General features: G+C 31.4%; 4 protein-coding genes across 5 annotated transcripts in view; 1 reads left to right on the top strand and 3 right to left on the bottom strand.

The window, feature by feature from the left end:
• Window positions 1–471, top strand: part of LOC126880876 (uncharacterized) — a 2,793-nt gene extending 2,322 nt beyond the window's left edge. Inside the window, exon 2 of the mRNA XM_050644949.1 lies at window positions 1–471. This exon is cut by the window's left edge and continues 1,935 nt beyond it. The gene's annotated coding sequence lies outside the window, so the exon portion shown is untranslated.
• Window positions 1–4,621, bottom strand: part of LOC126880882 (uncharacterized) — a 4,654-nt gene extending 33 nt beyond the window's left edge. Inside the window, exons 1-4 of the mRNA XM_050644956.1 lie at window positions 4,358–4,621; window positions 4,027–4,263; window positions 3,644–3,813; window positions 1–2,331 (exon numbers count right to left, since the gene is read on the bottom strand). The exon at window positions 1–2,331 is cut by the window's left edge and continues 33 nt beyond it. Of these exons, the coding sequence (XP_050500913.1) occupies window positions 1,264–2,331; window positions 3,644–3,813; window positions 4,027–4,246 (1,458 nt within the window). The 5' untranslated portion in view covers window positions 4,247–4,263; window positions 4,358–4,621 and the 3' untranslated portion in view covers window positions 1–1,263. The remainder of the gene's footprint in view (window positions 2,332–3,643; window positions 3,814–4,026; window positions 4,264–4,357) is intronic.
• Window positions 4,622–16,242: 11,621 nt separating this feature from the next.
• On the bottom strand, window positions 16,243–45,292 carry LOC114339817 (zinc finger protein 226-like). Of its 2 annotated transcripts, none has more exons than XM_028290500.2 (2): window positions 44,855–45,292; window positions 16,243–19,698 (listed from the first exon to the last, which is right to left on the bottom strand). In XM_028290500.2, exons 1-2 carry the CDS (start codon window positions 45,090–45,092, stop codon window positions 18,524–18,526), a joined length of 1,413 nt encoding a protein of 470 aa, XP_028146301.1. In that variant the 5' UTR covers window positions 45,093–45,292; the 3' UTR covers window positions 16,243–18,523. The 2 variants fall into 2 exon arrangements, with proteins under 2 accessions (XP_028146301.1, XP_050500927.1); XM_050644970.1 differs by lacking the exon at window positions 44,855–45,292 and adding an exon at window positions 20,593–20,759.
• A 9,573-nt stretch (window positions 45,293–54,865) lies between these two features.
• The window catches only part of LOC114339818 (zinc finger protein 664-like), a 22,985-nt gene continuing 5,761 nt past the window's right edge, over window positions 54,866–72,089 (bottom strand). Inside the window, exon 2 of the mRNA XM_028290502.2 lies at window positions 54,866–56,844. Coding sequence (XP_028146303.2) covers window positions 55,754–56,844 — 1,091 coding nt within the window. The 3' untranslated portion in view covers window positions 54,866–55,753. The remainder of the gene's footprint in view (window positions 56,845–72,089) is intronic.

The raw sequence follows: 72,089 nt of genomic DNA, 5'->3' as shown, positions 1-72,089 counted from the left end.
AAAATTGTCACAAATTTTTTATTAATATCAAAATACAAAAACAACCAATGAGGTGTACATAAATAATATACGCTAGCCACAGTCATTATTGTAAGAATGCTACTTAAAGTTAAAATTAAATCATTTGAATGCAAATTATTGTCTGGAATTGTTGAATTCTGGACATTATTTTCGTTCTAGTTGAACACATTTTTTGCAATTTTTTTATGCAATCATTATGTTACTACATGATCTCTTGCTCTTGTATTGGCTTTTAAATTGTTAACTGTACTTAGTTCTTTACAAACTTAATGTCTGTATTTTACATTTCTCAATGGTTCGTTTCACTAGCTGCTTTACTTACAACTTGCTAGTTGCATTGCTTTTTTTCTATGGATGTTTGTTATTTATCAAACTCATTTGTAGATGAACTGGTAATGTTCACTAATTAGTGAACAAAAATGTCTTCAATAAATAGATGAAGTAGCCGAAGTCTTTGTCTTTTATTCTCCACCTTTTGACCAATAAACCTACCACTTTCGAATGATAATATTATGATTTACTATCTTTTAGTAAAGTCGTCCCAGGAACGCAACTCATCAATATTGGCAATATCATTTTAAAGTCTTCTTCATTAAAATGTATAATCCATGTCTGAATTGCTGATATAAATGAGTCAGATTAAATAAATTATTAGAAGAATTTTTTACTAAGCAATAACATTTTTGTTTAATTTAATATTTTGTATTTTGACAACACCCGACTTGGGCGTCGAAACGTTAATAAAATCATTTTTTTGGTAAAATTGTGGCTTATTTCCCATTGAAAATAGTTGATTATAAAGTACTTTACAACATAAAGCAAAATGTTTTAACAACAATAGATCATCAGAACTGCAAGCTTCCCCACAACAAAGATTTGTAAAATGATGAATTCAATATTTTTAAAATTATTTAAGTATACAAAAGAGTTTTAATTCTTTAAACAATTAGCGGCCAAATCTGTGAGTAGAACTTTTTACTTTAACATATTTAAAAACCAACAAAAAAAGTTTTAGAAAAATATAAGCTTGTTTGATTTTGTCTGAAACAATGCAAGTTTTCTTGCTGTAGCTATTTATAATTCAAAACTAACTGACAACCTCGACAACATGGCATATATATATCCTAGTTTTGGCCAAAGGTGTCATTGATTGTTTTTCGTAGTGACACTTCAGATGTGTACCAAAAATTATTAAAAGAAATACTAAAAAGGCGACAATCTGGTGAAATAGGTTAAATTTAATTAAATTGGAACAATAGGAGGGCATAAATTAATCAAAACACATGCTATAAAAATTATCTTATCAACTATATTTATACCATCAGTAACATGGGTTAACATAGAAATCGGAAGTGGCTCTGAAAAAATATTAAATTTATTTTTAATGGAGCCAATAACTCTTTCTACGTGGATTCTAACCTGTGCAATGTTTCTAGTTTCTTCCAGCTCTAGTGGAAGCAATTGTTTTTTCCCCTTGGTAAAAGCTGGAATTACTAGCTTTGCTTGTAACACATCTAAAAATTCTTTTATTAAAAAACCTCGATCTGCTATCACAATATCTTGGGGTTCTATTTTATCCAAAAAACCAGAGAGCTCTACTATTTGTTTATCTGATGTTCTTCCTCCCCATGCTTTACTGATATATGAAATACAGCCTTGGGGAGTAATTCCAATAAGGAATTTAACTGTGTTATGATGTTTATAGTTTGACCATGTTTGCTGCTGGGTTAAATAACTAGCTGGTTTTTGGATAAACACCTCAAAGCAATCAATGATAATTGTGGTCTTATCATGAAAGACTTCTCTAAAGCAAGAAGGCATGTTTTTTTTAATAATTTCCCGATCTGGCCATTTTATGCTATTTTTAAATCTTTGATACATTATTGAGATGATGGTATTAAAATAGGTGGAACATGTTGATTGAGAAATGCCAAATTGGTAGGCCAAATATTTAAAATCTAGATTAAGTCTCATTTTCATCAATGTCAACAAATATTGTTGAGAGGGATCTAAAACAGTTACTGAGGATGATGGAATAAATGGTTTAATTCTGTCAAATACTGACTTCAAAACAGAAAAATTTAAACCGGTATAATATAAACATTTCGGATTGTCCGTTTCTAGTGACTCGAAACTTAAAATGGTCTTATTAATTCTGCGAGTCAACTCGTCAATTTTTTTATTTGCAAATTTTAATTGTTGAGCCATCTGTTCAATATCATCTGAGGTTAACTCAGTTTGAGTTTCGGTTCCAGTACTGTCTTCATACATTGCTGTAGTGTTACTTTCACTTACTGTATTGTTTTCATTCTGTAACAAACATAATTGATTATAAATTGGGATCCTTATAGTGGAACCATATGCAAGCTTTAACAGAATTAAGCAAAAATACAACAGTTTTAATTTCAAAATATCAAACTTATGACAGTTTCTTATTATAAAATCATATACTTTACATTTATACGAATCTTGAAGGTTAGTTGTGAGTCAAACTGAATACCTAGATCTTTTATAATGTCTTCACAATACAACATTGGTAACAGAGTAATTAAGGTTTTTACATGTACTGTCGACTATTATACACTGATCTCTATAATTAAAATTCCCTTTAAGAGTGTAAGCGCAAATATTTTACTGCTATCCCTACCTTTTCTGTCTTTACATGACAAATTATGTGTAGTAAAATTCTCACTGGTATGGATATGTAAACATTAGTTGACAATGTCATCATTAACTTTAAAAATATGGCTTTTGAAAGTTCTTGGATAACTGTTACTTGCATAATGGCTTAAATTATTAATTCAGTTAATTAATATGATAATTTTTTCACTAGCTATGTATTCAGTGATTGTAATAATTTATATATTGTACAACAAAAACTAACACCCAATCGAGCAAAAGTGATTTTTTAATAATATATTGTTACTATAGAACGCTTACAATTTTGAACATCTGTAACAACAAAATACTTGGATCACAGAATATATACTGGTGTATTCCCCGCCTGGATCTTCCATAAATAATAAACAATAAATAACTTTTTATTAAGTTCACGTCTTTAATCAATTATTCATCAAATACACTATCAATATTATTTAATCAATAACTCAAAATATTCCTGATGCCATGTCAAATATTTAAAATTGTCACTGTCTTATCACCATATTCTATTCGACTCAGTGCGTTGTATGATAAAGATAACGAATGTTCGATTTGGAAAATATCACCATTTTTAATCCTGAAAAAACAAATAAATATTTTTAAAAAATTTAAATGCAGAATGAAAGACTAAATTGTTATCAAGGGCCGAAAGTCCCTTAGAATAAATAAAAAGTTTTCTTTTGAATGAGATACTTTAAAATAAAAAACACACTACATTTTCTCTTAGTTTTTCACCCCTGTAACTTATTAAAATAAACATAAAAGTTTTCAGGGACTTTCGCCCTCGGTAATAAAGTAATCTTTCATTCTGCATTTAAATTTTTCAAAAATACTTATTAGTTTTCTCAGGTTTTGAAAAGAATGAATCCGATTTAAATAGCATTGTAGCCGAAACTTTGTACGGATCCCCTTAATTCCAAATCAATTTAAAGTTAATGACATTCTCTTTTAATTAGTATACCTCAATAAATGTATCATTGTCCTCTTGTGAAACCTTTGTGGAAGATCTTTTCTTTACTCTTTCCAGTCTTTCAATGTCCTGCTTTCGTTTTACAGGTCCCCTAGAGTAACCCATATTTTGGGTTGGTATCCAATCAGGATCATTTACATCTTCAAGTTTTGCAGGTTGTCCTAAAACAAAATTATATAACGTAGATACACAGTTAGTAGGCATTCGCATCGGGTAAAATTTTTTGGGAAAATAGCTTAAAACAATGTATATTTTCATATTTTCCAAAAAATTTTACCCGATGCGAATGCCTACTAACTGCCACGGCACCTACAATATTTTATTGAAATATATTAAGATTAATATTATTTCTTTATAGAAAATTATTGACAAACCTTGAATAAAATGTTTGGAACACACTTTTTGATATTTTAATTTTGATTCTGTCAGGTCTGCTCTTCGTATGGCCCTTATCCATTTTTTTCTGCGTTTAACAGTTAATTCATTCAAGTGGATAGCATGTTTAAACTTCAGTGGTTTGGGAATAGCAAAAAAAGATACTTTATCCCTTTTCGACCTGCTTCCACAGTTCACTACAATACATGTTAGTGGCATAGCTATTACTAACTAACCTAAAATAATAAAATACATAAGTAAAAAATCTATTTTAGGGATGCTTAATATAATTTATTATTAAACTTTGAAATATAAAATTTGTTAACCTACCTTTCTTCAACCTTCCAAATTACTTAGTTAAATAAAACTTTTTAAGTACTTATTCTAGTTTATTGATGTAAACAATATTTTTTATTATGTCACAGAAGTATGTTAGCAATACTTAGGCGGATATAAATATACGAAAATTACTTTAAATACTTAAAAAACAATATTTATCATATGCTTTCAATGTATTGCATGCCAATCGCCAGACATATTGGAATAGTTTGACAGATCGTTGGATTCCCTAATTATCTATACTGTGTTTAACCGTGTCTCAATAACAGAGTTATAGGGCTTTTCATCGATTGTCATTTGTTTCGAGCTTCTGTCATATGTCACATAATATTAATATATCTACGTCATACGTCTTTGGTTTGTATTATTGTATATACCAATAATTTAACGTATGTCGTAGATATATTAATATTATGTGACACATGACAGAAGCTCGAAACAAATGACTGTGAATGAAAAGCCCTATTCTAATAACCGATCATATAAGCCTAGTAAAAACGTTTTGGGACCTCAAATTTCTATCTCTTAAACCGGGATATTCCTTTAACCGGTATTCCAATAAGCGGGTTCGACCTTTCAAATATATCATTAATTTTATCTGAAGCTCCCTTTACAAGTTACACCTAAATTTCACACTACCGTGTATTATTATTACAACCCTTAGCTCTAATAATAGAATAGTATATTGTGCAGAAAGGTACTATAATTTCTCCCGAGTTTAAGAAGTTGCGGTACGAGCGCAAGCGAGCACTCGCTTGCGCTCGTACCGCAATTCAAACGAGTGAGAAATTAGCTTTCTGCACGTGTTACATACTATACTTTTTCTAAAACCCCAGTTTTTGCTAAAAATAAAAATCACAATTTCCAAACGAAGATTTATTATAATAATAAATTATAAACTATATTTAATTAATACTAAACAATTTAAATTCATTTTATACCTAAACAAATTACACAGAAATCAGTTAAAATATTAATGCACTGCCCTAATTTGTTTGAATTTAAACTATTTTAAATAATTATTACAAAATAATGTCATATTTGACCAGTGGCGCACCTAAAATTTTCCTCTGGGGGGGGGGGGGTTTGGCTTGGGCACAGAATTTTTTTTGTATAGTTTGTTAAAGACAATTTAAATACATTTTCCTACTATTCTTTATATGCCCTGGGAGGGGTTTTAACCCCCAAAACCCCTCTGGGTGCGCCACTGCATTTGACTTTAGTCATGGAGTTCCACCAAACCTACTTCATTCGACGTATCTTGTTGAGGTTGCTAAATCCTTATTGGTTAATTGATAATTATAAAATGTTTATTAAGAATAAAATTGTAAAATAAAACAGTTGTAACATCCATAAATTTAATTTCTATTCTATAGTTAAATATAATAATTGTCTTATAGGTTATATATTTGTCTAAACTTTAAACACGGATGTAAACAGAATATGACGTTACTCAGAATGAGGTAGTCAACTGTGCAGTAAAAGAACTTTCTGGCACAGAAACGTCACTTTTCTGCACACTAATGTCAAATATTTTATACTGTGAGAAAATATCAAGTTTGCTAACATAAAACTTTGCAGAAAAGTGCATTTTGAATAGTGGTTGTAGAAAAAATAAATTTTCTATACAGTCTGGGGTTAGCCTTCTTGTAAAAAGAAATTGCAGCTAAACACCCTCTCATCGGGCTGAATGGAGGCAGAGTAACAGGGACGTAACAAAGACCCCCTCAGCATGAAGCTTGCGGGGCGGGGGCCCCATCTTGTCGACTAATATTTGTTATTGTTGTATTATTGTACGCATGCATACGTAATGTTTTTTAAGCAGTGCCCGGAAATCTGCCGCACAAACTACCACATATAGTGAGGAGAGAATAACAGCTAATAATTTAAAAAGTAAAATGGAACATTTTCAATTTGTCTTACTAATTATTTTACAAAATAAAGTTTTGAAATCTATAAATCTAGCCGTCACTCTTTTGCAGTCCAAAAATATGGATGTCTTACGCGTAACATTACTCTTACATAACTTTTTTTTTAAATCTTATGCAAAACTATACTCACGTCATTTTTACAAGAATCCGAAGATTTTGCTATTAATTGTGGCTTGCCCTGTACTTTTAAAGCCAAAAGGTTTGGTAGAGTTAAGAAGCATGAATTATTACAAGATCAACGCATTTCAAACCCTGGAGAAAGATGTAGATACAGAAGCCGTGTTTTTCCCTTTTGTGACAAAGGGGATAAAGATAGATGGAGAACAATTAAACAACTTACGCTTCGCCGATGATATAGTCATAATATAGCTGAAGATATAGGTATGCCAAGAGGGATGATACAAGAACTCATGGTAGCTACTGAAAATGTAGGTTTAATTATGAATATATCGAAAAAAAAAAATGACCAATTTGGTGCGCAAGCAGAACATCAGCATTGATGGGAAAGAAATAGAACTCGATAGATATAAATACTTGGGACATGAAATTATGATTTGCAGGGATAATCAGAAGCATGAACTGAAGAGAAGATTCGGTCTTGGGTGGTAAACATATGGAAAATTGAGAGAGACTTTTAAAAGTGAGCTGTCCACATGACTGAAGAGAAAGGTATTTGATCATTGCGTCCTCAAAGTCTTGAGATACGGAGCAGAAACTCTTACCTTAACAAAAGCATCGCCTACCAACCTGGCAGTCACACAGAGACGAATGGAACGGTCCATGTTAAAAATAATTCTGCGAGACAGAACAAAAAACGAAGAGGTCAGGAGAAGAACCAAGGTAACTGACGTCATTGAAAGGATAACCAGACTAAAATGGAGATGGACAGGACATATAGCTAGAATGACAGATGGGCGATGGACAAAGAGGTTGTTGGAATGGAGACCAAGGGAAGTCAAAAGAAGCGTCGGTCGACCACCTACAAGATGGGCCGACGAAAGCTAAATAAAAACTGTATGAGAGTGGCGCAAGATAGACGGGGTTGGAAGCAGGAGGAAGGCCTATATTCAGCAGTGGACATTTGAGCCTGGAACATGATGAGGCGTGTTTTTCGGAAATCTCGATGTAGTCATTCAACAAATTCAAGCTAGAGTTACAAGTACAAGTGTGTACAAAGTGAACGACGATAATTCTTAGATCCTACAAGTGAATATCTTTTCAAATCGTACCCAGAATTTTTTTGCAGAAGCCAGTAAATTAGTTGATTCGTACTCGTCAGATTTAAGTAATGAGTTTTTGGAATAAGTGCAATTTGTTAGAAAATCATTAAGGACACAGTTGTCATCGGCGAACTCTTTGTATGAAGCAGCCAAAATTATTCTTATAGATTTTCATTCACTAGCGCTTTCATAATAGAATTATGCGTCGTGCGTATATCTTGTATTTAACTTTACCCGTCAAGACAGCTAGTTCAGAGAGATCTTTTCTAAGTTTAAATAATTAAAATTATATCTTCGCAGTACAATGTCAGAATCACGGTCATCTTCTCTAAGGCTTATAAGTATTGAAAATGAAGTTGCCCATCAGACAGATATTAATAAAATTGTAGATAATACAGGGTGAGTCATAAGGAACTGTACATACTCCTACCTCGTATAGAGGCCCCTATGGGGAATAACAAATGACCATTAAAAAGTGTCTGCTCCCATTGTTTAATAATATACAGGGCGAGTTTCGCATTTTGACAGAAATTTGTATTCGTCATAATTTTTGAAAGGTCAGATCGATGTGTCTCTTATTTTGGTCAATCGTTACACTATTGCCACCTAATCAACTGATTTATTCAAACTAGAAAAAAATCAGGTCCGGCTTTAAAAAAATTAGTTCGTTTGGGTCTTAGAAAAAATTTCACCCTGTATAAGCTTTTTGAAAACTCTAATATGAATTTTACAAATTAAACAAATAGGCAATTAAAATAACATATTTATTTTTTCCGCACACGATTGCTTAATTTTTTATAAAAAAATCAAATTTGATTATGAATTAAAAGTTTGGTAAAGTGAACCATAGATTTAACAAAATTAACTTTTATTACCAAAATTAATTTTTTTTGAACAAATATTTAATTTATGTTACCACCAATCAACTGATTTATTCAAACAAGAAAAAAATCAGGCCCGGATTTAAAAAATAAGTTCGTTTTGGTCTTAGAAAAAATTTCATTTTTGAAAACTCTAATATGATTTTTACAAATTAGACAAATAGGCAATTAAAATGGCATATTTATTTTTTCCCCACACGATTACTTAATTTTTTATAAAAAAAAATCAAATTTAACTATGAAAAATTAAAAGTTTGGTAAAGTGAACCATAGATTAAAAAAAAATAACTTTTATTACAAAAATGAACTTTTTTTGAACAAATATTTAATTTATGTTATCACCCAATCAACTGATTTATTCAAACTAGAAAAAAATCAGGCCCGGATTTAAAAAATTATTTTGTTTGGGTCTTAGAAAAAATTTCACCTTGTATACGTTTTTTGAAAACTCTAATATGAATTTTACAAATAAGACAAATAGGCAATTAAAATTACATATTTATTTTTCCCCACACGATTACTTATTTTTTTATTAAAAAATCAAATTTGACTATGCATAAAAAGTTTGGCAAAGTTTTTGCATAGATTTAAAAAAATTAACTTTTTTTACAAAAATTAATTTACAAAAACAACGTTTTTCTTAAAATTAAAAGTTTTACAATTTTTTTTTTATAACTCGTCTAGATCTAAAACTTCCCATAACACTTCTTTTGGACTCTATAGTTTAACATAGACGTGATCAAATTGATAAATTTTAAATTTTTCCACCTAATTTTTGCGATTTACAAGTTTGCAACTTTTACAAGAAGAAGACTGAAAGTCTACAACAATTTTCATAGTCTTCACAATGGTAAGAGGTATGTGCTGTAAAAATTTCAGAAAAAAAATATTAAAATGGAACAGAGTTGTAGCGAGAGTTGTAGCGAGTTCATTTTTAGGTTAAAATTCCGATTTTGACAAATTTGATTTTTTAATAAAAAATTAAGTATGTAATCGTGTGGGGGAAAAAATAAATATGTAATTTTAATTGTCTATTTGTCTTATTTGTAAAATTCATATTAGAGTTTTCAAAAAGCGTATACAGGGTGAAATTTTTTCTAAGACCAAAACGAACTAATTTTTTAAATCCGGACCTGATTTTTCTCTAGTTTGAATAAATCAGTTGACTGGATGGTAACATAAATTACTTATTTGTGCAAAAAAAATTAATTTTTGTAATAAAAGTTATTTTTTTTTAAATCTATGGTTCACTTTACCAAACTTTTAGTTTATAGTGAAATTTGATTTTTTTATAAAAAATTAAGTAATCGTGTGCGGAAAAAAATAAATATGCCATTTTAATTGCCTATTTGTCTAATTTGTAAAATTCATATTAGAGTTTTCAAAAAGCGTATACAGGGTGAAATTTTTTCTAAGACCCAAACGAACTAATTTTTTTAAAGCCGGACCTGATTTTTTCTAGCTTGAATAAATTAGTTGATTAGGTGGTAATAGTGTAACGATTGGCCAAAATAAGAGACACATCGATCTGACCGTTCAAAAATTATGACGAATACAAATTTCTGTCAAAATGCGAAACTCGCCCTGTATATTATTAAACAATGGGAGCAGACACTTTTTAATGGTCATTTGTTATTCCCCATAGGAGCCTCTATACGAGGTAGGAGTATGTACAGTTCCTCATGACTCACCCTGTATAATATTCGCTGATAGTAGTGCACGAAGAAAGTTGTTCATCTCATGCAATAATACTATGTAATAGTGTAATTATTTATTAATTTTTGTTCTATTTTATTCTATACCAATACAGATGAAAAATAAGTTGGTATAAACAGTTTGTGAATACACTAACACATATAAGTTTTTGTTGCACAAGTCGCATTTAGTAATTTTTTAAATGGGGCACCACTTCCAATTCTGCAGGGGGGGTTCGGCGGAGTTTGTTACGCCACTGCAAAGTAATACCCTTTTTAGTTAATTTTGTTGCCATTGCTGCCGAGAGTTGCTATGAGAATCCATTTTACGGAACCTATTGTATAAGACATTTTGTGTAAAAATACCAACACAATTTATCAAAGATTAGCTAATTAATTATCCAAAAATTAACAAAATTAAATTTGTATGTTTACGTTGAGAAAAGTAGTTCAACTCAAGCCGGCAGAGGTGCTAGTGGCAACGTGCTTCCAGTTTTCTGTGGGAGTTGGATGTATTATTGTCTAATGTATTTGCTTTTATGGTATATTTAGAGAATTAACATATCGGAAAAAACGGGAAAAATTGGGAAAATTTGAAATAATTTTTTAATTGAGACTAAGTGTACTTAAACTAAGAGACTTTAATTGTAAGTGTCAAAACCGAAACTTCAAAGGTAAAAAGCACATTATTTAACCAAATTGCTCAGTGGTGTATTTTTATCTGAGTTTGAATCTGAATCTTTAGACCAAGCATCTGATTCAGACTCGATCTCCGCTTCACCATCCTGAACGGATAACAAAACATGATTTTTGTCTCTTTTAAAAGTGGATCTGGTCTAGTATCGTAAATAAATATCTGTTTTTCGTCTATAAACAAATTTAAATGAATAGCAACAACTTATAAATTTTATCCTGTGATAACATATTTTTTTGCTTGTATATATGAGGCCGTGTAAAGACCAGTTTCTTTCTGAAGAGTCAGAAGATGGAGGTCCATTTAAAATTCGGGAGGCATTTGGCATAAGTCGCTGCGATGTACATAAACATTGCTACCATATAACGGGATTAGTACTACATATCTGCACTATACCATAAAGAATTTCGACTAAAAAATCCAGTTTTTATTCTAAATTGGGCTAGATTTGCCACCACCTTCCCTACATCTAGGTTTAGGCCCAGTCTTTTCACCTCCGAATAAATAGTTATCGGGAAGTTTATCTGGCAGATTACATGTAAATTTGTCAAATAAACTTCCCGATAACTAGTTATTCGGAGGTGAAAAGACCGGGCCTTAGTGAGCAAGCCATCTCAGAAATGAAGTCTATGGCTTCCATTAGTTGGTCTTCATTCAATTATTCTTCTTTAAAGCGAGCATCAAGAGGCTGCAAAGTGAATCAGCTTAGAACAAAATTCGTAGCGTTTTTCAACATACATATTTTAGCAAGCTTTCGATAAGAGAACTAGTCTGGTTAACTTGTTGGGGAATATTTTTTAATATTGTGTCTTTTATATAATGTACCTACTTAAAGACAAAAACTTCTGATAATATAGATCTATCGAATTCTACTAAATTTATCGATTTTGATACGGGATGCAGAATTTGTTTAGTATATTGTAGCAAATGTCAATTTTGCCGTATTTTTCCTGTTTTTTCCGGAAAAAAACAGGTTTTTTTCCTGCACATAATTTTTCCGGAAATTTTAAATCTCTAGGTATATTGTAGTTTTATAAATATTTAGATAGTTGCTGTGAACTAAATATTTCATAATATTTGAGTGTTTTGGTTAAGACATTTTTTTTTTAAAATGACCGAAGAGGGTTTTTCTAAACGGCAGTCTGACAACTTACCCATTGTAAATAATTATGTTTATGACGGCCTGGTTTAATGAAATATATATTTTTAAACAGTTTATTTGTATTTTATGTAATTAAACTAAGGTTGAAATATTAGTTTACTTCTTTCCTGCTTCAGATAGTTTCGCAATTATCGTGTAGATGGCCCTAGATTAATAGGTTTATTAGGTATATTATAAAATGTTAAAAAAACCAAATTTCAGTATTTAAAACGTAATAAGTATATTATTTAATGTAAAAATATATGCCACAGCTTTGGCCAACTAATATTTTTTTAATGTTTTAATTTCAATGTTTTAAATTATTCACTTTGACATTTATGTCAAATTGCCACTAAAAGTTCACTGGCTTGTCACTACTAGCGCTCACGAACTTTTAAATATCCCCTCTACCTACGAGCTTACAGCGGATACATCTATAAAGTCGTTTTAATATGCAAATACCCATCAAGGCGTCAAGGAATACATAAGCTTTGATCGCGCAGGACATCCTGGGTATACCCAGAGGGAGAACGCCTGCTCATTACAAAATTCAAAGGTCAAATATTTCCCTCTGAACACCCTCCGGATTTTTAATTCGGTGTTCGCGCAGTACGGGAACGCTTCGGATTTTAAGTTCGCACAGGCGCACAAAATATTTGGAAAGAATTTCTCGACATTCTGTTCTTACTCCTTCCTATTCTTAACCTAAAATATTGTTTTGTTAAACAACTTGTAGATGTAGATTCTGGTTTTTAAAGTTTTGAAATTATGTTGTATCATTTAAACATTCTTCAAACAAATTTTAATATTTTTTATATTAAAGCTTTTTTAATTGTTTTTGTCAATGTTTTCCATTTCGTATGCTTATAAATAAGTAGGTACCTTTTCTAGTATTATTTTCATTCGATATTCATCTATTACGGTAGTATGTATTACAATAAATTGTACTGTTTTTACTTAATTTCTTCTATCTAGATGAGCTTATAAGTACCTACATATTCTTGTGGTTTATTTTTCAGTTTAATTTATGAGTTAAATTAGTCTCTTATTGAATATAATGAAACATAAACAACACATCAAACTTATTCTGAAACTATTTCTTGTGTCTTTCATTATTTTTGTGGTGTAATAAACCACAACACAATGCCACAACCTATCAAATTCAATACATATATATCAAAATTGGAAATGATTGCTTTACTAAATTAATCCTTCCTTCAGATAATGTTCAACCCCCAGGAGGTTAAAGGTAATTTTTATATCTAAATAACAAGCTGCAGTTTCCAAGTAACATGACAATCTTTTACTCTCTACAAAAATGTAAGCCCGATTTCGGCGTGGAAATACCAAATTATAGATATTGTCGAAATAATAAAGAAAGACGCTAATCAAATTTCTAACTTCTAAGAAATGCATTGAATAGAAAGTTAAACCTTTGCCTGTTGCTTTTATTCTCTTTCTCTTTGTTGACATACAAATTTGGTTGCATTTGCATTTATTTTTTTTGACATTGATTTTGAAATAAGAAAGGGACAACAAAAGGCTTCCTTCTCTAACCTTAATGTATGCAACCCGTCATTACATTACGAATCCGAAAATTGTTCGCGGAGCGAAAAATCCTGAGCATGTCCAAGATAAGTTTACGTTGACGCCTGCGCCTTGGAAACTAATCCCGAACTTATATACTCTGAATACATTCATGTTGTACTGCGCGAACACTACTATTGTTTCACTGCTGCGCAAAGTTCAATGTATAGTAATCACAGAGGTACGTTTTTCCTGTCACTTCCAACTGTAATGCGTCAGAGAGAATTCGATAATCTGTGACGTATTGAAATAAGGGTTTGAGATGATCTGTATTATTAAGAGGATCGGTACGTATTTTCGGCTGCAATGCTATTCAAATGGGGATTCATTTTTTTCGAATCCTGAGAAAACTACTAAGTATTTTTGAAAAATTTAAACGCAGAATGAAAGAATACGTTATTAGCGAGGGCCGAAAGTCCCTGAGAACTTCTATAATGTTTATTTTAATTAGTTACATGGGTGAAAAACTAAGAGAAAATGTAGTGTGATTTTTAATTTCAAATATCTCATTCGAAAGAAACTTCTTTTATATTCTAAGGGACTTTCGGCCCTCGATAATAATTTAGTCTTTCATTTTGTGTTTAAATTTTTTAAAAATATTTATTAGTTTTTTCAGGATTCGAAAAAAATGGACACCATGTCCATGGAAATCGAACATTTGCTATCTTTGTCATACAACGCACTCAGTCGAATATAATGTTATGACAAGACTCAAGACAGTGACAAGTAGAGATGTGTCCGACCCGCTATTTTGATATAACAGTTCATTCTGCTTATGCTTTTTAACGCTTTTACGATGATAATAAAATCAATCAAAGAGTTGTTTATTAAATAGTATTGATAGTGTATTTGAAAAATAATAGTTGATTTAAGGCGTACAATTAATAAAAAGTTATTTATTGTGTATATATTATTTATGGATAATCCAATTATTTCAAGTAATTAAAGTTCAAATAAAGGTATTATTTTATAAGAGTTTGTTCCGATAACCGTAAATAGGTACGAGTTTAGCTATAAAGTAAAGTGCCCATGGTGGCATAAAATGTAGTAAATGCTAATGCTTCAAGTACGTACTACATTTTTGAAGATTTCACTACACTTAAAAAGCATTTGCTTTTCTCCGCAGTGTTTGCTTCTATTTACCAGCCTACATAGAAGAATGTACTACGCTTTTGAAGTATGACATACTTAAGCACATTGTGCTTGTTTAGTAGTATTTTGCTTCGGTTTAAGTGAAGTTGGTGGGTGGACGTCTTCGGCGTAGGTATTTTTTTGTTACAATATATGGTAGCAGTTATGAATATGCGTCATAGAAAAATTTACAAACTAGAAGAAGATTCTTAATTTTTGGGGTCATTTTTTTATCAAATAAAATTTAATAATTGTGAAGAAGATTAACAAATAACAATTGTTCATTTTTATCCTCGCGTAACTCGTTTGTCGCTTCGGAATCTGAGTCACTCGTTTTTACTCATGTACAATTCTAATAATTAAATAATCTAACAAATAGTTTATTCCGTTAAACGAGAATAAAATTTAATGCGAAAATTCTTGGTTTACCGATAGATTTTATAGATCATATTTTCACTATAAATTTAAAATTAATTTGAAAAATACAATAGTAATTAAAATTAATTTGAAAAATACAATAGTAATTAATTTGATTTATGTAAAAAAGTACTTACTTCAATTGAGCTAACCGTCTACTTCTTCGCTTTTCAGTAACACATTTGAGGAGCTTGCGTTCAAAAGGGACTATATCCATTTTTTACAAAATTATGCTTTTTTGTGATTTTACAAGATCTATCAACTGGCACGTTCACTAGTGTTCAAAACGAGCTATTTATATTTTAAAATCGCATATAAAGTCGGCATTTTGCATCAAAAGTGGCTATATCCTACTTTTGCGATCAAAAGTGGCTATATCCAATAATTCGTTATATTCAGAAATACGACAAAATAGTGGTGCATCTGACAATACTGTAACGATACACTTCGCGAACTCGCGACCGCCTCGCGTTGACCGTTAACTAAAGAGTGGTAGGGGTTGAAGGCGTTCGTTGAGTGACGATCAGTGATCAGTTATTCGCCAACCAGTGCTGGTTTGCTTCCGGAAATATTGACGATTGACGACGATCCACGTGCAATATGGATGAAGAAATGATCACCATAGAGCAGGGCATTCAAAGACATTCAGAACCAACAAAAGATTGAAGAAAATACATACCTATATTATCGGTTTGCATCTGGAAATAAATCGCGTCAGATGATGCTAAAAAAAGGAAAAGACGATGGGAACCTGGTTCTAAACATTATAGAGCCCAGAAACTCGTTACCAGATAAGAAGAAGTCCAGTCTTACGAAGCTTCTGAAAGAGCTGTTTGGTGAAAATTGGATGTTGCGAGCAGAATCTACTGACAAAGAAGTAGATGAGAGCGAGGAATGTGACTGTTTGGATGAAGAACCTGCTCTTCACATATAAATATTTTTGTTTCTCTTGGTTCCATTTGATTTTGTGTTCCAATTTTATAATAAAAATGTGTTTTCTGGCGTTTTAATTAGTTCTTTTTGAGAATTTTTAAAATTTTGCAATCAAAACTATCCATATCCAGATTAATAATAATTTTTTTTTTCAAAAAACGGTAACTCAAAAAATAAAAATCAAATTGCATCAAACTACTTTCCTAAAACACTACAAATAAACCTTATCTTGTTATCCCCAAGTACTAAGGCCAACCAATAAGAAGTTTTTTTTTGTTTCCTGGATATTTTTTCCAAATGGATATAGCCTCTTTTGAACGCAAGCTCCTCATTTCTTGTAACAACGTCCCATATTTTAATTTGCGCAAATAAAGAAATAAATAAAGTCTTTATAAATTAATTGAGTAATACTACATTTATACAACGCAGTTCTTCACATGTTCAAACCTTATCTAAGCTTTCCATGGTAACACTACATTATTAAAATAACTTTACAACTTTTTTCTTTTTCGACTATTTGTATAGTATATAAAAATAATGGTAACCACTGAATACATAATTAGTGAAAAAATAATCCTATCATTTATACAAGTAAAGGTTATCCAAGAACCAAGAACATTCAAAAACTGAACGAAACCGAAATAGCCATCTCTACCTTTCTAATGACAATGTCACTATCAACCTAATGTTTACATCTGCAGTTTCCATACCAGTGAGAATTTTACTACACGTGATTTGCCGTGTAAAGACAGAAAAAGTAGGGATAGCCGTAAAATATTTGCGAATTATGTACCCATAGCCTTAATTTTTAATACTAAATTTAAAAATAAATAATAAATTGCAAGCCTCGAAATCAGTAGCCCCATGATTTTGTTATTTTGTAACAACTACTAAAAATACAAACTTTAAGATTGCGAGTATTGACTCAATTTCTATATCCAATAATCTTTTTTTGTTTACCTAAGAATTTTAGAAGGTTGTTTGATCTATGGGTTTTTGTCGAAAATACTAACAAGTTCTTTTAACGTTGTTATGTAAATATTTTTATTTTAGTTAATTCGATTTACCTGTATTATATATGTAAATAATTTTTAACCCTATATTTTTTAATTAATAGAAAAGGCTGTTTGTTTCATGAATAATCGAGAACATTGTATTCTGGTATTTAAGTCAACGATGTATGTATGGTAAAACGATGTATGGTAAAACGGTGTATCGAGTTTTTTTTTTGTAGACGATGGCCGCGACTATTTGACATGTAGATAAATCAGTCATAGTGTTGAATATCGGGTTAATAATAAATTATTAAACTTTGTAATATTAAAAATATATTATATTTTAGTTAGTGGAACAATTAATGTACACTAAGCATCAAAATTAACGCACCACTTTAAAAATGGGACATATTTGATGTCTCGTATTTCTCAAACTTGTTGTCCGATTTTAGTGATTTTTTAAATATTATAGTTTTATTCTTCAAGAATATCGATGTAATAATATTGTTGCTAAACAGATAAGTGTCATTGTATACCGGGTGTAAAAATGATAGTGCGTTTTTTCCTCAAAGTTTGGAACATCCTGTGGAATATTCTAGAGTAAATAAAATGTTGAAATTAAAACTCAACTGTAGCCTTGGGCTTTCTTAACATTCTGCTTTTTGATTAATTCGCTTATGTTGGATAGTTGGAAGTTAGGTACTTTAACAACTAACAACGTTCTTCATCAACACAGGGTGTTTCTAAATAAGTGCAACAAACTTTAAGGGGTAATTCTGCATAAAAAATTATGACCGTTTGCTTTCTAAACACATGTCCGCAAATGCTTCGTTTCCGAGAAACGGGATGTTGAATTTTTTCTTACAAACTGACGATTTATTTATTGCTCTAAAACCGGTTGAGATATGCAAATGAAATTTGGTAGGTTTTAAGAGGTAGTTATTGCGCATTTTTGGCATACAACTAAGAATTTTATATTCACCATTGGCGTGCATACGGGTAATATGACCCGTATGTACGCCAATGGCAAATATAAAATTTTTAATTTCATGTCAAAAATGGGCAATAACTACCTCTTAAAACCTACTAAAGTTCATTTGCATATCTCAACTGGTTTTAGAGGAATAAATTAATCGTCAGTTTGTAAGAAAAAATTGAACATCCCGTATCTCGGAAACGAAGCACTTGCGGACATATGTTTATCAAGCAAACGGTCATTATTTTTTTATGCAGAATTACCCCTTAAAGTTTGTCGCACTTATTTAGAAACACCCTGTGTTGATGAAGAACGTTTCTAGTTGTTAAAGTATCTAACTTTTTTTTATCCAATATAAGCGAATGAATCAAAAAGCAAAATGTTAATAAAGCCTAAGGCTAGAATACTCTACAAGGTGTTCAAAAACTTGAGGAAAAAACACACTATCATTGTTACACCCGGTATACAATGACATTTATCTGTAAAGTCAACTAAAATTAAACATTAGTGCATAAAAGAACATAAATAATAATCAGGAAACGTCAATTCAAAGTAACTCACGCGTCACAATAGTTTACACTTGTGGGGTCTTTCTCTGTATGCACACTCGAATGTGTTTTCAAACTGCTTGCTCGACTAAACAGATTAAAACATATTTCACACTTGTAAGGCTTTTCTCCAGTGTGTACTCTCAAATGTGTTTTTAGAGTACCCGCTTCAGTAAACTTCTTAAAACAAATTTCACACTTGTAAGGCTTTTTTCCAGTGTGCACTCTCCAATGTTTTCTCAGATCATTTGATTGAGTAAATTGCTTAAAACAAATTTCACACTTGTAAAGATTTTCTCCAGTGTGCACTGTCAAATGTACTTTCAAATGTCCATTTCGACTAAATTGCTTAAAACAAGTTTCACACTTGTAAGGCTTTACTCCAGTGTGCCCTAGCAAATGTCTTTTCAAATTATTCAAATGGTTATACTGATTAAAACAAATTTCACACTTGTGGGGTTTTTCTCCAGTGTGAACTCTCATATGACCCTTTAAAGTACTTAGCTGAGTAAACTGCTTACTACAAATTTCACACTTGTGAGGTTTTTCTCCAGTGTGCACTAGCAAATGTGTTTTCAAATGACTTGAACAGCTAAAGTGCTTAAGACAAATTTCACACTTATGGGGTTTTTCGCCAGTGTGTACTCTCAAATGTGTTTTTAGACTAACCGCTTGTGTAAACTGCTTGAAACATATTTTACAATTGTGGGGTTTTTCTCCAGTGTGCACACTCAAATGTCTTTTCAAATGCCCATTTTGACTAAATCGCTTAAAACAAATTTCACACTTATAAGATTTTTCTCCAGTGTGCGCTCTCAAATGTACCTTCAAAGTACTCGCTAGACCGAACTGCTTGAAACAAATTTCACACTTGTACGGTTTTTCTCCAGTGTGAACTCTCATATGACGCTTTAAATCACTTAGATTAGTAAACTGTTTACTACAAATTTCACACTTGCGAGGTTCTTTATCAGTGTGCATTTTTAAATGTTCTTTTAAATGATGTGCTCTAGAAAAGTGTTTGAAACAAATTTCACATTTGTAAGGTCCCTGCCTAGCCTGAACTTTTATATTTTTATTTACAGTTGTTTCTTCAGCGTGTTGACTCGTACAGTGCTCTTTATCGGATGAGTGTTCACAAAATGTTTCCATTATTTTCATTTTATTCTCCTGCTGAGTAAAACCTAAAATACAAAAAAAAAAAAACTATAAACAATTACTACAAAAGAAAAATAAATACAAGCCCCTTCCCATTTCAGTTGGCCCACCTTTGAAATTTGCAGTTTATGGCGATTGCCACGAATAAATCACAATCTACAGTCTTTCATAAGTTTCCTTATTAATTATTATGGAATTTTTTATTAATATTTCTTAAAAACATTACTCTTATGGGTTTTTAAAATTAACCCATTAGTTCCCAAGCTTAGAAAAAAATAAATTGTGATTTTTTATTGCTAAAAATTTACTTAATACCTAGGTACTCATCTATCAAGTTAAAAAAAAATAAAAGTCCTTAGTTTTTTCACAACAAAATGTTGTGTAAACACAATGATGGGATAACCCATAACATTTTTTTTAATTTCAATTACTGTGAAGTTGTTCAAAGTAGTTTGGATGTACCTAGATGAATTTTACACTTTATACACATATACCCTATGAGCTCGTAGGTAGAGGGGATAATTAAAAATTCGCGAGCGCCAGTAGTGACAAGTCTGTAAGCTTTTACTGGAAATTTGACATAAATGTCAAAGTGATTAATTTAAAACATTGAAATTAAAAACATTAATAGGAAATAATATTAGTTGGTCAAAGCTGTGGTGTATGTTTTTATCTTAAATATACTTACGTTTTAAATACTGAATTTGTTTTTTTAATATTTCGTAATATGTAATTATAAATTAATCTAAGCGCCATCTACACGATAATTGTGAAAGTATCCGAAGTAAGAAATTAATATTTCATTAATAGAACGTTAAAATGATTAACAAAATCTTTAAAAAATCGATTACAATTTAATTACTTTTTTGCGTTGTAAATATTAAAAGCGATAACAATTAAATAATAAATTTAAAAATTACCGGTGAAAGTTGCATTAGTAATCCGCTAGGAGCGACACCAGCGAAGCTCAGAGCGTATACAGTCGGAAAAATGAAAGAATACCCATGAACGATCACATCAATCACTTATTTTGTATTTGCTGTCTTTTTCTATAAATAACAAACGTTTGTTATAGAAAAAGATAGCAAATACAAAATAAGTGATTGATGTGATCGTTCATGGGAATTCTTTCATTTTTCCGACTGTATACAGTTGTACTTTTGCTTATCTGCATCTTCTTGCATTATTTTCTTCTTCTGCAATGAAAAGACCTACATTATCAAGTATAATTTCTGACAACAAACTGTTTCTGGATAGTCGTTCACAATAATTGTTCCGCTGATCGAAGATCCAAGGAGAGAGTATATCGGCTTCAAATGATCAAATCAAGAATCCTACAATAATTGGGTCTTGTAGGATCATTTGAAGCCGATATACCCTCTCCTTGGATCTTCGATCAGCGGTACTTCCTTTCTCATAAGGATAACTGCTATGTCTTTTTTTCTTCTTAAAGTACCTATCCGTTCCGGATGTTGGCGATCATCATGGCTATCTTGACTTTATTTACCGCAGCGCGGAACAGGTCAGTGGTAGTCGTGTTATACCACTTACGTAAATTTTGAAGCCAGGAAATGCGTCTTCTTCCCGGTCCTCTTTTACCATTTACCTTCCCTTGGAGAATCAGTTGGAGAAGGCCGTAACGTTCTTGATTTCTCATTACATGTCCTAGATATTCTAATTTTTTTGTTTTTATGGTTATGAGAATTTCACACTCTTTCCGCATTCTACGCAGGACTTCCACATTGGTAATTCGGTCAACCCAGGATATACGTAAGATGCGCCTATAACACCACATTTCGAAAGCCTCGAGCCGATTCATAGATGCAACAGTTAGTGTCCACGCTTCCATTCCGTAGAGCAGAACTGAAAATATGTAGCATTTCAACAGACGGTATTTTGCTTTTAATGCTATGTCTCGAATGTTGAAAATGGGTCTCATTCTAACGTATGCTGCTTTCGCCCTTATTATTCGCTGTTTAATTTCTGCTGAGTGGTCCCATTGGCTATTTAAATTCGTACCCAGATATGTATATTGCTCAACTCTTTCGATATTCTGTTGGTTGATTGTAAGTTGAGCGTTTAGTATTGGTTTCTTACTAATTGTCATAAATTTGGTCTTCTTTATGTTAAGAGCTAGTCCGTATCTGTTTCTGACTTCTGTTACACGATTTGTTAATATCTGTAAATCATTGAGATTATCGGCAAAAACTATGGTGTCATCTGCATATCTAATGTTATTCAACCATTCACCATTTATTAATACTCCTTTGGCACAACCGTCTAAAGCTTCCTTAAATATACCCATTCAGAGTAAATATTGAATAGTAGTGGAGATAAAATACAGCCCTGTCGTACTCCTCGTTCTATTGCAGTTTTATCAGTTAACTGGTCTTCTATTTTGATTTTGGCCGTTTGATTGTAATAAATGTTTCTGATAATTCTTAGATCTTTGTTGTCAATTCCAATTTCTTGCATTAGAGTTATTAATTTGTCATGTTTTACTCTTTCTATGTAAGACAGAGTAAACTGCTATGTAAGAATTAAAATCTAATTATGACATTTTGGTTTTATTTGTCACGTTATATATTTTCCATGCATTGACAATAACACTATCAATTACATCTATAAAAAGAACCGCCATTCTTTTCTTTTACCTTTATTTTATAAGTAGACATGCCGCTATCATGCAAATCAACACCACCCATATGTTGATTATACAATACTCAGCTATCACTTTTGGCTGAGGTTAGTTTCTTTTTCAATGCTATTTGGGTTCAATGCTACAATTATTTGTTGCAACTGTCTCTACAGAATAATTGTCATTTCATATAACTAACAAAAATCTTTGTTCAGTATCGTAAGAAAAATCGCAAGTACCACAATATTTTCTTTATATTTTTTACACTTTCCATTGTACTACTACAAGAACGGTTTTCGCCCTTTGTTCCAGTAGCGTAAAATCTTTTTTCTTTTAGCAAACCGAATACCTACCTTGTAAGATGAGAAAAGTTATCAAAAAATATGCGATCTTCGCTGAATAACTGATAGCAAATCCAGCACAACGATTTCTTCTTGTCCCAAGGCGTTTTCATGAGAACTTATTTTTCCACCATAAGGTAAAAGTTTGAATAAATAATCATTTGAACTACATAGACACCATAGTTTGAACCCAAACCTAATTGGTTTTCCTTTTATGTACATCTATGTCTTCCAAAATATGGCACCATTTCCTTATCTATTGATAGATTATGAGAAACTACGCCTTTCTGAAGTTATACTTCTTTAGGCGCGTTGGAAGTTAATTTATACAGGGTGCGCCAAACCTCTGGTTTTCTTTGATTAAGGCTAAACTATGAGATATACAAAAAAATGTTTATAACAAAACTAATGTGTATCAAAGAGGTCTATATTCTAAAATTATTTTTGATTATACAGGGTGAGTCAGAACGACGGTATGAACTAAAGTTGTATTTTTTTAAATGGAACACCCTCTATATTAAATCATTTTTGAATATATTATTTAAAAATATGAAAAATTTGTAGAAGGTCTTATACGTCTAAAATTAATAATTTTCGAAATATTTACATTTTTATTGAAAAAAATGGTAATACTTATAGGGTTGTGGATGTTTCCAAGGAAATAAAAATTTAAGTGATAGGTCAAAGTTTTTAAAATATAGTGTTATTTTTAAATAATTTATTATTTTTTACTTTTAGCCATAAAATATACAGTGTGATCACTATTTGCAAATACAAAATTTTCTCATTTTTTTTAAATGGGACACCCTGTATATTAGTTTTGCATTTTGTAGTAAATATTACAACCTTTCTTTTGGTATAAGGTTGTATGTACCTAGCATGTTTCGTTTTGTAGATATTTAAAAAAAACTATTTTGCGGATTTTTTATTTAAACATTTTTTTGCAAAAAAAAATCATTATAATCTGGTTTTAGAAACATACACTAAAATATAAAAATAAAAACGTAATTAAAGATTAAAATAAATCGTATGCTAGTACAATTCAATTGAATTTAATAACTTTAAATTATTTTACAAAAAATATTTTACCATATTAATGAATGCATAAATTAGTTACTAAATTAAATAAACAACCAAATTTTAAATCAACCGTAGTAATTTTTCTACTACAGCAACTTTCCTGTACCAAATTAATTGTTAGTTAAATTGTATTTAGTTAAACTTTTAATCTACTATTTTAAATTTACTTACATACATCTTGAGAATATAAAAATTATTATAAAGTATGCTTTGAAACAAATGAATGTTAAATGTATCAGCCAAATTATTTATTAATATAAATAGTATTTACTGGTGTCACAAAAGCTGGTACATAAACAATTTTTTATATTTTAAATTTTAATTTTTTAACCGAAAAATTTTTGGATATGACATTTGTTTTGGGTGAAACCATTAGAAATTATTACCAGCTTTTGTGACACGAGTAGGTACATAGATAGTCCAAGGTGTGGGTGAAAAATAGGTCGATTTCAGGATATAATTCAGGAATTTTTGAAACCTATCAGGTGTTGTAAAGGACGATGCCAGGAATAACTTATACTAAAATGTAACCAAAAATTTTGTGCGGTTTTTTATTTATGACGATTTTCATTTGTTAAATTTGCAATTTTTAAAGATTTTTAATTTTGCAGCTTAGGATATTCATTTTAGAGAAAAAGTATTAAATAGAAAATTGTAGTAAATTAAAAACCTACAATTTGAGCTATTGCAAGTTTAATTTCATTAATACGTTATTGCAAAACAGCCTGCGAAAGGTCCAAAATGGCCGTTTTTTGCAATTGCGTTATTTATTGTAAAAATATTTTTTATACATTTTAAGGCTTTAAAATGAAGATCTTTCAATACTAGACATAAAAAAAAATTGTAGTGCCCTATTTGTGAACTTGTTGCTTAGATATTATAATTTGTTTATCCCAAGAGGTCAAATGCCCAAGGCTATAACTTTTTGAAAAAAAATCGTACAGAGTTAATCCAAGATCCACTCTCCTTCTAAAGACTTATATTTTCATATTCTGATGTAAATAAATGCGTATAACATTTTTCAACCTCTTATTTCGGGTTTGAAAATAAGGGGGCAAATTTCGTTATAAACATTTAGAACTGAAGCCGCCCCTGTACATCCTATGAGTTTCTAACTTGCAGATTATTGTTGCTGAAGCCAAAATAAAGATTCAAAATCAAATAAAAATATTCTACGACCAACTGAAGCCGAGATCATTGTTTTTGTTTTCTTAATTCGTAGTGACTTTATTTATAACAATTAAGAAATTATTTCACAGTCATTGACTAAAGAAAGACTGATATTATCTTAAAATAAAAATTATTTTGACCGAAAGTTACATTTACTTATTAAAAATGATTTTTAAAATGTACTGGAGATTTATTTTTCGTTTCGACTGTGATTTATTGTGTCGGTTGCCCTTAGCAACGGCTAGCAACTTATAATACATTGCATCACGGTTTTCGGTTTAAATTTTAAAGCACCGCTTGGATTGACATGCAATTTGGCAAACACATAGATATTTGACAAATAACTCAAAAAGTAAGTATTTTATTGAAAAAAAAAGAGTTTTAACGAAAATATAGCAAATTAAAAATTGAAAAAAAAACGGTGTACGCGTGAAATCTCTAGACCCAGTAAAAACAAAGTCCTAGCTAACGAAAAAGAGGTTCATATCCGTCAAATTTTAAAGTGAATTATATCAACGTAAAATAACCGAAAAATCATGCACCTTTTGGAGAAAAATCATTACAACTTTTTTAAAGTGTTTAAAGTATATATCTGTTTTAAAAAAAAGTTTATAGCATCAAAAGTAAGCAAGTTTCGCTGAAAATAAAGTTGATCTCTTTTTTTTTGGTCAAAAAATTCGGAAAAGTCCCCCCTTAATTAGCATCAAAAATGGAATTAATCAATTTTACTTCAATGTTGTGTTACTCGTGTATGTGTCGTTTATGTCTGTAAGTTTCATGGGTTCAAAGTGCTAATTTTTGAAGGGGCAGTAGTTAAAAGGACTTGAACTAGTCAATAATCACGAGTGTATGCAAATTTAGAACAGCCATATCTTAACAATTTTTTGCCTTCCAAAAAAAAAAAGCAAAAAATCCAAAATATTCGTAACAGCAAAAACTATTTTTTTTACTCTTTGTGATTTTTGGTCACATTAATAAATTTTAAGTTATTTAGAAAAAACATTTTTTTTAAATTAAAAATTAAAACAAATTTATTTTAAAACAAATTTTTTTTTAAATAAGCCCTTCGAACCAATGATACTTACAGATCATATAAATAATACATGAGCAAAGTAACTTGTGAAGCGGTAATGATTAATTTGATTTAGGATGCTAATTGGGGGTTGACTTTCGAGTTTTTTGACCAAAAAAAAAGAGATCAACTTTATTTTCAGAGTAATTTGCTTACTTTTGATGCTATAAACATTTTTTAAAAACAGATATACATAGTTTTTTAAATACTTTAAAAAATTATTTTTCTCCAAAAAGTGCATGATTTTTTGATTATTCCACGTTGAAATAATTCACTTTGAAATTTGACGGATATGAACCTATTTTTAATTAGCTAGAACTTTGTTTATACTGGGTCTAGAGATTTCATGCATTACATCATTTTTTCAATTTTTAATTTTATACAATTTTGTTAAAACCCATTTTTTCAACACTTATTTTTTGAGTTATTTGTCAAAAACCGCCTAAAAACGTGTTTTTTGTTGTTGAAAAATTAAGGTATTTACTCGAAAATAACTCGAAAGGTATTAACTTGGTGAAAAAATGCTACAGAACGAAAAGTGCTTAGAATTAGACGTTTTATCCATTTCCCAACTTATTTTGAACATATATTTTTTCACGAACATCTATTTATTAATGAAATTAAACTTGCCGTAGCTCAAATTGTAGGTTTTTTAATTTACTACAATTTTCTATTTAAAAGTTATTCTCCAAAATGAATATCCTAAGCTGCAAAATTAAAAATCTTTAAAAATTGTAAATTTAACAAATGAAAATCGTCATAAATAAAAAACCGCACAAAATTTTTGGTTACATTTTAGTATAAGTTACTCCTGGCATCGTCCTTTACAACACCTGATAGGTTTCAAAAATTCCTGAATTATATCACGTTTTTTCACCCACAGCCTGGGGTAAGATACTATTTACTTCTTAATATACTTCCATAACGTTCATTTGTTTCAAAGCATACTTTATACGTTCTCAAGATGTAGGTAAATTAAAAAGTTATTAACTGATCTTACTCGTAAATACAATATAACTAACAATTAATTTGGTACAGGAAAGTTGCTGCGGTAGAAAAATTACTACGGTTGATTTAAAATTTGGTTGTTTATTTAATTTAGTAACTAATTTATGCATTCATTAATATGGTAAAATATTTTTTGTAAAATAATTTGAAGTTATTAAATTCAATTGAATTGTACTAACATACGATTTATTTTAATCTTTAATTACGTTTTTGTTTTCATATTTTATATTTTAGTGTATGTTTCTAAAACTAACACTATATTTTAAAAACTTTGACCTATCACTTAAATTTTTATTTCCTTGGAAACATAATCCACAACCCTATAAATATTACCATTTTTCTCAATAAAAATGTAAATATTTCGAAAATTATTAACTTTAGGCCTATAAGACCTTATAGAAATTTTTCATATTTTTAAATAATATATTCAAAATGATTTAATATACAGGGTGTTCCATTTAAAAAAATAAAACTTTGGTTCATACCGTCGTTCTGACCCACCCTGTATAATTGAAAATAATTTTTTAAATTATAGACCTCTTTGATACACATTAGTTTTGTTATAAACATTTTTTTGTATCTCACAGTTTAGCCGTAATCAAAGAAAACCAGAGGTTTGGCGCACCCTGTATGTGCGCGAATTCATCAAAAGTCTTGGTCCTGGGCGCAGCTTAAACGTGATACATCCTCTGATTGGGTAATCACAATGACCTGTCAACAATTGCTCAATATGTCGGTTATTTTATTAATACGTCAATGGTTATGGGTAAACAAATTGTGTGTATATTAGTTTTTATTGTTGTGAGGACAGAGAAAAAATGCAAGTTTATAATTGTAGTGATTTTTTAAAAAGTTTTTAAAGGCAACAGGTACATACCTAATTGTAAATATTTCAGTATTGTAATAAAAAATTATATACCTATTTGGAAAATGTACCTAGGTAGTAGAGATAATGCTTTGATTTACATAATTTGATTACCAACAAAATTTCTACCAATTTTCATCTAATATATTGCTTTTTTAGTCTATATTTTGTTGTATTTTAATATTTTAATTCCACAAGAATCAAACTTATTTGATTAAACTAAGAGAATAAGCAACTGTCAAAAAAGTTTAAAACGTTTAGTTGCTATATCTTCCCACATCATTCATATGTCTCGGTAGCTAATTCTGCGTGTGGTGAGTTCAAAATCTAACAACCTGATAGACGCAGGTTCAATCTCAAATGCAAATTTTTATTATTTTTTATTTATACATTTTATGATTATAAGTATTTTTATTATATTTTTTTTGCAGAAAATACGTATTTAGTTAAAATTTTTGTCAACAATTATTGTTCAGAAATCATTTCTTGGTTTCATTTTTCAATGCGTTCTATTCTTTTATTTTTTTAATTTTTGGTATTGTTTTAATAAAAATTTTTGGAGGAAAGTAGTAAGTATTAAAATTAGTTTAATATTTAAATAAAATATAAATAAACTGTTTAAAATATATTGATTTCATTGAAATCATATAATAGAAGTATAACTTCTTACGTGCATACAAAGTACACACACACATTCTTTTTTTTTCAATTGAATTATACAAAACTGACAAAACTGCAAAATTGAAATGATTATCCAAATCCGACGGCGTTAACTTAGTCAGTCGACTCAGCGGCTCCTTTTGGGTTATTCGTGGTTGAAAATTTGCCATTTTCATTGAAAAATGTCGACTTTTCGGACGGTTTTTTGCGAATACCTTAAAATTATGCATCTAACGAAAAAACTATATAAAACATGTTTGTAGCTTATGAAAAATCAAAGAGATTCGTTCCTTCATAAGTCTTCTAGTGATAACATAAAAAGAGATATGGTAGGTTAAAAGAAATTTTTTTTGTGCATGCTCAAATCAGTGTGTTCACTTAATAACAGAGAAATGGTCGATTTTAAGGGTATAATGCTATCAATATTTTTTGTAAGTACTGCCTGAAAAGACCTTTAAAACGACCGCAATGTTAAATTTCGATTACATTCAAACTAAGCGAGATATGGTGCAACAAAAAAGGATGACTAATTTATTTTAAGATAAAATGCGAAGTATGTACAGGGTGAGGCAAATAAAGGGCCTATTAGAAATATCTCGAGAACTAAAGGCAACAGAATCATGAAAATTGGAATAAAGGGGTTTTGAGGGATGATCTATTAAATGAAAATATTTCCATCTCTTTGCAACTTCCGATTATACCGGAAGTTGCTTATAACTTCATTTTTTTTAATGGGATACCCTGTATATTTTTACATTTTTGGATTCTCTTCGATGTCTTCTTTCTTAAAATATGAGGTTTTGTAATATTATACAGGGTATTTTAAAAAATAATTACGTTTTTTTATTAATTTCGTAGCAAAATTAACACCCTGTAGAATTGTAGTAGTTTGACATCTAAAACTCTACTTACGTTCAAATGATTTTTAATATACTCTACTATTGTTAAGAATCATTAGTAAAGCTAATTTTTTAATTTTAGTATACAGGGTTGGTCGAAATTCGGAATGAGTATTTTCTGAGTTTTCTTAAATGAAAGTATTTTAGTATTGTAATGAAATGATATTTTATGGTACTTCTTTATTTCTTAAGCATTCCCCATACCTAACTGCTTTAATTTGTGCTAATTGTTAATCGCACCAACAATCTTAACTACGTAGGTATTTTGATAGCTAAACCATTATTGGTAATTTTAAGGACCAGTCTGGATTAATATGTATTTATTTCTGAAAAATTATTTGGGATTGAGTATTTTCACGACCACCTAATAAAATTGTACGTATTTTTTGTTGCAAATAATGTTTAGCTTGAATCACCAATAACTCACAAATTAAAGCAGTTAGGTATAGGGAATGCTTAAGAAATAAAAAAGTAATATAAAATATCATTTCACTACAATACAAAAATACAGGGTGTTCCATTTAAGAAAACTCAGAAAATACTCATTCCGAGTTTCGACCAACCCTGTATACTAAAATTAAAAATTTAGCTATACTAATGATTCTTAACAATAGTAGACTATATTAAAAATCATTTGAACGTAATAGCCAGGGAGGTAGTGTCAAATTTGACCGGAGCATTTTAGCATGGCTGGTTTCTTATTATTTAGGTAGGTGCTCCAAAGCTTATTAACAAATGACGTGTCAGCTGGCCCAAAACCGGGGATTTTAGTCAAGAAAAGGTAAAACATGAAAGTTGATGGACCAACGCTACAGCTTAAATGTCAAATATGTATATACGTTACTCAGAACATTTAATGGACTTGCTTACTTGGCGCCTACATTTCACTCGGGAGATCGGGGTTCAAAGCCTGGCGCGGAAAATTCTTTTTGTTTTTTAAATTGACATTTTATTTTGAAAAATATTTATACGAGACAATATAAAAAAATCTGTATGTCTAATTCTTTTTGTTTTTTAAATTGACATTTTATTTTGAAAAATATTTATACGAGACAATATAAAAAAATCTGTACGTCTTTTATAGAATTATGCATAGAACTTATGAAATAGCATAATATATACATTTGATCATAAATATTATGATTCACCTTAATAAGCAAAATCACTGTACATTAGTGTACATGAACCCCTGAAGCTTCCTGTGTTAGTACGACCAATCTAAGTGAAAAAGAGGGTTGGCCTCCCCACCCCACCCCCTCCTGACATTTTTTTATCTTTTTAGACCAACTGTTTTTTGCATAATTTTATGTGATGTAAAACCAAAAAATACATACAACCCTAATTTTTCACTTTTCTATCACCAACCCCCATTTTTTAATAGCAATCTAATTATTTCCCTGTTCTCTATAATATATAAAAATGAATTTTTGTCTGTATGTCCCTTATAGAATCGTAAACTATGCATTTAATCATATAATGACCTCAAGCAAAGTTTTTGTACTTACATGAACCCAGGAAGGAGTTAATACGACCAACCTAAGTAATCATTATTTTGTGATGTCTGCGTAAATAAATTATTTACGCAGACACCACAAAACAATAAGTATGTATTGTTTATTAGAAAAAAGTAGACGCAATATTTTTGAGTATTTTTTGGCTTTCTGGTAATTTTTAGGTATTTAACTTTTAAACATTATTTGGTTCTAAGGCGGTACGAAGTTTGCCTGGTCAGCTACGTAATACTAAAAAAATATTCTTGGACTAGTTTGGCAAAGACTAAAAAGTATAAATCATTAATTTATGAATTTTAGATTGTAAGAAAAAAGCGTCCACATGGAACAAGTGGAAGAAGGTCTGAAAACACTTGAGATTACCAATTGGAGGAACAAAGCAAGGAACAGAACAGAATGGCGGAAAATCTTAGAACAAGCCAGGAGTCAAAAAGGGTTGTCGAGCTACTGATGATGATGATGAAGAAAAAATCGTCAGCTGCATTATGTAGGTACATGGCAAGAAATGTTAGCTGGCCAAGTGAACGTGACAGAAAAATACGGAAATCCCGTATCATTTTTTCTTCATCATCATCATCAGTAGCTCTACAACCCTTTTTGGCTCCTGGCTTGTTCTAAGATTTTCCGCCATTCTGTTCTGTTCCTTGCTTTGTTCCTCCAATTGGTAATCTCAAGTGTTTTCAGACCTTCTTCCACTTGTTCCATGTGGACGCTTTTTTCTTACAATCTAAAATTCATAAATTAATGATTTATACTTTTTAGTCTTTGCCAAACTAGTCCAAGAATATTTTTTTAGTATTACCTAGCTGACCAGGCAAACTTCGTACCGCCTTAGAACCAAATAATGTTTAAAAGTTAAATACCTAAAAATTACCAGAAAGCCAAAAAATACTCAAAAATATTGCGTCTACTTTTTTCTAATAAACAATACATACTTATTGTTTTGTGGTGTCTGCGTAAATAATTTATTTACGCAGACATCACAAAATTATGCATCTAACGAAAAAACTATATAAAACATGTTTGTAGCTTATGAAAAATCAAAGAGATTCGTTCCTTCATAAGTCTTCTAGTGATAACATAAAAAGAGATCATCATCATCATCATCATTCTCTTTGCCTTATCCCTATGCGGGGTCGGCTTCCCTAATTGCATTTCTCCACACAATTCTGTCTTGGGTCATATCAATGTTAATCCCCTTTACCAACATGTCCTGCCTTATCGCCTCCCCCCAGGTCTTCTTTGGTCTTCCTCTCCTACTCCTTCCAGGAATCTGCACTTCAGCTATTCTTCGTATTGGGTGATTAACGTCTCGACGTTGGACATGACCGAACCATCTTAACCTATGCTCTCTCATTTTGGCATCAATTGGTGCCACACCTAGACTTCCCCTAATATACTCATTTCTAATTTTATCCTTCTTTGTCACTCCACTCATCCATCTAAGCATTCTCATTTCCGCCACATGCATTCGTTGTTCCTCTTTCTTTTTCACTGCCCAACATTCAGTTCCGTACATCATAGCCGGTCTTATGGCTGTTTTATAGAATTTTCCCTTCAGCTTCATTGGAATTTTTCTGTCACACAACACACCACTCGCTTCTTTCCACTTCATCCATCCAGCCCTAATTCTACTGCATGCATCTCCATCTATTTCTCCATTACTCTGTAATACCGATCCTAGGTACTTAAAACTATTGCTTTTCACAATCATTTCACCATCCAAAGATACCATTTTATTTGTAGTAGCTCCATCTTTAAATGAACATTCCAAATACTCTGTTTTTGTCCTACTAAGTTTTAAACCTTTTTCCTCCAGAGCTTGTCTCCACTGTTCCAGTTTTTGTTCTAAGTCTCTTTCACTATTTCCTACTAACACGACATCATCAGCATACATTAAGCACCATGGAATGTTACCCTGTAGTTTCGCTGTTATCTGGTCCAAAACTAATGAGAATAAATACGGACTAAGCACAGAGCCTTGGTGCAATCCTACTTTCACATGAAATTTATCAGTCTCTCCCACACCTGTCCTAACACTAGTCGTTACTCCCTCATACATATCCCTCACAATCTTTACATATTCACCAGGGACTCCTTTCTTATTGAGTGCCCACCACAGAATCTCTCGAGGAACTCTATCATATGCTTTCTCAAGATCAATGAATACCATATGAGCGTTTGTTTCTTTACTCCTGTATTTTTCCATCAACTGCCTTATAATGAAAATTGCATCTGTTGTTGATCTACCCTGCATAAAGCCAAATTGATTCTCGGATATTTCGGTCTCTTCACGTATCCGTCTGTCAATTACTCTTTCCCATATTTTCATGGTGTGGCTAAGCAGTTTTATAGCCCTGTAGTTTGTACATTGTTGTATATCTCCCTTGTTTTTGTAAACAGGTACCAGTATACGGCTTCTCCATTCGTCTGGCATTTGTCCGACTTCCATAATTCTATTAAATAGACCTGCTAGCCACCTTGTTCCTGTCTCTCCCAATGCTCTCCATACTTCCCCAGGAATATCATCTGGTCCTACCGCTTTTCCTTTCTTTATTTTTTGAAGCGCTTGAGCCACTTCCTCGTTGGTTATTTTGGTGACCATTGCTGCTACTGTCTCCGTTGACTCTACAGGCTGTCTGTCAAATTCTTCATTTAATAAGCTGTCAAAGTACTTTCTCCATCTCTTTTTGACTTCCCTTTCGTGAACTAGTATTTTATTATTTTCATCTCGGATACATCTAATCTGATTAAAATCTTTTGCTTTCCTTGCTCTCTGTTTGGCTATTTTATATATCTTCGTTTCGCCTTCCCTGGTATCAAGTTGATCATATAGGTTTGAATACGCTTCTGCTTTGGCTTTTGCTACTTTCGCTTCCTTTTTCGCCACCATATAGTTTTGAAGATCTGTGTCGGATCTGGTTTCTTGCCACTTTTTATATAATTTTCTCTTCTCTTTTATTTTTCCTTGTACTTCGTTTGACCACCACCAAGTCTCTTTATCCTCAAACTTTTTTCCTGACGTTTTCCCAAGTATTTCAATAGCAGTCTCTCTAATACTACTGGCCATTTTTCTCCAAATTGTATTAGGGCTTCCTTTCATGTTCCAACATATTTTTTCTACTATTCTTCTCCTGAATAGACCTTCTTTCTCATCTTTCAGCAGCCACCATTTGATTTTTTGTGGTCCTCTCCGATATTTTTGTTTAGTTTCGCTTTTTACTTCGATGTCCAGAACAAGCAGCTTATGTTGTTGGCTTACTGTCTCACTCACTATTACCTTGCAGTCCTTGCATTCACGTATGTCTTCTTTCCTTATCATGAAGTAGTCTATTTGGGATTGATGTTGCCCACTTTTGTAGGTAATAAGTTGAGTTTCTCTCTTTTTAAAGAATGTGTTAACAATCGCCATATCCAATGCTGTTGCTAATTCAAGCATGTCATCTCCAGCTTCATTTCTAGTTCCAAAGCCTAATCCCCCATGTATTGTTTCATATCCTGTCTTGGTTTGGCCCACATGTGCATTGAAATCACCTCCTATTATAACTTTCTCCTCTGCTGGAATATCACTCAGTACGTCTCCTAATTGATCATAGAAAGCTCTTCTTTCATTCTCACCCAGACCTGTTTGGGGAGCATACACACAAACAACATTCAATACCTCTTTATCAATTACAAATTTCACTGACATCATTCTATCACTCGTTCTTACAACTTCTACTACGTTACCTTTCATTTCACTATCAGCAATTATACCAACTCCATTTCTAGTGTTACTACTCCCTACATACCACAATTTGTATCCTTCACCTAGTTCTTTCGCCCTTTGTCCTTTCCACCTAGTTTCTTGAATACAAGCAATTTGAACTCTTCTTCGTTTGAGCGCATCCACTAACTCCAGACTCTTACCTGTAAGACTACCAAGATTCCAAGACCCTATCCTGATTTTTCTAACCTGCAATGGTGTTCCCCCTGAGATAGTCCTCACCCGGAGATCCGAACGGAGGCTCATTTTACTTCCGGAACATTTTACCTCAGGAGATGCCATCATTTCAGTATAAGTTTTTACTGCGTTTGGAGAAGGTCTTTTCATTTTTATGGCCTGAAAAGATTTTTGGATATTTGATGCCTGAATGCCTTTTCTATCAGCACCATACCCTGCCCTGCACGTTTAGCCAATACACCACCAATGCAACCAAAGTGCAGTATTACCCCACACCCGCCTGCATTTTTCTGTATAGGCCAGGATCCCTACTGTAAGGACTGCCCTATAAGCCAATGTATTGTTGCCCGTATCCCGCCGCTAGGAGGCACGTACTTTGGTTATTTCGGGATTATGCATCTAACGAAAAAACTATATAAAACATGTTTGTAGCTTATGAAAAATCAAAGAGATTCGTTCCTTCATAAGTCTTCTAGTGATAACATAAAAAGAGATATGGTAGGTTAAAAGAAATTTTTTTTGTGCATGCTCAAATCAGTGTGTTCACTTAATAACAGAGAAATGGTCGATTTTAAGGGTATAATGCTATCAATATTTTTTGTAAGTACTGCCTGAAAAGACCTTTAAAACGACCGCAATGTTAAATTTCGATTACATTCAAACTAAGCGAGATATGGTGCAACAAAAAAGGATGACTAATTTATTTTAAGATAAAATGCGAAGTATGTACAGGGTGAGGCAAATAAAGGGCCTATTAGAAATATCTCGAGAACTAAAGGCAACAGAATCATGAAAATTGGAATAAAGGGGTTTTGAGGGATGATCTATTAAATGAAAATATTTCCATCTCTTTGCAACTTCCGATTATACCGGAAGTTGCTTATAACTTCGTTTTTTTTAATGGGATACCCTGTATATTTTTACATTTTTGGATTCTCTTCGATGTCTTCTTTCTTAAAATATGAGGTTTTGTAATATTATACAGGGTATTTTAAAAAATAATTACGTTTTTTTATTAATTTCGTAGCAAAATTAACACCCTGTAGAATTGTAGTAGTTTGACATCTAAAACTCTACTTACGTTCAAATGATTTTTAATATACTCTACTATTGTTAAGAATCATTAGTAAAGCTAATTTTTTAATTTTAGTATACAGGGTTGGTCGAAACTCGGAATGAGTATTTTCTGAGTTTTCTTAAATGAAAGTATTTTAGTATTGTAATGAAATGATATTTTATGGTACTTCTTTATTTCTTAAGCATTCCCCATACCTAACTGCTTTAATTTGTGCTAATTGTTAATCGCACCAACAATCTTAACTACGTAGGTATTTTGATAGCTAAACCATTATTGGTAATTTTAAGGACCAGTCTGGATTAATATGTATTTATTTCTGAAAAATTATTTGGGATTGAGTATTTTCACGACCACCTAATAAAATTGTACGTATTTTTTGTTGCAAATAATGTTTAGCTTGAATCACCAATAACTCACAAATTAAAGCAGTTAGGTATAGGGAATGCTTAAGAAATAAAAAAGTAATATAAAATATCATTTCACTACAATACAAAAATACAGGGTGTTCCATTTAAGAAAACTCAGAAAATACTCATTCCGAGTTTCGACCAACCCTGTATACTAAAATTAAAAATTTAGCTATACTAATGATTCTTAACAATAGTAGAGTATATTAAAAATCATTTGAACGTAATAGCCAGGGAGGTAGTGTCAAATTTGACCGGAGCATTTTAGCATGGCTGGTTTCTTATTATTTAGGTAGGTGCTCCAAAGCTTATTAACAAATGACGTGTCAGCTGGCCCAAAACCGGGGATTTTAGTCAAGAAAAGGTAAAACATGAAAGTTGATGGACCAACGCTACAGCTTAAATGTCAAATATTTATATACGTTACTCAGAACATTTAATGGACTTGCTTACTTGGCGCCTACATTTCACTCGGGAGATCGGGGTTCAAAGCCTGGCGCGGAAAATTCTTTTTGTTTTTTAAATTGACATTTTATTTTGAAAAATATTTATACGAGACAATATAAAAAAATCTGTATGTCTAATTCTTTTTGTTTTTTAAATTGACATTTTATTTTGAAAAATATTTATACGAGACAATATAAAAAAATCTGTACGTCTTTTATAGAATTATGCATAGAACTTATGAAATAGCATAATATATACATTTGATCATAAATATTATGATTCACCTTAATAAGCAAAATCACTGTACATTAGTGTACATGAACCCCTGAAGCTTCCTGTGTTAGTACGACCAATCTAAGTGAAAAAGAGGGTTGGCCTCCCCACCCCACCCCCTCCTGACATTTTTTTATCTTTTTAGACCAACTGTTTTTTGCATAATTTTATGTGATGTAAAACCAAAAAATACATACAACCCTAATTTTTCACTTTTCTATCACCAACCCCCATTTTTTAATAGCAATCTAATTATTTCCCTGTTCTCTATAATATATAAAAATGAATTTTTGTCTGTATGTCCCTTATAGAATCGTAAACTATGCATTTAATCATATAATGACCTCAAGCAATGTTTTTGTACTTACATGAACCCAGGAAGGAGTTAATACGACCAACCTAAGTAATCATTATTTTGTGATGTCTGCGTAAATAAATTATTTACGCAGACACCACAAAACAATAAGTATGTATTGTTTATTAGAAAAAAGTAGACGCAATATTTTTGAGTATTTTTTGGCTTTCTGGTAATTTTTAGGTATTTAACTTTTAAACATTATTTGGTTCTAAGGCGGTACGAAGTTTGCCTGGTCAGCTACGTAATACTAAAAAAATATTCTTGGACTAGTTTGGCAAAGACTAAAAAGTATAAATCATTAATTTATGAATTTTAGATTATAAGAAAAAAGCGTCCACATGGAACGAGTGGAAGAAGGTCTGAAAACACTTGAGATTACCAATTGGAGGAACAAAGCAAGGAACAGAACAGAATGGCGGAAAATCTTAGAACAAGCCAGGAGTCAAAAAGGGTTGTCGAGCTACTGATGATGATGATGAAGAAAAAATCGTCAGCTGCATTATGTAGGTACATGGCAAGAAATGTTAGCTGGCCAAGTGAACGTGACAGAAAAATACGGAAATCCCGTATCATTTTTTCTTCATCATCATCATCAGTAGCTCTACAACCCTTTTTGGCTCCTGGCTTGTTCTAAGATTTTGGTAATCTCAAGTGTTTTCAGACCTTCTTCCACTTGTTCCATGTGGACGCTTTTTTCTTACAATCTAAAATTCATAAATTAATGATTTATACTTTTTAGTCTTTGCCAAACTAGTCCAATAATATTTTTTTAGTATTACCTAGCTGACCAGGCAAACTTCGTACCGCCTTAGAACCAAATAATGTTTAAAAGTTAAATACCTAAAAATTACCAGAAAGCCAAAAAATACTCAAAAATATTGCGTCTACTTTTTTCTAATAAACAATACATACTTATTATTTTGTGGTGTCTGCGTAAATAATTTATTTACGCAGACATCACAAAATAATGATTACTTAGGTTGGTCGTATTAACTCCTTCCTGGGTTCATGTAAGTACAAAAACTTTGCTTGAGGTCATTATATGATTAAATGCATAGTTTACGATTCTATAAGGGACATACAGACAAAAATTCATTTTTATATATTATAGAGAACAGGGAAATAATTAGATTGCTATTAAAAATGGGGGTTGGTGATAGAAAAGTGAAAAATTAGGGTTGTATGTATTTTTTGGTTTTACATCACATAAAATTATGCAAAAAACAGTTTGTCTAAAAAGATAAAAAAATGTCAGGAGGGGGGTGGGGTGGGGAGGCCAACCCCCTTTTTCACTTAGATTGGTCGTACTAACTCAGGAAGCTTCAGGGGTTCATGCACAGTAATTTTGCTTATTAAGGTGAATCATAATATTTATGATCAAATGTATATATTATGCTATTTCATAAGTTCTATGCATAATTCTATAAAAGACATACAGATTTTTTTATATTGTCTCGTATAAATAATAAAAACGTGGTATTAGAAAAATAAATATTTTTCAAAATAAAATGTCAATTTATAAAACAAAAAGAATTTTCCGCGCCAGGATTTGAACCCGGATCTCCTAAGTTAAAGGTAGGCGCCAAGTAAGCAAGTCCATTAAATGTTCTGAATAACTTATATAAATATTTGACATTTAAGGTGTAGCGTTGGTCCATCAACTTTCATGTTTTACCTTTTCTTGACTAAAATCCCCGGTTTTGGGCCAGCTGACACATCATTTGTTAATAAGCTTTGGAGCACCTACCTAAATAATAAGAAACCAGCCATGCTAAAATGCTCCGGTCAAATTTGACACTACCTCCCTGGCTATAAGTAGAGTTTTAGATGTCAAAATACTACAATTCTACAGGGTGTGAATGTTGCTACGAAATTAATAAAAAAAACGTAATTATCTTTTAAAATACCCTGCATAATATTAATAAAATCTCATATTTTAAGAAAGAAGACATCGAAGAGAATCTAAAAATGTAAAAATATACAGGGTGTCCCATTTAAAAAAACGAAATTATAAGCAACTTCCGGTATAACCGGAAGTTGCAAAGAGATGAAAATATTTTCATTTAATAGATCATCCTTCAAAACCCCTCTATTCCAATTTTCATGATTCTGTTGCCTTTAGTTCTGGAGATATTTCTAATAGGCCAGTTATCTGCCTCACCCTATATATTTTAACCCCTCATCTACCAGATTTAAATGCATCGTTTTGCTTCTACAATGCCTTTTACTATAGTGTTATTTCTATGTTCAACAAGTTGGACGGGTTTAAAATGTATGGTTTTTGAAAAAAAAAATGAATGTGTGTGTACCTACTTTGTACGCACGTAAGAAATTATACTTCTATTATGGGTCATTGCTTTCAAAATGTACATTTTGAGCAAAAATAAGGTTTAATAAGAAAAAATAATTAGCATAATATTACACGCAAATAAAGTGCACTGGAACTTAACTTCCTATGATTATTTAAATCCCACAAATAAAACAAAAATTTTCAAAGGAGGAAGACCTAACCCTTGGGTCCAAACCTAACTTTCGGGTATTAGAGTGTAGAGTACCCCAGGAGGTATTTGACCGCTGCGCGCAATCACAATGTACCGTTTTGTTTACCTGCCTTAATCCTTCCGTTGCGCGCAATCACAGCAACCCTCTTAAAGGTAAATTTCAGTACCCCAGGAGGTATTTGACCGCTGCGCGCAATCACAACCCACCCAATAAAACCAATCCTATATTTTTTTGAAATTAAAGGAGTCAGTTCTCACTTTCGTTAATGTCCCCACCTTGCTAATATAAGCTTCGAAACAAAAAAAAACGGCATTTTAACATATTATGTAAAATAAATAATTACAGAGAATGATAAAATAGCTGACATTATTTCTTAGTTTTATCATCCCCTATAAGAAATACTTTATTTTATAGTTTAAAGTCAGACTTTTATAGGTGTCCTCATCATTCATTCTCACTTTTTTCGTTAATAGAATTATTATTTCACATAAATTCAGTTAGATGGCGCTGATAGTGTGACATTAAGTGTTTGGGGACAAGTCTTCTTTAGTTGAATAAAAGCCTTGAGAGAGGTAGATTGTTCTGTGAAATTTAACAAATATTAATAGAAAAACGGAGTTAAGACCCACAAACGGTAAGCATAATGTTTCACTTTTGTTAATAAGTATATTTTGTGAAAATTTTTTAATTAGTAATGTTTGTAAACTGTATATACTAGGAAATTAAGCAAAGTAGTTATTCTTAAAAAGGCGTTACCATCCAAACAATTTATCAGGGATTTGGCGGGAAGTTTAACATAAAACCTCACTTTCGTTAATCTCACTTGCGTTAATTTATGTGTTAACGAAAGTGAGACAGAGTTAACATAAATGAGGTTTGATTAAATTGTTACAAAATATTATTATTTTTTTTGCTTAAATCATTGCTTAAAACTTATTTTTTTAAAAATAAACATAGATTTTTTTAATAATATAGTACTGACAGTTTGTAGAAATGGCAAAGTCGGCGAAAAACAATGAAAAAAAGGAGAGTGTTCTTAGGGAAAGATAAAAAATGCGATGCGTAAGTTAAGAGAAAAAATAAAAAATAATCCGGCATTGCATGAAGAAGAAAAACGGAAAGCTAGAGAACGATATAGAGCTAGAAAAGAAGCCGGTAAAGTAATAGTTCTGGATCCTGCGTATGAAAAAAAGTTGATTAATAGCAAGCTGAAAATTTGTTAATAGCTTAAGGGTGTCTAGTCGGATAAATTTTGATATATGGGAACACTGGAACAGGGGCAGTTTTAATTGTGGAACAGGTTAAAAATTTGGAACGGTCAGACCACGAAAACGGCACATTTATTTTGTCCGACAGAACAGACTTAAACTATCCGAACAGAGATTAAACTCTCATGTAAAAATCAGACTGGTATTTATCACATGTCATAATTCCTGTCATTTGACATATTCTACATGTTCCACTCATTAAAACGCCCATTTGGTGATAAATAGCAGTCTGATTTTTGCAAGAGAGTTTAATCTCTGTTCGGAGAGTTTAAGTCTGTTCTGTCGGACAAAATACATGTGCCGTTTTCGTGGTCTGACCGTTCCAAATTTTTAACCTGTTCCACAATTAAAACTTCCCCTGTTCCAGTGTTCCCATATATCAAAGTTTGTCCGACTAGCACCCTTAAGCTATTAACAAATTTTCAGCTTGCTATTAATCAACTTTTTTTTCACACGCGGGATCCAGACCTATAAAGACAATTGATGAATTATCAGAACAAGAGCAAAGGAAGATTAGAAAATGTTGGCGAGAAAAAAGTAAAAAATCGTACTATGCTAAAAAAGGAAGAGAAAGACTTTTAGCTCAGCTTAATGAAATAACCCCACCATCCACTCCAGTCCCTGAGGAATTTGCAGGAGATATTACACCTCAACAGCCTGGTTCATCACGACAGTCCTTAAAAGTTTTTTTATAATTTCACATTGCATTTTTATAACAGAATAAAATTTTTATTTTGAAACTTGTTATATTAGGTTTGTTCGTAGTACGATCCAATCGATCAGCAACCGTTGCCAACCATCAGACGCAAGCGCTGTTAACAGTTAGTGCTGCGCAGTTAACAGTTCGAGTTCGTAGACTACGAACGCGCTTGCGTCTGACGGTTGGCAACGGTTGCTGATCGTTCTACGAACAAACCTATTAATATAGATTCCTGTTTTCTCACTTTTGTTAATTACTGTCTCACTTGTGTTAACCAAAACATTACAAAATCTAAAAATATAAGCAATATAAAAAAATTTAAGCTTTACCTGTTATTAGAGTATTAATATTTAGATTTTCCTGTTCTATGAAGGTCTTTCATAGTTGGCTTTTTAAATTTTTAATTTATAATTTTTTTATAATTGAAAATGTACATTTCAGTAGCAATGACCCTTATATGATTTCAACGAAATAAATATAGTACTTTCCAAAAATTTTTATTAAAACAATACCAAAAATTAAAAAAAAAAATAGAAAACATTTGGATTCGAACTGGGGACCTCTTGATCTCCAGTCGAACGCTCTACCACTGAGCTATACTCCTTTTGTTTGTGCGGGTGCGGACTACAAGATTTCTCAGACATAGTGTCAAATAGACCAAGTGAAGTATAAAAATACTTCAAATAATACTTATTATCTAATTCCCGAGGTAGACAAATCCAAAGATACAAAAATTATAATAAATATATTTACTAAAAACACTAATATATTCTTTCCACACCTTTTTTGGACTAATACATACATAACTTAAAACATTTAGCAACTAACGCCATACTGTCTGTGTGCGCAGGCGCGCAGAATAATATAAATTCACTTCCAAGCGCGCCTAAAGAAGTATAACTTCAAAAAAGATCAAATTATAGAGAGCATTTTTAAGATCTTCCTTTTTCTCCATGTAACATGTAACTCGAAAATGATAATGAGATACAGTAATGAAGGAAAAATAAAATTGTTATCTAAAAGAAAACCTACATTTTTGTAAGGTATTTTTTTACGTATCTCTTATTACTTTCGAATTACATGGAGAAAAAGGAAGATTTTTAAGGAAATTTAAAAATGTGCTCTATAATGATCTTATTCTTTTCAAAAACCATTCATTTTAAACCCGTCCAACTTTTTGAATATAGAAATAATACTATAGTAGAATGGTGGATGAGGGGTTAAATATACATTTTTTCTACATTTATATATACTATTTCTTATTTTATACTCATTTTTCGTTAAAATACATTAGTCATAAGTTTTTTTACACCATATCTCGCTTAGTTTGAATGTAACCGACATTTACCAGTTCTCCTTTTAAAGATCTTTTCAAGCGCTACAAAAGGTATTCATGGCATTATACCCCTAAAATCGTCCATTTCTCTGTTATTTTAAGTTGAATACACCGATTTGAGCATGCACCAAAAAAAATGTTTTTTCACCTAAGTACCATCTCTTTTTTTATTAAAACTAGAAGATTTATGAAAAAATGAATCTCTCTGATTTTTCATAAACTACAAAAATGTTTTATATAGTTTTTTTCGATAGATGCACAATTTTTATGGTATTCCCAAATAACAGTCTCCTAAAAGTCATTTTTCAATGAAAATGGCAAATTTTTAACCACTAATAACTCAAAAAGTATCGAGTTTTCAAAAAAATTTATAAAACAGTTTTTGCTTAGAATTAGGTTCTCTGGTCACTTCCGGTGTTAGTTTGATAAAAAAAATTCCACCCTCAACAACGGGCAGGAACCACCCCTAAAATAAAAGCGCCATAGGATATAGGGTAGACTTTGTTTCTTGAGCTATTCCCTACTTACAGTGAAAATATCAAGTAAATTGATGCAGTAGGATGGAATTCGGAGCCAAATACCCTCACTGACTGCACTAATAGATACCTACATCCTTCATACATGAATGCATTCACTTAAAGGGTTAATTGGATACCACAAGAAAATCACCAATCACCAATAATTGACATATCTAAATATTTAAAGAAGAGTGGATTGAAAGATATCTTTCCTAATTTTGATATTGCTTTGCGCATTTATTTGTGCCTCCCAGTTGCCAACCAACGTGTCAGCTGAAAGGTCATTTTCGAAAATGTCAAGAATTGAAAATAGTCATAAAAATAATTTCCGATCATGTGTGACTCAAGAACTTCTTAACAATTTGTCGATTGTGTCCATAGAGAGTGACGTAACAAAGGTGATAAATTATGACTACATTATAGATGATTTTTCCAAAGAAAAATCAAGAAAGAAATCTGATGTGATCGAACTGGAATGACAATTTTTATGTATTCTTATTTAAATAAAAAAATCTGCTTGCAATTTTTTTTCGCAAAAATGGTACATGCTTGAAGGGCGGCTACGAGAGAATTGCCTAGGGGTCAATTGACATAAACGCGGCCCTGATTTTACAATGTTATTGATTCATTTAACAGATAATATTAATGTTTTTAACTTTAGTTAAGTTAAACAAGTCTAGTTCTGTTTATTTTTTCTTTCGTTGAATTAATATTATATTTTGTCAATTACAGCGTTTTTGCCTTTTTCCTCCAGACCTTTGGTTGTTTTTTTTTTTAATTTCTCTTGTTACCTACTGCACATGACAATTTCAGTTTTATAATATCATACTCTGTATATTTATATGAGTTGTCAAATATTCAATACAACAGTGTTTTAGCATTATAAAGTGAGTACAAAGACATACATGATTTTTTTGTGTTTTCACCTTCCAATTGCTGTGCACATCATCTAGACTATATCCTTCAAATGTTTTAAACAAAAACTGTTTTAAACCTAAACAAATGTTTAAACAGTTGATGAAAACAAAACAACACTGGTACAGTGACCCCTGAACAGGGAAAAACTGAGGAAGAGGACTTATTACTTATCTTGTCAACTTATACGAACCTTTTTCAGTTTTTTGGTTTTCTTCAAATGCGTTCAGTTTATTTATATCTTGGTATATTTTAGTATGTGTAGAATTTTCTTTTAAATCTAAATAAACATATGTACTTTTGCTTTGTCTATTGGATTCCTCCTCCTCCTTAATTTCACATTTAAAGCCGTCCACAAGAGCATCATCTAAGTCATTATACTCTATTTCTAATTTACACGACTCCTCACTAAATTCTTGCTTTACTTCCATTTTATCTTATCAAACTTGTTTTTGTTTTTATTATGTCTGTTTCAATTTTAAATAATGGGTGCATTCAGCAGACGCAATCGCTAACTAATCGATTAGTGATTTTCTGCTGAATGCCACATAAATTGTGACATTCAGCATGTAAATCACAAATCGATTACTAATCGATTAGTTAGCGATTGCGTCTGCTGAATGCACCCAATGATTTGACATTTTGACATGCAATCATCCAAAAACGGAAATTTGCAAATGGTGACAGTGACATGACCATGAGCTGTCAAATTGCGATTTCCGCCTCCATTCCAGTGACGTACCATTGAAAGAGTTTATTATTGTGCATAGGGGAACTTTTAATAGGGCTTTTCATTAATTGATGAAAAGCCCTATTCGAAAAAGATGCTATTATAAATAAATCACAACAGAACATAAAATACACTGGGGTGCAAAATTAACCGGACACCTTAAAAATGGGTCATTTTTGATGTCTCGAATTTTCTAAACCTGTAGACCGATTTAAGTGATTTTTTAATATGTTATAGCCTTATTCGTTAACAATATCGCTGTAATTATATTGTTACTAAACGGGTAAATTGTCATTGTATAGGTACCGGGCGTGTACCAATGACAGTTTTTTTCTCAAACTTCCGCATCAGCCTGTGGAATATTCTAGCATTTATAAAATACTGAAATTAAAACCCAACTATAGATTCATGTTTTCTCAACATTCTGTTTTTTGATTCATTCGCTATTATGTTGGATCATAAAAAAGTTAGGTACTTTAACAATTCCCCATGTTTTTCATGAATACAGGGTGTTTTTAAATAAGTATGACAAACTTTAAGGGGTAATTCTATGAAAAAATAATGACAGTTTGCTTTATAAAGCTATGTCCGCAAATGCTTCGTTTGTGAGATAGAGGGTATTGAAAGTTTTCTTACAAACTGATGATTTATTTATTGTTTAAAACCGCTTGAGATATGCAAATGAAATTTGGTAGGTTTTAAGACGCAGTTATTGTACATTTTTTGACATACAAGTAAGAATTTAATATTCACCACTGGAGCTCATACGGGTAATATGAGCGGTTATATTACCCGTATGCGCGCCAATGGTGAATATTAAATGCTTAATTGTATGTCAAAAAATGTGCAATAATTACGTCTTAAAACCGACCAAATTTCATTTGCATATCTCAACTGGTTTTAAAGCAATAAATAAATCGTCATTTTGTAATAAAAATTTCAACATCTCGGAAGGGAAGCATTTTCGGATATAACGCCGTCTAGTGGTATATGAGTTATAACCACAAACTGTGCATTTAAAAGAAAGGTATTCTTCGTGGTATTTTTATAGGATAGGGCTTTTCATTCACAGTCATTTGTTTCGAGCTTCTGTCAAATGTCGTATAATCTGTGTATATTAATATTATACACAGACTATACAACATATGACAGAAGCTCGAAACAAATGACAATCGATGAAAAGCCCTATTAAATCAAAATACAAATTTAGTTGTGAGCTATTTTCTTTAATTTTATATTCTTACTTTTTAATTCACATAATTTTTCCTTTTTACGATCGTTAATTTTATTTACATACGCTTTTATTAAAAGATCAAAATATTTACCTATAAAAGTTTTGTGACAATTTGTAGGTACATACATTTTGGAGAGTTTCTTGTAAGTAACATTTTAATTTTTCAACACTCTTGTATATAATTTTGAAAATACCTTTTAAATATATCATTAATTTTATCTGAAGCTCCCTTTATAAGTTACACCTAAATTTCACACTATCAGGTGTATTATTTAGCCCTAATAATAGAAAATAAATTTTCTATACAGCAGTGGCGTAACAAAATTTTTCGGGGCCCCCCGCAGAATTGGAAATGGGGCCCCTTGAAAAAATTACTAAATGCGACATGTGTCACAAAAAGATAAATGTGTTATCGCCCAGTAAATGAACGTGAAATATGGCGATATCGTGTAATTTTCAATGTCATCACCGAAGTGGTCCAGTCAATACTACTTTTCGAGTTATTTACGAGTGAAAATGTTAACATTGTTCAACAAAAAAAAAACACGTTTTCAGGTGGATTTTTGAATATAACTCAAAAAGTAAGTATTCGTAAGTAAGTAGCAAAAATGTAGCTTATACAAAAATGAAGTCTCTTGACAAAGTAAATGCAACTTTGTAGCTCATGAAGAATTGTTCTTATTTGTCAAATTCCAAATCGAATATTTCAACATGAAATAACCAAAAAAGGAGCAGTTTTCGGGGAAAACTCATTAAAACTTTTTTAGTGTTTAAAATAAGTTTTAGGTATTTTTACTTTTTATAAAAATTTCTATCATCAAAACTAAGCGAATTACGCTCAAAATACAGTTAAAGTCTTTTTTGGTAAACAAAAATTGTGAAAATCTCCCCCTATTTAGCACCTCAAAACTAATCATTACCGCTTTAAAAATGACTTGACTTTTCTTTAACACTAGAATGTCTGGCTTAGCATACCTACCTATAGAAAGCCGGAAGGGATCATTTTGGCCCCACGTTTTTTAATCAATTAAAACTCAGTTTAAAGAAATTAAATCAACTCTAGACGGTAGAATCTAATTACTTTTATTGTTTAACACTTTCGCTGCCCATCAAAAACATTCGGAACACCATACAATTTGCAGTTTTTGATATTTGCCACACATTGCCTTGTTACAACGGTGGCAATGATTTGAAATATGATTTCCTTTACAAAATATTTTCAACTGATATTTTTTTCGTTTTTGGATAGTAACAGTGATAGTTGTTGGTAGACCTGGTGTTGCTACACGTAGTTCCAGATTTCGGGAGACAAGGTATGGGGCCCATAATTCTTCACACAGCCGAAGAATAAACTTACGGAAACTGAGTCTACTTCTAGTTATTTCTTTATAAATAATCCATGCATTTATTGCTTCCAAGTCAAGAGTATGATGAAACACGTACATAGGCCATCGTCTTGAAGTTGCTTTTGTAGTATAAAGACGCGTCATTTGGTCCTCTACACCAACAATTGCATCTTTGTGTTCACTTGTGTTCGCCAACAATTGTATCTTTATTATGTAGATGATCAGTACCAGTATAAGGGTAACCATTTACAATAAACATACATAAATATAATTTTACCGATTCGACAGGAATTTAAAAGAAAGGATCGTCGAATTTACCAGAAAACGATAATAACTTACACGGGGCCAATTTGGCCCCTTTAGACTTCTATGGTAGATTTGTTAAAAAAACCATTAAATAAATTTAGTAAACAATATTTTTTTGTTTTAAATAAGGCTTTGTATCAAAATATTAAAAGTCATAAAATGTGAAAATATTATTGCCTCAAATAAAAAAACTACAATAACTTTAAATCGCAACAGGGGCCAAATTGGCCCCTCCGGCTTTCTAGTGTTAAATGACCTGTAAGTTTCACCGGTTCAAAGTGCTTATTTTTGAATGGGTTTTATTTGAAAGGGCTCTAACGAATCACTAATTATGAGTGTATGCAAATTGTGAACAGCCATATCTTAACAATTTTTTTTTACAGAAAAACAAAATAAATCTAAAATATTTATAAAAGAGCAAAACCTACATTTTTTTTATTTTTTGAGATTTTTCGTATCACTAATACAGGGCGGAGCCAAGATCGAATTTCGGGGGGCAGGAACTTTTTTTTTATGATACATGCATAGCTTAGGTTACCTCACACTTTATCTCGTTCAGCACAAACTTTAGTACCGTTCAGCACATAAAACAAAAACATTTGAACTGCAAATTTTAAATTTATATTCTTGTAAATTCTCGAGGGGGGATGGGTACTCTGGATCCGCCCTTGCTAATACTTTTTAAGTTTAATATAATAAAATCAATTTTTTCCAAAAATAAGAACTTAAACTTACGGGGCGATTTCCACGTCTTTTTTAGGAAAAAAGGGGCCAACTTTGAGCGCAACTCGCTTAGTTTTGATGCTAGAAGCTTGCTATAAAATGCTATAAAAAAAGAAATAAAGCTCATTTTTAAACATTAAAAAAAGTTTCAATGAGTTTTCCCCGAAAAGTGCTTCGTTTGTTGGTTATTTCACGTTGAAATATTCGATTTGAAATTGAACGAACATTTTCATGAGCTACAACTTTCCTTTGACTGTGTCAATAGACTTCATGAATAGGTACACCATTTTCTTGTTTTTTATAAGCTACATTTTTGCTAAAAATATTTTTTCGATCGTTTTTCGATAATATTTAATTCGATAAAATACTTATTTTTTGAGTTATTTGTGAAAAAGTCACTTGAAAAGAATTGACTTAGATAAAGAAGCTCTGTAGAACAAAAGCTGCTCATAATTAGTCAATTTATCAATTTCCGGACTTATTTTAAACGTATATTTTTCATCCCTGAGAAGGGGCGACTTTCATCCCCCAAGTAAAAGCAACCAACGGCACAACTCCAACTTTGAAGTGGACGAAAATTAGAATCTAAATCCAAATTGCCTAGCAAATACGTTGTGACGCTGATAATTACACTCCAAAACAGTCATTTACTGGTCTATTAAGACAACTTACATTTTTCATGTTTATTGGTATAGAATAAAATAGAAAGAACTTTAATAAACGACTACATTATTACATAGTATTATTCTATGAAATGAACAATTTTCTTTGTGCACTACTATCAGCGATTATATCTAAAATTTTATTAATACGTACAATACATACAGTCGAAAAAAATGAAAGAATACGCATGAACGATCACATCAATCACTTATTTTGTATTTACTGTCTTTTTCTATAAATAACAAACGTTTGTTATAGAAAAAGGTAGCAAAAATACAAAATAAGTGATAGATGTGATTGTTCATGGGTATTCTTTCATTTTTCCGACTGTACATATGATACGATACATTGTATCTATCTGATGGGCAACTTGCATTTTCAATACTGCTACTGCATTACTTAAACAACGTTGCGCGTGTATGCGCAAAATAATATGACAATAACACATTTTTACATATATTTATTAGACGACAAGATGGGACCCCCGCAAGCTTCATGCTGCGGGAGCCTCTGTTACGCCCCTGCTATACAGTTTGGGGTTAGCCTTCTTGTAAAAAGAAATTGCAGCTAAACACCCTCTCATCGGGCTGAATGGAGGCAAAGTAATACACTTTTTAGTTAATTTTGTTGCCATCCTAGCTATTTGCTGAGAATCCATTTTACCGAACCTATTTTATAAGACATTTTGTGTAAAAATACAAACATAATTTACCAAAGATTAGCTAATTAATTATCCAAAAATTAACAAAATTAAATTTATGTTTGCGTTGAGAAAAAGTAGTTCAACTCAAGCCGTCAGAGGCGCTAGTGGCAACGTGCTTCCAGTTTTCTGTGTGAGTTGGATGTATTCTAATGTATTTGCTTGTAGTAATCATTTTATGGTATATTTTAGTTTTATAAATATTTAGACAGTTGCTGTGAACTAAATATTTCATAATATTTGAGTGTTTTGGTTAAGACAATTTTTTTAAAATGACCGAAGAGGATTTTTCTAAAGGGCAGTCTGATAACTTATCCATTGTAAATAATTATGTTAATGACGGCCTGATTTAATGAAATATACAGTCGGAAAACTGAAAGATTACCCATGAACGATCACATCAATCACTTATTTTGTATTTACTATCTTTTTCTATAAATAACAAACGTTTGTTATAGAAAAAGACAGCAAATACAAAATAAGTGATTGATGTAATCGTTCATGGGTAATCTTTCATTTTTCCGACTGTATATTTTTAAAGAGTTTATTTTTGTATTTTATGTAATTAAACTAAGGTTGATTATTGTGTAGATGGCCCTAGATTAATAGATTTATTATATTATAAAATGTTAAAAAAACCAAATTTCAGTATTTAAAACGTAAGTATATTTAAGGTAAAAATATATGCCACAGCTTTGACGAACAAATTTTTTTTCTTATATTAATGTTTTTAATTTCAATGTTTTAAATTATTCACTTTGACATTTATGTCAAATTGCCACTATAAGTTCACTGGCTTCTCATACTATTGGCGCCCACGAACTTTTAAATATCCCCTCTACCTACGAGCTTACAGCGGATACATCTATAAGTATATCGTTTTAATATGCAAATTCAAGATTATATTTTTCTAAATCTATTAATCAAACAAGATTATATTTTTCTAAAACTTTTTTTGTTTGTTTATATACATGTTGAAAAAGTTCTACTCGCAGATTTGGCCGCTAACTGTTTAAACAATAACAATTGTTTTGTATAATGTTAAGAATATGGGTGAATTCAACATTTGATTTTGATAAAAAATGTTTTTATTTTAGTTTTGATTATGCTGAACCCGAATCTGACATTACAATTTGCAAATTCAAAATGGCGGATTTTTTCCTAAAAATCCTTAAAAAGTAGTTGTAAAATCCGAATTTTTTTTAAACGTGTTTGTTTACATATATGTGGATATTTTTGAGAGTGCTGAACCTGAATCAAATTTTGACAATTTAAATTATAAATGGCAGATCCAAAATGGCGGATAACTTAAAAAATAGTTGTAAAATCATAATTTCTTTACAAAATGTATTTATCTCTACATATTTATTTTTGAGATATTTGATAAACCTATATATATTCAAAAACGACCGCTTTAAAACGTTAACGAATTGTTATCTTAATAATTTTTCTATTGATGAACAAAATATGTATTTTTTTGCTCTTAATATGAATCGTTTCGTTCGCTCTTAATTAAATTCGACCTTACTCGTAATGATGTGAAAATTGTGCTTCTACCTTTTCAAAAAATTGTTGCAATGGGATCATAAATAAAAAAGTTATTCTAAGTAAAAAGCTCTGCATATTCTAAAACTTTAAATGCAATCATAAAATATCAATTTTTATCAATTTTGTACAAGATATGTCAATAAATAAAAATTTCAGTTACGAGTAAAATACCTATATTTTTCATAATACTGAAAATTGTTATTATGGAAAGTTGTTCAGAATTAAAAACGATGTGTCGATATGCAATTACACTCTTCTAATCGAAATATTGTGAACTATAGGTACATATTTATTGCGCGAAATATAATTTTTTTACATACCTCGTATATTATTGATAAAATATAATATTTTATATTTGCATATTAAGTGTTAGACCATGCACAGCTATTTATGACGAATAACTTTCTTCCTAAAATTAATAATAAAACAGTTATCATAAATAATAAGTGAAAATTTAATGATGTGGGTATAATTAATTTGGAACAATATTAAAAAAAAACAAATTTTCGATTAGAAGGATATAATTACATATTGGAACATAGTTTTGAATTCCAAACAAAATTTCTTTCTAAAAATTTTCGATATTGTGAAATATAAAGGTACTTTACTCTTGAGTGAAATTCATATTTTTTGACATACCTCGTACAAAATTTGATATTTGATGGTTGCATCTTATGTTATATACGATGCGGAGTATTTTATAAACAACGACTTTTTTTCGTAAAACTGATATTAAAAAAGTTATCAATAGGTTCTAAGTTACGCAGACATACTGTATAAGAGGTAAAAAAAATTTTTGTTGAACATTTATTATTGTTGAAGCTTATTATTAAATGTATTTTAGGTAAGTTTTACAGAAAAAAGTTTTGATCACTCTGTATATACATTTTTTCAGCTGGTAATTTTCGGTTTTTGTATTACATTTTTGTTATCTTTCTTAGTTTTCTCAAAAAGAAATTGTTTATTTCATTTTTAAACTAAAGTAATTCATGTTGTTCTGAAGCTATTTCCTTGTGGCATTTTTATAATTACGTATTTTTTTAAATAAAATTGTGGCTTATTTCCCATAAAAAATACGTAATTATAAAATAATTCAGTGTTTTTTAAAGATTACGTCCTAAGCTTTAAAAAAATATTAAAAAAATTGTATTAGATTTATTCAAACTTGAGTAATACCGTCTTAAATTGGTGGGAATTCTGTAAAACTACGAAGTTTTCAAAAATTACATTTTTTGAGACATCGTATTATTTGAATTAAATTTTTGAGATTTTTTTTTGAATGAAACATCGTTTAGTAAGATGATTGAGAGGTAAGTTGTGCAAATTTGAGAGTTTTATAAGTAAAATTGTATTAGTTACACATTTTTAAATCATTTTTAAACAAAATTCATGTAAGGCTCACTTTCCGCCCACACCGTACTTAAGTCCATACATTTTATTTATTTTTATTAGAACCATAAGATAGCTTATTTCATCTTCTTTCATGACCAATTTGTAAAATTTCTTTTGATCCATTAGTTAAAAAATTACATTAAAAAAACTCTCACCGTGCACTTCTTCCAACGCTAGTTTACAGTGCGCCAATGTGTGTGAGAATGGTGACTTTAGCGTTATAAATAAAAAATTACAGAAGCTAGAGATTTAATTTTAGAAAAATCTTTATATAAGGTTTTTTTTTGTAAAATTTTCTGAATTTTTCAATGGTCAAGTCAGTTTTTTTCTAAAAATTATATTTTCGGAGTTATTTAAAAAAACATCTAACTTCGCTGTTCATTTGTTTAATAAAAAATGAAGCACCCACTTCTCGAGTAGAACTTTTTGATATGTTGTTTATTAAACATTTCTTAATGAAATTACAAAAAGTTTTATCTTGTTTGATTTTTTCCGAAGTGAAAATCTAAATGCACTCCCCTATCAAGGAATACATAATTTTCCAAGTTCAATGTATAATAATCACAGAGGTACGTTTTTTCTGTCACTTCCAACTGTAATGCGTTAGAGAGAATTCGAGAATCTGTGACGTATTGAAAAAAGGGTTTGGGATGATCTGTATTATTAATTTTTAATAATAAATTATTAAATTTAATGAATAATACCCATTTTAATAATAATCAGTATTTATTTACTACACAGGGAATATTTTTTTAGAAACAGTTTTACTTGTAGAACCCTTCTCTGTCTCTAAGGTCTTCTCTAACAACCAAAATCCTTTTTTTTTAATTTGTGTACGTGATTTATGCGAGTTTTGTCCATTTTTAAATGTTTTTACACTATTTATTATAAACATTAAAAACAACTGCACAAAAAACCAGGACAAAAAGAAAACAACTATAACTATAGAAAACATACATCATTTGAGAACACACAGATAAAAAACTAATCTATATTTCATAATATAAAAAGTAATCCACATATTAAGAGCTACTAAATTAGTCTGCTGTTTGATGGGGCTGGTGGCATTCATGAATATCTTTGGCTGTAGTAGTTTTTTCACTGATATCTTGTAGTTTGTAATTGTGAAGACTTTATGTACTGGACCTGATGATGAGGCAGAAATTGCAAGCCTCGAAACCGGTTGCCCCATGATTTTGCAACAACTACTAAATTCAATAATCTTTTTTTGTTTACCTAAGGATTTTAGAAGGTTGTTTGATTTATGGGTTTTTGTCGAAAATACTAACAAGTTCTTTTAACCTTGTTATGTAAATATTTTTATTTTGGATAATTCGATTTACCTGTATTATGTAAATAATTTTTAACCCTATATTTTTTAATTAATAGTAATGGCTGTTTGTTTCATGAATAATCGAGAACATTATAGTTTGGTATTTAAGTCAACGATGTATGGTAAAACAGTGTATCGAGTTTTTTTTGTACGCGACGGCCACGATTATTTGACATGTAGATAAATCAGTCATAGTGTTGAATGTCGGGTTAATAATAAATTATTAAACTTTGTAATATTAAAAATAAATTATATTTTAGTTAGTGGAACAATTAATGTACACTAAGAATCAAAATTAACGCATCACTTTAAAAATGGGACATATTTGATGTCTCGTATTTCCTAAACTTGTCCGATTTTAGTGATTTTTTAAATATGTTATAGTTTTATTCTTCAAGAATATCGATGTAATAATATTGTTGCTAAACAGATAAGTGTCATTGTATACCGGGTGTAAAAATGATAGTGCGTTTTTTCCTTAAAGTTTGGAACACCCTGTGGAATATTCTAGAGTATATAAAATGTTGAAATTAAAACTCAAATGTAGCCTTGGGCTTTCTTAACATTCTGATTTTTGATTAATTCGCTTATGTTGGATAATAAAAGTTAGGTACTTTAACGACTAGCAACGTTCTTCATCAATAAGGGTGTTTCTAAATAAGTGCGACCAACTTTAAGGGGTAATTCTGCATAAAAAATAATGACCGTTTGCTTTATAAACATATGTCCGCAAGGGCTTCGTTTCCGAGATACGGGAGGTTGAATTTTTTTCTTACAAACTGACGATTAATTTATTGTTCTAAAACCAGTTGAGATATGCAAATAAAATTTAGTAGGTTTTAAGTGGTAGTTATTGTCCATTTTTTGACATACAATTAGGAATTTTATATTTACCATTGGCGTACATACGGGTCATATTACCCGTATGCTAAAAAGCAAAAAGCCTTAAAGCCTAAGGCTAGAATACTCCACAGGGTGTTCCAAACTTTGAGGAAAAAACACACTATCATTGTTACACCCGGTATACAATGACACTTATCTGTAAAGTCAACTAAAATTAAACATTAGTGCCTAAAAGAACATAAATAATAATCAGGAAACGTCAATTCAAAGTAACTCACGCGTCACAATATTTTACACTTGTGGGATCTTTCTCTGTATGCACACTCAAATGTCTTTTCAAACTACTTGCTAGACTAAACAGATTAAAACAAATTTCACACTTGTAAGGCTTTTCTCCAGTGTGCACTTTCAAATGTTGTTTCAAAATACTCCCTCGATTAAATTGCTTAAAACAAATTTCACACTTGTAAGGCTTTTCTCCAGTGTGTACTCTCAAATGTATTTTTAGACTACCTGCTTCAGTAAACTTCTTAAAACAAATTTCACACTTGTAAGGCTTTTCTCCAGTGTGCACTCTCCAATGCTTTCTCAAATCATTTGATTTTGTAAATGGCTTAGAACAAATTTCACACTCGTAAAGATTTTTTCCAGTGTGCACTGTCAAATGTACTTTCAATTGTTCATTTCGACTAAATTGCTTAAAACAAATTTCACACTTGTAAGGCTTTTCTCCAGTGTGCACTAGCAAATGTGTTTTCAAATGACTTGAACAGTTAAACTGCTTAAGACAAATTTCACACTTGTGGGGTTTTTCGCCAGTGTGTGTTCTCAAATGTGTTTTTAGACTAAACGCTTGTATAAACTGCTTGAAACATATTTTACACTTGTGGGGTTTTTCTCCAGTGTGCACACTCAAATGTCTTTTCAAATGCCCATTTTGACTAAATCGCTTAAAACAAATTTCACACTTATAAGATTTTTCTCCAGTGTGTGCTCTCAAATGTACCTTCAAAGTACTCGCTAGACCAAACTGCTTGAAACAAATTTCACACTTGTACGGTTTTTCTCCAGTGTGAACTCTCATATGACGCTTTAAATCACTTAGATTAGTAAACTGCTTACTACAAATTTCACACTTGCGAGGTTTTTTATCAGTGTGCATTTTTAAATGTTCTTTTAAATGATGTGCTCTAGAAAAGTGTTTGAAACAAATTTCACATTTGTAACATCCCTGCCTAGCCTGAACTTTTATATTTTTATTTACAGTTGTTTCTTCAGCGTGTTGACTCGTACAGTGCTCCTTATCGGATGGATGTTCACAAAATGTTTCCATTATTTTCATTTTATTCTCCTGCTGAGTAAAACCTAAAATACAAAAAAAAAACTATAAACAATTACTACAAAAGAAAAATAAATACAAGCCCCTTCCCATTTCAATTGGCCCACCTTTGGAATGTGCAGTTTATGGCGATTGCCACGAATAAATCACAATCTACAGTATTTTATAAGTTTCCTTATTAATTATTATGGAATTTTTTATTAATATTTCTTAAAAACATTAGTCTTATGGGTTTTTAAAATTAACCCATTAGTTCCCAAGCTTAGAAAAAAAATTGTGATTTTTTATTGCTAAGAATTTACTTAATACCTAGGTACTCATCTATCAAGTTAAAAACAAAATAAAAGTCCTTAGTTTTTTCATTACAAAATGTTGTGTAAACACAATGATGGGATAACCCATAACATTTTTTTTTAATTTCAATTACTGTGAAGTTGTTCAAAGTAGTTTGGATATACCTAGATGAATTTTACACTTTGTACACACATATACAGTTGTACTTTTGCTAATCTGCATCTTCTTGCATTATTTTCTTCTTCTGCAATGAAAAGACCTACATTATTAAGTATAATTTCTGACAACAAACTGTTTCTGGATAGTCGTCCACAATAATTGTTCCGCTGATCGAAAATCCAAGGAGAGAGTATATCAGCTTCAAATGATCAAATCAAGAATCCTACAATAATTGGGTCTTGTAGGATCATTTGAAGCCAATATACCTTCTCCTTGGATCTTCGATCAGCGGTACCTACTTCCTTTTTCATAAGGATAACTGCTATGTAATAATTAAAATCTAATTATGACATTTTGGTTTTATTTGTCACGTTATATATTTTCCATGCATTGACAATAACTAATAACACTATCAATTAAATCTATAAAAAGGACCGCCATTCTTTCCTTTTATCTTTATTTTGTAAGTAGATATGCCGCTATCATGCAAATCAACACCACCTATATGTTGATTATACAATACTCAGCTATCACTTTTGGCTGAGGTTAGTTTCTTTTTTATTCTGTTATATCTTTTTGCGCCTGCGATGGGTTCAATGCTACAATTATTTGTTGCAACTGTCTCTACAGAATTGTCATTTCATCTAACTAACAAAACATTTTGTTCAGTATCGTAAGAAAAATCGCAAGTATTCTTGTTCTCATGATCATTTTTCAGTGCGTCATTAATTATGACGTCACATACTGTATTGGGTGTGTCGAGACTTATTTCATGTAATTATTGACGAATCTGACAGATGCCAGAATCATACTTCGCCATAGGTGAAAAGCTTTTGGAATTTAACTAATTAGTAATTTAGTAGATTTGATTTTTACACAATATGTTAACATGTAGGTATTTTTTATAAAGGGGAATAAAATTAAAAAGTAAACAATATTGTTAATTAAATTTATAAATATGGAAACATTAAAAAATGACACAAAACTATCCATAAACTGTGTTATTATCTTCTTCTCTAGGTGCTGTATCCGCTTCAAAAGTTGGCAATCATCAGAGAGATCTTTATTTCTGAAACCGCGGCTCTAAATAATTCCTTGTTATTACATCCAAACCAGTTCCTATGGTTCTTCAGCCATGAGTTACGTCTCCTTACTATGGATCTTTTTTTTTGCATAATGACCTGGAGTATTAGATATACATCTCTCATCACATGTCCCATATATCTCAGTTTTCTTCTTATTTGTTAGTTCTTCTCGTTCCCTATGCGTAAGTCTCATTACCTCCACGTTGGATATTCTATCTACTCATGAGATTTTTAGCACTCTTCGGTACATCTCGAATGTCTCTAGTCTCCTCACGCCAATGACTAACTTTTAACGAACTAAATTCTAAACCAAAACACAAAATAATGCACAAAAACGTTGTGAAACACAAGGGAAGTCGAATTCGAATTTCAAAATGACAGGTACACAAAATACTGACCTGAATAATAACCGTCACTTGACTCTTTGACACTTCTAAAAAAATGGCCAAAATGGACGAAGTTTTCGTCAAATGTTCGTAATACGAGTATTTGATTGGCTAGAAAAAACGCGCATTCTAAATATCAACGAATCAAACGTAGGTTAGGAATAGACATCTTATGTATATAACAATTGTAATGCTGCATTATTTTTGTGTTTAATCACGGAGCTACCTCTTTTTCCGTCTCATTTAACTTAATGCATTAGAGAGAAATCGAAAAACTGTGACGCACTGAAAAATGATCATGAGAACAAGAATACCACAATCTTTTCTTTATATTTTTTACACTTTCCATTGTACTACTACAAGAACGGTTTTCGCCATTTGTTCCAGTAGCGTAAAATCCTTTTTCTTTTAGCAAACCAAATACCTACATTGTAAGATGAGAAAAAGTTTTCAAAAAATATGCGATCTTCTCTGAATAACTGATTTCAACCCGCTAACAAATCCAGCACAACGATTTCCTCTTGTCCCAAGGAGTTTTCATGAGAACTTGTTTTTCCACCATAAGGTAAAAGTTTGAATAAATAATCATTTGAACTACATAGACACCATAGTTTGAACCCAAACCTAATTGGTTTTCCTTTTATGTACATCTATGTCTTCCAAAATATGGCACCATTTCCTTATCTATTGATAGATTATGAGAAGCTGCGCCTTTTTTCAATTGAATTATTATACAAAACTGACAAAACTGCAAAACTTAAAAAATTATTATCCAAATCCGTTGGCGTTAACTTAGTCAGTCGACTCAGCGGCTCCTTCTTAGGGGAAATCCCAACGTCCCGTAAAAGCAACATTATTGAAATCGATTATGTATGTAAAAGCCAAAATAGATTTTTGAAATACGATACACGGTCTTCTCAATAAAAATTAATAATTCCAGAAATACAATTTTGTGTCTAGTATAAAAATTACACATCAACAAAAATATGAAAAAAGAGATTTCGATTTTTTCAATATTCATTAAATTAAAATATACATATTCAGTATGGTGCAAATGAAAGGAATAAATTCGTTATTTCATAAACCGGCGACTTTAAGAGGATCGGTACGTTTTTTCGGCTGCAATGCTATTCAAATGGGGATTAATTTTTTTCGAATCCTGAGAAAACTAATAAGTATTTTTAAAAAATTTAAACGCAATAAAAACGCAAAATTTAAAATGAAAGATTACGTTATTAGCGAGGGCCGAAAGTCCCTGAGAACTTATATATTGTTTATTTTAATAAGTTACAGGGGTGAAAAACTAAGAGAAAATTTAGTGTTATTTTTAATAACAAATATCTCATTCAAAATAAATTTTTATTTATTCTAAGGGACTTTCGGCCCTCGGTAATAATTTAGGCTTTCATTCTGCGTTTAGATTTTTCAAAAATATTTATTGGTTTTTTCAGGATTCGAAAAAAATGAACACAATGTCCGTTTTAATATTTTCCAAATCTATCTTTGTCATACAACGCACATAGTCGAATGGAATATTGTCAGTCAGACACTGACAATCAGTGACAATTTTAAATAATTATTTGACATGAATCGGGAATATTTTTAGTTGTTGATTAAATGATATTGATATACAATGTATTTGATAAATAATTGATTTAAGAGGTGAACTTTATAAAAAGTTATTTATTGTGTATTATTTATGGAAGATAGAAGCAGAGAATACATTAAGATATATTCTGTGATCCAAGTATTTTGTTTTTAAAGATGTTCAAAATTGTAAGCGTTCCAAAGTAACAATATATTATTAAAAAATCACTTTTGATCTTTTCTCTATTGAGTATTAGTTTTTGTTGTAGGTACATATTATTACAATCACTGAATACATAGCTAGTGAAAAAATTATCACATTTATTAACTGAATTAATAATTTGCAATTATACAAAAAATAACAGTTATCCAAGAACATTCAAAAGTCATCTCTTTAAGCTAGTCATGACATTGTCAAGTTAGAATGACATTCTAGTAATATGTACATATCCATACCAGTGTGACTTTTACTACACGTAATTTGCCATGTAAAGACAGAAAAGGTAGGGATAGCCGTAAAATATTTGCGAATTATGTACCCATAGCCTTAAGGAAAAATCCCGAAACAGGTCGATTTTTATTTTTAAATTATGATATTTTAACATATTTGTCATACTAGTGACTTCATCCATCTGGGCGTGATGACGTAATAGATGATTTTTTTAAATGGGAATAGGGGTCATGTGCTAGCTCTTTTGAAAGGCCATTCAATTCTCTATTTAGTAATTTAAACATGTACATAATTATTTGTACAGGGTGTCCAAAAAAATTAATTAAGTTATTTGACAAAAAAAAAGAAGAATATAATATGTACTTTATTTAATTTAGAATACATTTTACTGTTGCCCAAAAACAGAAAATAATGTTTATTTCACAATTAAACATTGCTTTTCGATTAAATGCCTCTTGGAAGTTTGAACATTTAATTTAAGCAAAAAGCAATGTTTATTTGTGATATAAACATTTTTTTCTGATTTCTGACAGCAATAAAATGTATTTTGAATTAAATAAATTACATAAATTTTTCTTTTTTTGTCAAATAATTTAATTTAAAAACAATTTTTTGGACACCCTGTATAAATAACTATGTAAAGGTTTATATTGCTGAATAGAGAATTGAATAACCTTTCAAATGAGCTAGCAAATGACCCCTATTCCCATTTAAAAAAATCATCTATTACGTCATCACGCCCAGTTGGATGACGTCACTAGTATGACATATATACCAAAATATCATAATTTAAAAATAAAAATCGACCTGTTTCGGGATTTTTCCTTAAAGTCGCCGGTTTACGAAATAAAGAATTTATTCCTTTCATTTGCACCATACTGTATATACCGTTTGAATTACTTCAAAATATTTTATTATATTTTTGTACTTTATGTTCTATTCTAAATAAAATTTAGCAATTAAAAATTTTATTCCACGTAGTGTTATATTAAAAAAAGTAAAATTAAAAATGTTGCGTCAGAATATTCTCGTTCTCGAGAATATTCTCTTGACAGTTGTTGCGTCCTTAATCGTGCTAAGACGATACATAAATAGAAAAATGGAAAATGTGGATACGGCTTTTCTAAGTAAACGCGAAACAATGAGTAATTTAACTATGGAAATAATGCTAGACAATTATTTGTTCAAAAATTTTACAAGAATGTCAAAAAGTGATTTTGAACTATTAATAAATATGATAGGGCCAAGAATAGAGAAGAAAGATCAAACATGAGAAACTCAATACCAATCTCAACAAGATTAGCAATTGTTTTTTTTTTTATTTATTTGTTTATTTATTTATTAACGGGATACCACCCAATTTAATATATACACAAAATATTATAATTATCTAGTGATACAATAAATATAAAGATAAAGTAAATATGTATGACAAAAATTGGCGATGCAGCTATATAGAAAAAACAAATATTAAAATAATACAAAGTAAATAACAAATATAAATCACATAAGATTACAAATTTTTTTTAAACACTGTCTACAAACATTTTCCGAAGCGCACAGCAACAAATCAAGGTCTATTCTATTTAGAATTCCATTTAGAATGATTCTACTCAGCGGAGAATGCCTACCAAAGTTGCAGCGATGTTTAATTGCAAAATTTTGGGATGTTCTAGTAACTCTAGAAGGAACATTAAAGTCAATTAGAGACAGTAGATCATTGCAATTAATTTTTGAATTCAGTAGTTTATGAAGAAACAAAACATAAGCATACATCCGTCTAGAAGATAGCCAAGAAAGTTTTAATTTATTTCTAATTTCTGAGTAGGAATGGTCACTTAAAGGTTTGTGTAATTTAAAACTTAAGTACTTAATGAATTTATTTTGGACTTTTTCAAGCTTGGCTATATGGACTTCATAAGTGGGTGACCAAGCAACTGAGCAAAACTCAAGAACAGATCTAACTAGGGAAATGTAAATCAGTCTGATGGAATTAATGTTATGCAAACATCTAGAAGTTCTAATAATGAAGCCTAACATTTTAAATGCCTGGTTATTCACATAATCAAAATGAGCGCAAAAATTTAGTTTGGAATCTAATTGAACACCTAGATCTCTTACAGTTGATACAACTTTCAGTGGTTCTTCAGCTAATTTGTAATTATAAAAGAGGTTGTTAATTCTTCTACAGAAACTAATAAAGTGACATTTTCCAACATTAATGCTCATTTGGTTCCAATTGCACCACACCATAATTTTGTTAATATCATTTTGAAGTTTTTCACAATCTGAGACAGATTCGATAATTCTATAGATTTTTAAATCATCAGCAAATAGCTGAAATTTAGAGTTAATTTGATATTTAATGTCATTAACAAATATATTAAAAAGGAAAGGCCCTAAGTGGCTTCCTTGTGGAACACCAGATGTTACGGAAATTTCACTAGATTGAAAGTGTTTAATTTTAACAAGTTGTATTCTGCTAGTTAGGTAACTACATAACCAGTTATACAGATTGCCCGTAAATCCAATAGCTTTAAGCTTGTTACACAACAATTTATGATTCAGTGTCAAATGCTTTGGAGAAATCTGTATAAATAGCATCCACCTGTAGTCTCCTTTCCAGAGCATCAGCTATGTATTGCGTGAAAAGTAAAAGATTTGTAGAAGTTGATCTACCTAAAAGAAAACCATGTTGCTCTTCAATTAGTACATTGCATAAAGGTGTTTAATAGAGTCGCATATTATACTCTCTAGAATTTTAGGAATAGAAGAAAGAATGCTTATTGGTCTGTAGTTAGCTATATTACTCCTGTCACCTGATTTATGAATAGGAACAATAAAACTAGATTTCCACAAACTTGGACAAATACCTGAATCAAGTGAATGAGAAAACAGAAAATATAAGGGACGGGTTAAAGTACATCTACATTTTTTTAATAGTATGGGTGGAATTCCATCTGGTCCAGAGCCTTTAAAAATGTCTAAAATGGCTCATTTTTCAAATATGATTTCAATAGATACATTACAAGAATTTAGACTCACTGTTTTTTCATATTCTAAGGTGGGCTGTATTAAATCATCATCATTTGCTCTGTAAATATTTTGAAAGCATTGCGCAAAATTATTAACGATATCCGCACCATTATTAAGCACTGTGTTTCCAAGAAACATAGTGTTTGGTAGACCATTATTTTTGCATTTGCTGTTAACGAAATTCCAAAAGTGCTTTACGTTTGAACTAATTCTAGATTCAGTTTGACTTATATAAATATCATGACATGACCTGCTTAATTCTTTGCACTTGGTTCTCAAGGAAGAGAAAAGTAGATAACCGTCCCAAGAATTTGTTTATTTATTTATTTATTTATTTACGGCATCCACTTACAAGTTTTACACACAACAAGACTTTTACAAGTTACACCTCAACAATAATAAATTATTAAAATAATAAACACATCAGAATAATACAAACAAACATATTGCAAGAACAATACAGAACTACAACAAACTTATTGTAAGATACCCCTTAGTTGTTTTTTGAACAAACCAATTTTGGAGTCAAAAATATCCATTTGTCTTGGCAGGCTATTAGCACTCCGAACCAATCGTGTAGTCGGTTCATTTATACCAAAATTAGTGTGGTGAAATGGCACTGAAAAGATTTCTGATTGTCTGTTGCTTCTACTAGGAACTTTAAGACTAAAAAGTGATATCAATTGAGGACAATCTATGAAAGCATTAATAACTTTGTGTAGGAAGCATAAATCTAACAATGTCCTCCTTGACTCAAGTGTTGGTAAATTTAGACTATCTCTTACCCACTGATAGTCATATTCCTCTCTCCTGTATCCACTCTTATAAGCTGCTACCCTCAAAAATTTATTTTGGACTCTTTCAATATGTTCAATGTAGCAGTTGTATGATGGGGACCATACAACTGATCCAAACTCTAGAATAGGCCTAACGAGACCACAATAAAGTTTTCTAAATGTGAACAAAGACAGGTCTACAGATGTGCGTTGGATAAATCCCAGTACTTTCATCGCCCTGTTTGTTACTTGATTGATGTGGCATGAGAATGACAGTTTGGTGTCTAACCAGATTCCCAAATCTGATACTTCATTTTTAGAGGCTAATGGCAAGTTATTAATATAATAAACGAATGTAATTGGATTTCTTTTCGTCGAGAACGTCATTTTATGACATTTGTTTATATTAATTTGTTTGTTTATATATCTTATGAGCAATTTTTTTCCTAAATATTAATGATTTTAGGTCATTAGTCATCCAACGAGGAAATTTGGGATTTTTTAATCTTACACGTGGTATTGAACAATGGATACCAAACTGCAATATAGAGTAGAACAGTTCCGTGGCTTCGTTAATATCTCTGCAAATACCTAAAACATTCTCCCAGGAGATACTAGCAAGATACATATTAAGAGCAACATAGTCTCCTCTCCTAAAATTGAAGGCAAAACTATCATATTGAAGCTTGGGCATATTTTATTTATTTATTTTTATTTATTTATATATATTTACGACCAAAGCTCATTGCAATAAAACATTACAGAAGATATGAAGAACTAACAAAATATTACAAATATACGTAAAATACAATAAGATACAATAAACACTACGACAATAAAGCAAGTCAAAAAGTAAAAATAACAGGTAAAGATATATAATCACAAGTTTCAAATATTCAAGAACATAAAACTAGAGGGTGCAATCCTTTAGCGTTTTTAAAAATCGCGAACTATCCGCAAAGAAATCCACACAATTGGAGCAAGCATTTGCCTGTCTAGAAACCCTCGAGATGAAAGAATTTGCAGTGAAGTTAGTTCTGCTGATGGGAGTATGAAACGTAGATCTTGAACGTGTGATTCTGGAGGGAATATGTAAACCTACTTCCTCCAGGAGCACAGGGCAGTCGTGAATTGAATTTATAATATTATACAACATGTACATGTCCTTCTTTTTCCGTCTGCTTGATAAGGTGTCAATGTTAAGTTCTAGTTCAAGATCCATATAATTCCAGTCTCTACGGTTTGTTTTGAATGCGACGAACCTAAGGAATAGGTGCTGGATCCTTTCAATCTTACAGTTGTATGTCTCATAGGCGGGTGACCAGACGCAAGATGCATATTCCACGATTGGCCTCACCATTGCACAGTACAACAGTTTAAACGATCTCAACTGCTTAAAGTCTTGGGAGCATCTTTTAATAAAACCTAACAGTTGAAGCGATTTTGAGATGATATTGCTTATATGAATATTGAAAGATAGTCCAGAGTCAAGTGTAACTCCAAGATCTTTTATGGATGTGACTGTTGTGATATTTATATCACCTATTTTGTTTGTGAAAGAGATAGGACTTTTCGAACGCGTGAATGAAATGTGAAAACATTTGCAGGAGTTGAGAACCATGTCATTGTTGCTGCACCATTCATTCAACCGATTCAAATCGGACTGAAGCCTTAAACAGTCGAGTGGATTCCTAATGTGGCAGTAAAACTTAACATCGTCAGCAAATAAAAGAAATTTCGCATATTGGAAACAGTCTTTTATATCGTTAATAAAAACATTAAACAACAAAGGTCCAAGATGAGATCCCTGCGGTACGCCCGAAGGGACAACTATTTCGTAGGAAAAATAGCTGTAGAGCTTGACGATTTGTTTTCTGTCCAGAAGATATTCCTTAAGCCACAGCAGAAGTGAACCATGTATCCCTAATCGCTGCAATTTTTCTAATAGAATATTGTGATTAACTCTGTCGAAAGCCTTAGAGAAGTCGGTGTACAGGGCGTCCACCTGTAGTCCTTCGTTCAAGGCGTTCAGTAAGAAGTTAGTATATGTCAGCAAATTGAGTTCAGTTGACTTATGGCGCCTGAAACCAAACTGCTGTTCCAATAGAACACCGTTCAAGGAGGGTGTAAGGAAATCGCAGACAAGTGATTCGAATAGTTTAGGATACTAATATAGGTCTATAGTTGGACACAAGACTTTTGTCACCTGTTTTGTGTAAGGGCAATAGGAAACTGGTCTTCCAAACATTTGGAAAGCTTCCACTAGCTAAAGACTTGTTAAAGATGAGAAATAATGGCCGAGCTAAATTAAATGCACAGTACTTGAGCAAGCTTGATGGGATGCCATCAGGTCCCGGGCCTTTAGAAGGATTGAGGTTACACAATTTAGAGTAAATGTCAGAGATAGATAGTTTACATGATGATGGGTTTAAGGGTGAAGAAGTGATGTCTTCGGGGAAATCAACAACAACAGAGGAGTAAACTGATGAAAAGAAATTAGCAAATAAATTCGCAATATCTTTACCAGATGAACTAGTTTTACCGTTGTGAGATAACTCAGAAGGAATTCCATTTGATTTTCTTTTGTTATTGATAAAAGACCAAAACTTATTCAGACCGCCGGGAAGAGAGTTTTCAGTAGACAATGTAAAGTTTAAATAGTCACGCTTGGCAAGTATCTGGGACTGAGATCGGAGCTCTGAGAACTGTTTGTAAAGGTAACTGGTTTTTGGCAGCTTGGACTCTTTAAGTCTCCTGTGTGCTGTCTTCTTTCTAATAATACACGATTTTAGTTCCGAAGAGTACCAGATAGGAAATTTTCTAGAAGAGAATTTTTTAACAGGAACATAGATGTCAATAGCTGAGTACAGAATATCATATAAAATGTTAACCATTTCATCGACTGAACATCCAATCATTAAAGTATCCCAGTTGACACAATCGAGATAGCCTTTAATTAGAGAAAAGTTTGCTGATTTAAAGTCATGATAGTAACCCTCCAGTAAAAGTCCCTCATTATATCTGGTAGTTATGGGTAGTTCAAACACCAGTGGGGGATGATATTGGTCAGGAGGGATTAAAATGTCTGTAGGTTCAACAACGGCGATATCTTTATTTTGGACCAGTATCAAATCTAATAAAGAATTAGAGGTATTTGGGCAAACGTTAATCTGGTATAGATTATGCAGACAGGATAGATTTGAGATAATCTCAATGGATGTTCTTTCGTTAGGAGTAGCAAGGTGATTAAATGTGGCTGATGAACTGAAATTGTCATGGGACCACGATGCATTAGGCAGATTAAAGTCACCCAAAAGGCATAGTTGGGATGGATTGAAATTGTTGACTGTGTTGTCAACATTGTCATTGAAGATGGAAAATTTCTCAGAGTCACTTTTTGGGGGAAAATATGCAGTGCCGAGAATAATGGTTTCGTTACCATTGATAATGGCTACAAACAGTTGCTCGATATCAAGTGAAGATGGCAAATGCTTACTATTCAATTGCTTGGATACGGCAATAAGAACGCCTCCTCCTCTAGAATAGGCACTGGTTGAAGATGACCTATCACTTCTGTAGACATTAAAGTCCGCTAGGTTCAGCTCTGCGTCGGTAATTCCCTCAGTTAGCCAGGTCTCCGTAAACACCAAAACATTATAAAAGCATCCTTGAGTATTTTCCAATAACTTGCCAAGCTTTGTCCGAAGGCCACATACATTTTGGTAATAAACACTGATTTTGTGGTCATTGGGAGGAACAGTATCGAGTTTTAGATTTTTCAGTTTTTTGAAGCTATATTCAAGTATTTGATCCTTAGATCAGTTTCGCCATTATCGATTCTGGTCTTCAGCTCGTTCTTAATTTTGAGTTCGTGTTCCCTTTGTAGTTTAGTTAAATCGCTCGATATGAAGATCTTACTACCTTTTAATTTGGATCTACCCTTGAGTGCCATTTGAACATCATAGCTGCTTGGAACCGTGATTTTTAAAGCCCTACAGCCAAATTTATTCCTTTTGCCAAATCTGGTGGCGGAGCGAATAGGAATAGGTTCATGGTGAAGTTTTTTGAGAATTTCTGTGGCAGCCTCCATGTCATTGTTGGATTCGGTAACATTAAAAAGTAGGATATTGGTTGATCGCCTGGATCGTTCTTGGAGTTCAGAAACCAATGAATCCTCGGAAACTTTGCTGTTACTACTTGAGGCAGGAACATCAGTATTCAGTCCATTTACGGTCAGATCCTCTATTGCACTCTTTAAGTTGATAATATCCTCCTTAAGGGCATCGATGTCTGAAGCAATCACGTTATTTCTAACAGCAGTTTCGGCGCTATCATTATGGCATATTTCCAATTTTAAAATATGTTGTTCTAGTTTCAAGAATTGATCTTTGTCGTCTCTCTGATTTTTTTGAATCTCCAGTTCCAAATTACTCATTCTCTTTATCAAATCTGTTAAATTGACAATGTTTATAGCACAGTCAGGGCAATAAAACGGCACAATTCTATTTACCATTATCACTGCTCGGATTTCAGTAGCTGATATAGATGAACAATTTTTACAAATTACTCGCTTACAGATGTCACATGGATACCCAAATAGGTCATTTCTTGATTCCTTAAAGATGCATGATGTCTTGCATTTATAACAGGATCCACCTGCCATACTTGAAAACAATAATGAAAGTTCCGAAATTGTTAAAATTTCACTGGACTATTAACAAAACGATTGTTGGTGCTAATTAATTTACCATTAGCTTTATCAGCCACAGTTCTAGATGTTAATTGCTTTCTGATAATAAAAAACAGAACCTGATAACAAAAACAGAACCTCTTATGTAGAATCCAAAATAATTGCGCTGATTTCTCGAAATACAATTGCACTGCCTTCACAAAATCACTTACAACTGAAACTGTAGGTTTTTAGCCACATGTAGGTTGAAATACAGCTAATAATTCACTGTTATTACTACTTAATTTCAACAAAAAGCAGGACAATATTATAGTTACTCTTCACATCGTTAAATATCCATTACCATTTTCTTTAATAGCTAAAGAAATAGATAACGCAGGATGATAACGATCACAAGGCAATAAATAATATCATTAGCAATTTCAACTGTTACATTTTCATTATCATTAGCAAAAACTAGGTCAAGTAAAACTCCGTTACAATTTGTGATGTGATTGAGCTGAAATAGGTTATAAAATGCAAAAGTATCAACTAAAGCAGTCATGTCAAGATACGGCCCGCGGGCCGCATCCGGCCCCCGGGCCATACCAATACGGCCCGCGATCGCAATGTGTCACAGAAAGAAGAATCATGTTTTTTAGAGCTTTTAGACTTCACTCGATTGCTCTACGGAAGTTTTAAAATGCGTACACTACACTACATTTATGTCATTTCAAAGGCAGCGCGTGCCTAGACAAGCGAGAGAGATAGACAGTAACACCATCTCTTAGCGGAAACACCCTATTATTTTTGTTGAGAACAATAGAATCTTCCATGCGCTTCGAGTCTAGACTAGAACCTTCCTTATCGATATAAAAGAAGTGCGTCGACGTGTCACGTGAGTCAGTTGCGAAGTAGTGGTTGAGAAGGTATTGTACATTTGTTTGTGTCGTGCGTGTGCGATATCCATAATTGTGTCGAGTTCCATATTTGTTACGATTTCGGCATAATGTCACAAAAACGTAAAGTTGATAGTGAACGTAGAGTTTTTCAGTCTAAATGGGAAAATGCATATTTTTTCATAGAATGGAAAGGTAAACCACTGTGTTTGATTTGCAATCAAACAGTTGCTGTTTGTAAGGAGTTTAACTTGAAGAGACACTATGATACGAATCATAAATCAAAATTCGATTGTTACACTGAAAAAATAAGAATGGACAGATTGTCATCTTTAAAATCTAAACTTCAAGGTCAACAATCGATGTTTACTAAAGCTAATACTGAGAGCGAAGATGCCCTGAAATCAAGTTTTATTATTGCATTAGAAATCGCGAAGAGATCAAAACCTTTCACTGATGGTGATTTTATTAAAGACTGTATGTTGAAAGTTGCCGATGTTTCATTTCCATTTCAAAAGTCAATAATTCAAAATATTTCGCTGTCAAGAAACACTGTTGCTTCAAGAATAAATGATTTATCTCAAAATTTGGTTCTTCAACTGAAGGAGAAAATTAAGGAATTTACAAACTTTTCACTGGCTGTTGATGAGAGCACTGATACTGTTGATACAGCTCAACTTGCTGTTTTTATACGAGGTATTAACAGTAACTTTGAAATAACTGAAGAACTATTAAAGTGCGTTCCATTGACAGGTACTACAACAGCAAATGATATTTATTCTGCATTGGAGCATTTGATGGCAGAATATGGACTCGATTGGAATATACTTAGCAGCACAACTACGGATGGTGCTCCTGCCATGGTTGGCCAACATTCGGGCGTTGTAACTAAATTAAAACAGAAAACATCAGGAAATTTTGTGGGATTTCACTGTATAATTCACCAGGAATCATTGGCATCCAAACATTTAAAAATGGACCATGTCATGCAACCTATAATTAAAATAGTAAATTTTATAAGGAGCAGAGGACTAAATCACCGACAGTTCAGGCAGTTTTTACAAGATTTGGACGAAAAGTTTTCTGATGTCCCTTATTTCACCGAAGTTCGTTGGCTCAGTCGAGGAGTAGTTTTAGAAAGATTTTTTGCATTACGTGACCCTATTCAAGCTTTCATGTTAGAAAAAGGCAACCCAATTGATTATGACAATGACTGGTGGGTTGATTGTGCCTTTTTGGTAGATATGAATAAACACTTGACTGATCTGAATGTAAAGTTACAGGGTAAAAATCTGATTGTCACTCAAATGTACTCATGTATTCAAGCCTTTGAAACAAAGTTGAGGCTATGGGAAAATCAGGTAAAAAATCAAACTTTGGATCATTTCCCCCATTTAAAATCATTTGGCACAGTGGATCAAAAAAAATTGGATCAATATTCTCAACTTCTGCAAAATCTTATCACGGAATTCAACAATCGTTTTGAAGACTTCCACAATGGAATTCCCAATTTTCAACAATCCATTCAATTTTGAAGCTTCACAGGCACCAGTTCATTTGCAAATGGAGTTGATAGATCTTCAATCGGACAGTATTTTGAAAGAAAAATTTAAAGAGGTTAACGCACTTACATTTTATACACAATATTTCAAGAGTTTGGATAACTACCCGGAATTAAAAAAGCATGCAGCACGCATTCTGTGCATGTTTGGTAGCACCTATTTATGTGAGCAGATGTTTTCCGTCATGAAAATAAATAAGAACAAACATCGCACAAGACTTACAAATGAACATCTCCAATAAATTCTTAAAATAAATACAACGAATATGATACCTGACATCAATGAGCTTGTCAAAAACAAGAGAAGTCAGGTATCTGGATCCTCGAGCTCAAAATAATTACCCTCTTTTATAACTTTGATATGATTT

The sequence above is a fragment of the Diabrotica virgifera genome, chromosome 1, assembly GCF_917563875.1.
Source record: "Diabrotica virgifera virgifera chromosome 1, PGI_DIABVI_V3a".
Taxonomy (NCBI): Eukaryota; Metazoa; Arthropoda; class Insecta; order Coleoptera; family Chrysomelidae; genus Diabrotica; species Diabrotica virgifera.
The sequence above is the reverse complement of the archived record's forward strand: the minus strand, read 5'-3'. Positions and strand labels throughout refer to the sequence as shown.

What these genes read in the sequence shown, in the direction of transcription:
- LOC114339817 (XM_028290500.2), bottom strand. Translation starts at nt 45,092, where the DNA reads ATGGAAGTAAAGCAAGAATTTAGTGAGGAGTCGTGTAAATTAGAAATA. An exon ending in AAACCAAAAAACTGAAAAAG is followed by an intron (nt 19,699 to 44,854) that starts GTTCGTATAAGT and finishes TTTGTATTTTAG; the next exon opens with GTTTTACTCAGCAGGAGAAT.